Below are 72,089 nucleotides of genomic sequence, written 5' to 3'. Positions count from 1 at the left end.
ACACCCCGATTACTCCTGGGTGGTAGCACATATCTCCCAGTATCTCCATCTACTGTATTATCCTCCTGTTCTTCTTCAATGACTTGAGAAATATGATCAGCAGAATCAGAAGTGGCAATAGTAGGTTCAGAAGCTCTTACTTCAGATATCAGTGGCGGAGAAGATATAGGCTCATGCAGCGGACTAGATTGTTCTGGAGTGGATGAAACATGCTCGGTGGCAAGGCTAACTTTTTCTGTTGGGTCTGCTTCCGGGTCTGGCATTGGTAACCAACTTAACAGGTCGATCTCACTCTCTTTCTCACTCTCCCCCTGACTGTTAAGGTGGGTACTGTAAAAATACTCAGTTTCAAGAAAGTCGCAGTTCATGGTGGTTATGATTTGACGGGTTTTAGGATTGTAACATCTATACCCTTTTTGGTTAACATCATACCTGACAAACACACACTTAATGGCACAAGGAGAGAGTTTAGTCCGTTCATGCTTGGGAATATGAACGAATATGGAACTACCAAAAACTCGAGGTTGAAGAGTAAGAGCGAGAGGTATATCAGAAAGAGTGGATAATTTCTGTAAAGGAGTTTGAAGCTGGAGGGTTCTGGTGGGAAGGCGATTTATAAGGTAAACAGAGGTGGCGACAGCTTCAGGCCAGAAGTGGGTGGGTACCTTAAACTCAAGCATCATAGCACGTGTCATTTCAAGGAGAATTCTATTTTTTCGTTCAGCCACACCGTTTTGTTCGGGAGTATGGGGACAAGTGGTTGGATGAATTATCCCTCTTTGTTGACAGAAGTCTTGCATGGATCGATTGACAAACTCCCCCCCCCCCCATTATCTGTTCTAAGGGTCTGGATATGTTTTTGAAATTGAGTTTGAATCATTTTAAAGAAATGAGTGAACTTTTCAAAAACTTGAGATTTATTTTTGAGAAAATACACCCATGTCATCTTAGTGCAATCATCAATAAAGAGTAGAAAATATCTAAAACCTTGACCCCCCACAACAGGTGAAGGACCCCAAACATCAGAATGAACAAGAGAAAATATGGAGTTCACTTGTGTGTCATTAGGCTTAAAAGATTTTCGGTGGCTTTTAGCTAAAACACAAGTTTCACAAGATAAAGTCTCATCATTTTTTATTAATTTAGGGAATAAAAGCTTAAGATACCCCATTGATGGATGCCCTAACCGACGGTGCCAAAGCCAGGCTTCCCGGTCAGCAGTTCCGTGAGCCAGCATCACCTTGCCTTGTTGAGCTATCTCATCCACATAGTACAATCCATCCCGCTCAGTGCCACGCCCAATAATCTCCCCCGTCCTGATATCCTGAAGAAAACAGAAGTGAGGATGCATTATCATGGTACAATTGAGCTCTTTTGTAACATGGCTAATAGACAACAGTTTATGAGAAAGAGATGGAACATATAGACAATTTGAGAGACGAAGAGTAGGAGAAATTTCTATAGTTCCAGCTCCTTCAACATGAGTTAAATCACCACTAGCAGTTTGAACATGTGTTCGGTGGGATATTGATGACTTAATAATATCAGTTTTATCAAAGGTCATCGTATCAGTAGCTCCACAATCAAAAATCCACCCTTCCTCTCTATCCCTATTATCACAAGAGGTTTGATATGCAGCGGAAAAATTTAGGGAATTTCTACATAATTGAGGAGTGATTTTAGTATTAGGATGAAGATTGGGGTTTGTCCTCTTTCCTTTCAACATATAAATCTCAAACTCCTAATCTCCTAATTAAATAAAAAACATAAATAAATTCTTTATTTGTCCCATGAGACATTAAAATACAACCAAAATCTATACTATATTAAAAAGCTAAAATTTCAATTTGAAATCAATTTTCAATTGATTTTAAAATTGAGTGATAATCTATATATCATATAAAAAGCCAGTTTAACAGAATTAATCTACCGTCATTTTTTAACAGAATATTCTCTATTTTAACGTCTGTTTCTTCACCCATGCAGACTTCACCCACTAACTTTAACCCATACAGATTTCACCCACTAACATTCAAATTTATTCAATTTAATTTATACAAAATGTCTCCACTAACTTCAAACTTCACCCACTAACATTCAGATTGATTCAATTTAATTTATACAAAATGTCTCCACCTAGATTGCATAGGTGCGGGGGGCGGGTGCGGGAGCGATACGATTCCAGTGCGGGGATACGGATTTTTCAAAAATGGTAGGGTGCGATTCGTAAAGGATACGTCTGTGTTATATATATATATATATATATATATTGTTATTATATATGACCAAAGAATTAAAATTTGTTAAAGGCCCAAAGCAATTAATTAATTAGAAGCCCATGTTCATCATTTAATAAAATTAAGCCCATTAACCTAAGTGAAGCCCAAAGCCCATTTTCCTTTTTACCCTAATTTAAAACTCACTCACACCACAACACACACACACAACTCACGCTGCTCACTCTCCTTCTCTCTTCCTCCCTCGGCCCTCTCCCTCTCGGCCTCTGGCCGCCGCGCCACCGGACGGCAGCACCGTCGGCGGAGACCGGCAGCTCCGCCTCCTCTCCCTCTTGCTCCATCGACTTCTCCCTCTTCCCCCTTATCTCTCCTCACCATCCTCTCCGTCCTTTCCTCCCAGTCGCGGCCTCCTCCCTTTTCCGGCGACAATCGCCGCCCCTGCTTCCACAGAGGCGCGCCCAGCCGCCTCCCCTCCTTTCCAGATCTAGCACCGCCCATCCGTCTCCTCCCTTTGCAGCCGAAGCCACCGCACCACCGTCCCAGCCGCCTCCCCTCCTTTCCAGATCTACCACCGCCCAGCCGCCTCCCCTCCTTTCCAGATCTAGCCGGAACAGCACAACAGCGGCCGAAGCCACCGCACCACCGTCCCTCGCAGCCGGATTCGTGAGATTGGCGCACCCGATTCGCGAATCCGAATTTTTTTTTTTTGATTTTTGGGGGGATTCGCCAGGTGGCGAATCCCGTGCGAATCCCACGCGAATCGCGCCCGCACCCGCCCCCCGCGCGAATTGGATACTGCACGGGGGTGATTTCCGGCGAATCCGTGCATCCTTGGTCTCCACTAACCCACAAATATCCCAATTTACAGCCATTAAATTAAAATAATTAGCAAATCAGATTACACGTCTCAGCAGCAGTTTTAGCAAATCAGATTACACGTCTCAGCAGCAGTTACACACATTAATTATAAATTGTATTATTCATTTTACATTCACTTTGCACCACTTTCATTTCTTAACACAGAATCAGCAACATTCTTTCTCCAAGCCTCTTGAAACTTCGAAAATGCCTCCTCTTTTTGGTTCGATCGAGGAATTGGAGCTGGAAAAGAGTAAGATAGCATTACAGCTAAGGCTGATTCGCAGCTATGACGTCCCATATTATAACAACGATGATGAAGTTTACAGCCATGAATGCATTTTCCATGACAAAAAGGTAGTATCTACTCTTAACTATTTTTGTCAAATTTTAAATTTAATATAGATTTGTATTGATATATATATATATTTATCTTTGTTTGTAGGATAATCGAATCCATGCAACAATTCCACAAAGTGCACTATCAACAATGAAGCCCAAATTTCAGCAAGGAAATGTGTATGCATTGATGAACTTTATTGTTGTCCATGACAACAATAAATTCAAAACCACGAAAAACAAATTCAAGATAATACTCTTCGAAAATACGCGCATCACACAATTGGAAGATGATTCATTTCCATGCAAGATGTACAATCTGAAAAGCTTTGAAGATGTGTCTTCCATCAAGGATTTTCCAAATGATGAGTTATTTGGTAAGTAATTTATTTCGAATTTTTTTACACAAGTTTGAATTAATACTATAACTAATATTTTTTTTTATCTCTTTATAGATATTATGGGAATCATTGTATCAAGTTATAGACCACAATTGAAGGAAACAAATGGAAAACCAACAAAATTGATGGAAATCGTCATTGAAGATCAGGAGTAATTATTTTTCAAACATTAATTGCATATTTTTTATGAAAATCGAATATTTATGTTTCTTTTCCATGTATACAGGCAAAAAACTCTTTCATGCTCATTGTGGGGAAAATATGCAGATCAGTTGAATGATTATCTTAGTACAAAACCAAAAGAACCAGTTTGTATCATTATCAAGTTCTGCCGTGCTACTTTGTTCAGAGGTAAAAGGCTTGGTTTAAAATCATTTACATAAATTATTTGTTTCATACTTATAATGGATTTTACATTGCACGAGAAGTAAGAATTTCAAGTATATATCATGCTACAGAAATTGTGCTCAATGAAAACAATGAAGATGTGAAACAAATGTATAACAAGTAAGAAACTCTTTAAAATTTCAATAATTTGTACCCGTTTCATTTAAAATATTTATATTTATTTGATCCATTACTTTAAATTGTAGCTTCATTAGCATGAACAAGGATCGAAAAACTTCTTTCGAATACCTTACTGTTCCTAAGGCACGAACAATTGATGATGAAATCAATGAAGGAGAAGCTACTTTTCAAAAGATTTCAGAATTAAAAAACGGAAAGGTATATTAAAGATTTATAAAATCGATTTTGTTTTTTAAATTTTCTAATTTATGTCATTGTCTAATATTATATAGGATGGTTCATTTTGGATATATGGTACTATTTATGAAGTGAAAACCATACTGGCATGGACATATCTTGCATGCAAGAAATGCTTGAGCAAACTTAGGAAAGATGATGATTCATTTTTCTGCACCAAATGTGAAAGCTTTGATGTTTTTGGCAGAATGAGGTATACTTTACATTTTTGTTTCATACAAAGATTAAAATAATAACTTTTTTAAAAATCAATTGTAGGTATCGTTTAAGGGTTTCAGTTATAGACAATTCTGGAAGTGCATCATTAACATTATGGGATAGAGAGTGCATGGAATTAATTGGTAAATCTGCTGAAGATTTAAGCGTGGTAAGAAGTTTGTCAATGCTATTATATTAGAAATAATAATATAACATTTTAACTGTTTTTATTGTTTATTCATTTTTAAATTTTGAAGGAGTTTGGTGGGAGTGATATGCCTTTCGATGCGGATTTGGTAGTGGGCAAAAGTTCTCTTTTCAAGATCAATATCAAATGTGGAGAGACAAAACTTATGGATGGTGCTTATGGAGTTGCAAAAATTAATTGTGATGAAGAAATCATTGCAAAATACTGCAAGATACAAACTGGAAGTGAACTCAACAAGGATGGAAGCTCAAGTAATGCAACATCATCTAAGAATGATTCACTCCCAACAGAATTGGTGAACTTAAGTGATGATGAGTCGCTTAAGAGATCTACAGATGAAGCTAAACCAGTTGTGATGAACAAGAAAGGCAAGAGAGTTGCAATCAAGAAAGAGAAGATTTAGGAAGTCGAATGAGAATGCAGTACTTTGAATATTTCTTAATTATTATAGTTTAGTTAGTAGGATTTTTAATTGTTATGTTGATAGGATCTCATATTAAAATGTTATTAGGATTTGAATTATTATGTTGATAGGATCTCATATTAAAATGTTATTAGGATTTGAAATTATTCTGTTCTTATGATTACTAATGTTATCGTATTTGATTTAAATATGGAGTACTTTGGCTATATTAATTTTATCGTTACTTTTCATATAATTATTATTTTGAGTAAAAGAATCAAATAAAGAATTAAAAGATCTGTTAGTTTACAAAAAAATTTAGAATATGCATAAATAGATGTAAATAGGTAAAAACTAATGATAAATTAAAGAATTGGAGAATTTATGGATTTTTGGTAAGGGGGTAATTGTCCCTAAATACATTACCTTTTTCATTTTTTGGAATTGCACACCACATTTGAAATCCGCCTCAGAATACATCACCTTTCTTTTTCTTCTGAAATTGCACATGGTCAGCTAACTACCGATCGAAAAGATGATGTGGACGCCGGAAACACCACATATGCACGCCTGAATAAAAATTTAATTGATATGGCAGCTATGTAGGAAATTATAATTTTTTTTTGCTATTAAATTTAAATTTCCAGAATATATAATTAAGCCATTAATTTCTCAAATTATAGATTTTTCCCTAAATTCTCTAATTTTACAATTCCCCCCCCCCCCCATTTTACAAAAGAATGTCTGCTTCATTAGCAATTTCAATTCGCCCAACTAAACATTCAGAAAAAGATGTGCAACAAAGTAGAATTGCATCACTTCTCTGTTTCTTCAATGCAGGCAGATATTGAATTCTAGTTATTTTGTTCATAGCAGTTTGCAAGAAAAATGTCTGAAGATAGTAAATGCCATAACTAAATATATGAATAAAGCGCAATATAAAGTAATTCCCCAACATAAACCTGCTGGAGTCGCTGGAGTCGTGCGTTGGAGTCGCTGGAGTCTCGTGCGTTGGAGTCGCGCGCTAGAGTCGTCGAAGCCTTTGTCGCCGGAGCTAGAGCCTCTCTTGGTGTAATCGCGCGCTGGAGTCCCGTGTGCCGGAGTCGCTGGAATCGCGCTCTAGAGTCGCCGGAGCCTTCGTCGCCGGAGCTGTGTAATCGCGCGCCGAAGTTAGGGCAATTGTGGAGCCTGTATTGGAGCAGACGGCTGGACGCTAGGGTGTGGAGGGCAATTGTAAAATGGGGGAGATATTGTAAAACTAAGGAATTTAGGGGAAGATCTATAATTCGGGAAATTAATGGCTTAATTATATATTTTGAAATTTAAATTTAATAAAAAAATTATAATTTTCTACTTGTCACATTAATTAAATTTTTATTTTCATGCGTGTATATGTGGCGTTTCCGACGTCCACACGGCATCTTTTCGATCGGTGATGGTTGACTGATCATGTGCAATTTCAGAAGAAAATGAAATGTGATATATTTTGAGGTGAATTTCAAAGGTGGCGTGCAATTTCAAAAAATGAGAAAAAGTAATATATTTATGAGCGATTAGCCTTTTTGCTAATAGGAATCGAGCATTTTCGGCATATTGTGAATGAACATAATCGGACATGTGGCATTTGTGTTGCCTAAAGGAGATGAAACGGTGCAGATAGGGATGGAAACGACGGTGCACACATGGACATCGATGTATATAAAAGCTTCACTTTTTATTGTTCATCAAAACGCCCATTTCAGAAACGCTTCTCAAAACCAAATCTTTCCGAAAAATGGCTGCTGATCGTTTCTTTCCAAATGAAATGCCCGCTTACATCCCAGAAACTCAGTCAGCCCCCGCCGCCGACGATTCGCTCACGAAGCTTCTCCATCTTCCACTCAAGACTCTGTCCGACCGCCTCAAGAAAGACGCTTTGGACATCAAAGATACAGTAAGTAATGCCAAATTCAATTCACCCCTAAGGAAAAAAGAATTATGTTTGCTGGTTTGGTTGTTTTAGGTGGTTAAGGAGAGCTGGCTGGCCTCGGGAAAACGCGTGCGCGACTTTAGTTTGTACACGGGGGATTTAGGAACTGCTTTCTTGCTGTTCAAAGCTTATCAAGTTACAGGAGATAGGACTCATCTTCATATTTCTCTAGACATAATTAAAGCCTGCGAGACTGCTATTCAAGGCTCTGGGTATGTTTTCTTTGCTTCCATCTCCAATATGATGCCTAGATACTATTCTTGGAGAATTACACAAGTGATTTAGTGATTGTAGATTTCTACTCTGTATGTGTGTGGATATAAGGGCAAGTTGAGATTCTCTAGGAGTTGCATTGATGAAATCTTGATAGGTGGTAGATTGTGTTGTTGTTTGAACTCTTACTGCTTTTTATTATTTCTTTCTGATATTGTAATTTTAGATTTGTACTCTCTGTGTGTGTGGATAATGGATATAAGGCATGTTGAAATTCTCTAGGAGTAGCATTGATAAAACCTTGATAGGTGGTAGCTTATGGTGTTGTTTTATGTTTTACTGCATTGAGATTTCTTTGTGATATTTGGGTGTTTTGGCTGGTTGCTCATCAATGTCATGTTGGGGATCAGTTGATTTTGGTTACTAGCGCGGTTATTGATTTTGTGGGATTTTGATATAGAAGGTTAAAGTCTGTTGAACGCCATATCTAAGAGCTTGGCATTAGGCCTCATAGAAATACCAAATTAATTTAGAGACTAGAGAGTATGTAAATGTTGTTGTTGTTTGTCATAGTTTACACAGACCATAGTATATTCTACTATTCCAATTATACACAATTGGCTACCAAAGGATTACTCGTGGAGTCTTGTTATTTAACTGCAGGCGTGTCACTTTCCTTTGTGGAGAGGCCGGTGTCTGCGCTGTTGGTGCTGTGGTGGCACACCACAATGGTGATGAGAAACTATGCCAGCACTATGTATCACAGCTCAAAGAGGTTGTTACTTGCGCTTGCAAATCATTCCTGTATCCACATTTGTATTTGTATTTGTATTTGTATTTGTATTTGTATTTGTATTTGTATTTTTTTTCTTTGTTGCTGATATATGGTTTTCTGTCTGCGTGTAATATCAGATTAAGCTATCCACAGATCTTCCAGACGAACTATTGTATGGGAGAGCCGGGTTTTTGTGGGCTTGTTTGTTCTTGAACAAACACATTGGTCCTAACACAGTGTCCTCCAATAGAATGGTACAACATTTTGATAATGTGTTATTGAACTTCTCATCCCAGCTTGATGGGGACCTTATTTGTTCGCTTTTGAATCCGTACAGAGGGCTGTTGTCAATGCAATCATAAGGTCTGGTAGGCAGCTGGGGAAGGGAAGCTGCCCCTTGATGTATGAGTGGCACGGGAAAAGATACTGTGGAGCAGCCCACGGGCTAGCCGGGATTATGAACGTGTTGATGGACGTGGAGCTGAAGCCTGATGAGGCGGAGGATGTCAAAGCCACACTACGTTACATGATCAAAAACCGTTTTGCTAGTGGAAATTACCCCTCGAGTGAAGGAAATGAAGCAGATCAACTCGTCCATTGGTGCCACGGGGCACCCGGTGTTGCTCTTACTCTGGTGAAAGCAGCCCAGGTGAAATTACGTGCTTTCAATTGATTCTGTATGTTGTGTTGACTCCATTAATATGAAGTAGATTTAAATTGTGGAGTTGATGTTATCAGGTTTTCAAAGGAGATGAGTTTGTCGAAGCAGCAATGGAGGCGGGGGACGTGGTCTGGAACAGAGGCCTACTGAAGCGAGTAGGGATTTGTCACGGCATCAGTGGGAATGCCTACGTATTCCTATCGCTCTACCGCTTAACTGGGAAACCGGAATACTTATACAGAGCCAAAGCATTCGCCTGCTTCCTCCATGATCGGGCTCAAACCCTCATTTCAGAGGGTGTTATACATAAAGGTGATCGTCCGTATTCACTATTCGAAGGTATTGGGGGAATGGCTTATCTCTTTCTTGACATCACTGAGCCATCTCAGGCTAGATTTCCAGCCTATGAACTCTAGTTTTCTTGCTGTATGTTGTCGTTATCACTTACTTAGTATGCTGTTGTTGTATCTTGACTACGGTCCCGTCCTTGTATGTAAATCTCCTTCTCTTGGCCTTCCTCGAGTTGTAATTTTAGTGAAGCCATAATTCACATTTGGAGTTTGATTAGATTTAGATTTTGGTTGCTTACATCAAATTTGAGCAGTTATGTGTTATGAGATTAAGAAAGTTGTGCAGAATTCAGATCAAACCTGAAGTAGAAAAAAAAAAAGCATGGATTGAGTGATTTTATTATGATATCCTAAACAAGTGAAATCCTCTATAAGGCTCAACCCAAAATTCCGGCGACGCTGAGCTCAGTCGGTCAATCCGACGAGCTTCTCGCTGACTTCCCAGAGTTTTCTTGCCTTTTCAAGGTCGCTGGCCTCCTGCGACAACTGGTTCTCGAAGGAGGCGGAGTCCTTGTTCCAGCTCCAGTAAACTCCAGATTTGGTCAAGCTGGGATCGCTCACAACCTGCGCGAGTCTCTTTCCAGATTCTTCCTCTGACACGAAGCCTTTGGTGATGAACTTCTGGAATGGAGGGAAGAGCAGCCTGAAGAGGGGGATGTGCTCCCGGAAGAGCCCCGTGGTGGCGATGCAGCCCGGGTATAGGGACGCGAAGGTGATGCCGGTGTCCTCGTGGTAGCGCCGGTGGAACTCCTGCATTATCAGCATGTTGCACACCTTGCTATCCTTGTACGCCTTGGCCCCGTCGAAGTCCCCACCGTCTATCATGGACGACGTGTTGAGCCCGTTTAGCCCGCCTTGGAGGCCTCTCAGATCTCCAAGGTTTGCCTTCGGAGGCACGTTCCCGGCCAGCGTATTCGTATTCCCTGTGATCGACCCCACGATTATGAGCCGCCTCGATGGATAGTCCGACTTCACCAAGTCGTCCAACAGCAGCCTTGCGAGGAGGAAGTGGCCGAGATGGTTGGTGCCCACGCTCAGCTCGAACCCTTCGGCTGTGTACGAAGGCTCTCTTGCGGTCGGCTGGTACACGGCCGCGTTGCACACGAGCACGTCCAGAGGCTGCCCTGAACGCTTGAAGTTGTCGACGAACTGCCTCACGCTGTCGAGTGACGCCAGGTCCAAGTGCATGATGGTGTAGTTCTCCTTGGCCATCCCCGCCGATTTCGCGGCCTTCTCCGCCTTGAGGAAGTCACGGCACGCCATGATCACGTGCCATTTGCCGCCCTCGGCTAAGGCCTTGGCGGTGGCCAACCCCAATCCGGACGAGGCTCCGGTCACCACCACCGTGCCCTTCCGGAGAGTCTTCTTCCCTTGTGGCGTGGCCGGGGCGAACGTCGGGGCCGCCGTCGCTGCTGTCTGCGCTCTAATCCTCCACCCCAACTCTCTCTGCACAAATTCAACTCGATTCTTGATTGAAACGACATTCACATTTTTTTGAGAAAAGCTCTTGATTTTTTCACCTTCGTTTTCAGTGAAGAATCAGCTTTGATTTGGTCGGAAAATGTTACTCCAAAGAGGCATGAGTCCTTGGAAGAGGCGCCGGATTTTCCCTGCACAAAATAATTGTTTTATTGTACAATGTAGTATGAAATACATGATGTTGAAAAATGAAGAAAGAAAAGAAAACCTCTTTGTGAATGGAAAATGCACAAGGAAGAAGAGTAGCAGCCTGCAAAGCCATTGAGAAAATCTTGGAAAAATATCTTAATTAGATTCTTACAGTCAAGGATATTTTTCGAGGTACAACGTGACCAAATTTATATGCTAAGAAATGTGTTTGATTTGGACAAAAATGGGAGTGCTGTTTTGGATATGAAATCTAGCACGGATAAGATAATATTAGTGGCAGCATATGCCAAACCAATCAGAAATTGTGGGTGAGATTTCGTGTTGATATAATTTGTATTTAAATGTTAAATTATAGGAGTCTCCCCACAGTTATGGGGGTGGAGTATTATAGCGTTATGGGCATGAATTGATTGATACTATTTGAGAGTCAGAGATAAGGTTTGGTGCAGTCTCGTACCATAATTTGGCACTCATATTCTGCCTGAGAGGGAACTACTTTTGAGTTCTTTGCCACACATTCACAGCATTCTAGTTATTTACTATTTCGGTATATTGCATATCTGAAGATTAAATGCAGCCTCCAATGAATTGGCTAATTTTTGCAATTCAGATTAAGAATATGTATGATGCAGAATGTATACGGCAGAGATATTTTAATAAAAAAAATATATTTTCATTGAAATAAGTTTTTTAATTATTATTTTACGAGTATTAAGAAATCTTCAAATGTTAGGACTTCATGAGACACAAAGGTGGTTATGCAAGGGAGAACCATAAATCAAATAAGGGGAGCTAGCAGGTAAGGTATTTGGCGCTATGTATGTGAGCTAAGCTAAGCTATTCGAAATTTGATTTGGAAAAAAATTAATCGTCTCTTGGTCAGACACTCAGACTCACCAATAAATTATAATGTCACTTTAACATGCACTAAATATGGTAAAAAAAAAAAATTAATTGTCTCTTGGTCAGACACTTTAATGTCATTTTAACATGCACAAAATAAAATTAATCGTCTCTTGGTCAGACACTCAGACTCACCAATAAATTTTAATGTCACTTTAACATGCGCAAAATATATATATATATATATATATATATATATATATATATAAGAACAAATCTTGTCCATTACTAAGGGGGGTGTATTCGTTCTGGAATTTAATGGATTTCTATGGATTTTAAAAGTCTGAGTGTATTCGTTCCAGACTTTTAAAAGTCTGCAGAAATCTGGGTGTATTCGTTCAAGACTTTTAAAAGTCCATATAAATCTGGGTGTATTCGTTTCAGACTTTTTAAAATTCATACAAATCTAGGTGTATTCGTTATTCCATTGACTTAAAATCCGGAATGACTTTCATGAATTTCATCCAAAAAATACACACGACGAAATCCGGCCAAGAACCACGAGAATTGAAATCCATGAAGTTTTAAGCGAGCGCTGAGTTCCAGCGCTCGCGGCCAAGAAGCCAGCGAGCGCTGGAACTCAGCCACCGTTGAGAGAGTCCAGCATACGCTGGATTTGATCGGGCGCTGGGTTCCCAGCGACCGCTGGGTTGCAGCAGCAGTATTAAACCCTTCTCTTTGCTCTCTTTCCACATTTTCTATTTAGTTTTATGTTTATTTGTGTATGCCTTTAGTAATGCAGAACCTCGTTATACATATCAATCATTTGATCTGGGTTTCTGTGGTATGCGAATGCCTTTTTTGGGTTTTCTGTTATTGATTTTCGGTTCAGAATTTGGTTATTTCGTATAATTTCGTGAAACTCGGACTCCATTTGTGGTGTTTGTTGCTGTTGAGAAATTTTTTTAAAAAATGGATCAGATGTGTGTGAACAAGGAGATACTTATAAATTTATATATGAGTATGTTTCAATTGTCTATTGTTATAATATTTCTGCTCTCATCCTCTGGAAAAGTTTTAGTTTGGTTTTTTCTATGGAATACTTTCTTGTAAAGGTGAAATTTCTGCCAAGTTTCTTTTCTCATCTATTGTTGGATAACTGTTAGTGCACACTTTTGGACAGTAGTTACAATCATGGTACCTAGAATCTCAGTTTGAATGTTGTCCGTTGTGGGTGGGATGTACAATATCTGTAGTTCTTATGGGAATGCTTGTTGACTTTCATGGTTGGACTTATGCAGTGCAGTATTTTCTTTTAGTAGATGTGGAAGCTACACCGGATGGTGGTAATGGATTGATGGAAGCATCAGTAGCAGGGGACTTCGCGACATGTGAAGCCGAGAGAAACGCAGAACCTTATGTTGGTATGGTGTTTGAAACAGAAGCTGCTGCTAGATCATACTACAATGAATATGCTGGCCAGGAAGGTTTTTTGAGCGTGAATATGCTGGGTTTCCAGCGGTGCTGGGACTCAGCGGGCGTTGGTTTTCATGGAATTCAATTCCAGAATTATCCCCTAAAGTCTTCGAAAATCAATGAAAATCGGGGTGAAATCCAACCATGAATTCTTTGAAAGTGGTCTGGAATCTATGTGAATTCCATGGAATTTAAATTTCATGGACTTTTTAAAGTCTGTGGAAATCCACAACGAATACACCCCTCTAAATCATAGTGAATTAATGATCCAGATCAAATTATATGAAGATTCGAAATTCGTAACTGTTTCCCTTGCAATTCATACGTTTTTCTTTTTACAAATTAAAAGTACTTTTGTTACAAATTATATTCTATGCACGAATCTGAAGTTCTTTTGTTACGAATTATGTTCTAATTAGATAAATTTCGAGCCACAACATCAATCAAGATCTAATGGACATGATTTGTGTAAAAGATCTAACAGTAATTGTTATATTTGCTGAGTATGAAGAGTAATTGTATTATGGAATTGTAAACCTGAATGAGATAGGAAGAGAGAAGAAGGAGAAAGCAATAGAGAAGAGAGGCGAGATTAGGATATGAGTTAATAATTTCTTAGGGTTCACTCCATGCACGTACAGACTTTATACCAAGGCCAACAAGGTGGGGACCAAGGCAAATAACAACTTAATCATAATAAAGAAATTAAAAGATAAGAAAAGACACTCTGGTTCATCTCCAGCCTACACGTGTCCTATAGGCCTTAGCTCCCATCCACCGCTCTTAGCCACAATTTGAGTCTTCCTTCACTTCCATGCCGTTTTCTCGAGTCAAGACACCCTCCTCTTCGGCCAAATGCATCTCTGATTCTTCGACCGCACCCGAAGCCCCATTTCCCTGGTCCGTGTTCGTGACATTACCCCCCGGAATTCCAGATCCTTGACCGCAAGGATCAGTAATTGCAAACTTCCGACGGAGAAACTTCAGATCCACCCACTCCGCCGCGTCAGCACCGTCTTCCGTCCACTGAACCAGAGCTTGCTGTACAGATTTCTCAGCGCGAGTAATGGTGCGGTAGTCCAAAATTAAGAAAGGAACGACCTTGAAATGCCCATCAGCGTCGACATCGGGAAACTCATTGGAAGGTACAATATTTTTTCCTACACATTTCTTAAGTAAAGAGACATGAAACACAGGATGAATTTTTTATGATTCAGGAAGCTTCAACCTGTAGGCGACCTCACCAATTTTTTCTTCAATTTGATAGGGGCCGTAGTACTTCGCCGCCAATTTTAGATTTTTCCTCAACACAACAGAGCTCTGCCGATAGGGTTGCAATTTTAGGTAAACAAAATCACCTTGCTCAAAGCTTCTTTCTGTTCGCTGTTTATTGGCATAAAGTCTCATATGTTCCTGAGCCAAGATTAGATTTTTCTTTAATATAGTAACCATAGCCTGCCGTTGAGATAACCATTCCTTCACTTCTCGGTTGGGGGAGTTCAAATAGGCTCCTAATCCAGTATGTGGGGGTGGTAAACCGTAGAAAGCCTGATAGGGAGAACATTTCAAACTGCTATGGTAATTTGTGTTGTACCAATATTCAGCCAAAGATAGCCATTTCAACCACTGCTTAGGAGTAGCCCCAGCCATACACCGCAAATACCCCTCTAAGCACTGATTAACTCTCTCTGTTTGGCCATCTGATTGTGGATGGTAAGCTGTTGTCATCTCGAGTTTGGTGCCCATGGCCTTAAAGAGCTCCCTCCAAAAGTGACTAGTGAAGACTTTATCCCTATCAGTGACAATACTGATCGGGGGGCCATGTAACTTGTAAACATGGTCCAAGAAAAGCCTGGCAACAGTTTGGGCTGTAAAGGGGTGAGATAGTGCCAAGAAGTGAGCATACTTACTTAGTCTATCCACTACCACCATAATCACATCTTTGCCAAAGGATTTTGGTAGGCCTTCTATGAAATCCATGGTAATATGAGTCCAGAATTTATCTGGAATGGGAAGGGGTTGGAGTAATCCAGGATAATGGACATGTTCCACCTTGTTCTTTTGACAAACATCACACCCCTGAACCATGGCTTCCACATCTTTTTTCATATTTGGCCAGTAAAAGAAAGACTTGAGTTTGGAATACGTTCCCCAATTACCTGAGTGCCCTCCAAAAGGTGTGTTGTGCACCTCACTTAAGATGAGCTGTCTAAGGTTGGCAGCTGAACCCACCACAATTCTTCCTTTATACTGAATAATACCAGCAACGACTGTATAGTCAGCATAAGTAGATGGATCAATTGGCTTAGAAATAAGAACTTGAGAATAGTATGCATCCCCCTCATAGCTCTGTTTTACTCTTTGCATCCACATAGGAGTAACTGTAGTTAGAGAGTTACAACTATCTCCCTCCTTTGGATACCTAGACAAAGCATCAGCTGCCTTGTTTTCACTGCCCTTCCTATATTGGATCTCATAATTCAAACCCAGAAGTTTTGTGATCCACTTTTGTTGCATAGGGTTCATTATTTTCTGATCCAAAAGATGTCTCAAAGCCTGTTGATCTGTTCTAATAAAAAACTTGTGGCCCTGTAAATAAGACCTCCACCTTTGCACAGCCATGATAACAGCTAAGAACTCCCTTTCATAGACTGATAATAGCTGATTTTTAGTGCACAAGGCTTTGCTCATATAAGCAATAGGCTTCTGATTCTGCATGAGTACAGCCCCCACTCCCACACCACTAGCATCAGTCTCCAAAGTGAATGGCTGGGTAAAGTCAGGCAAAGCTAACACTGGTGCAGATACCATAGCTTGCTTCAAATCATCAAAAGCTTTAGTTGCTTCAGGAGACCACTTGAAGTTGTCCTTCTTTAAGAGTTCAGTGAGGGGCTTGCTGATTAACCCATAATGCCTGATGAATTTTCTGTAATACCCAGTCAACCCAAGAAAACCCCTTAGCTGTTTAAGAGTCTTAGGAGTAGGCCAGTTAATCATACTATCCACCTTCTGTGGGTCAGTGGCTACCCCCTCATCTGAAATGATATGGCCCAAATACTCAATACTTTGCACCCCAAACTGGCACTTACTTATCTTTGCATATAAGTTTTTGACCTGAGCACTTCCAATACAGCCCTGAGATGCACTAAATGCTCTTCAGCCCCTTTACTATACACCAAGATATCATCAAAGAAGACCAGTACATATTTCCTCAGATATGGCTGAAATACCTGATTCATTAAAGACTGAAATGTGGCAGGGGCATTACAAAGCCCAAAAGGCATCACCAAAAATTCAAAATGTCCATGATGAGTACTCAAGGCTGTTAAATATATGTCTTCCTCTTTCATTAAAATTTGAAAGTACCCAGATCTCAGATCTAACTTAGAGAAGTAGTTAGCCCCATGCAACTCATCTAACAGTTCATCAATGATTGGAATAGGGTAATCATGCTTAACAGTTAGTGAGTTGAGGTATCTATAATCTATACACATCCTCCAAGAACCATCCTTCTTCTTGACTAAGATTGCTGGAGAGGCAAATGGGCTCCTGCTATTTTGAATCATACCAGTGTCCAGTAGTTCTTTCACTATTTTCTCAATCTCATTCTTACTGCTGTGTGTTGTCATGTAAGGGAATTGATGTTTAGGCACACTACCTGGCTTAAGTATAATCTGATGCTCAACTCCTCTCTTTGGTGGCAGTCCTTGTGGCTCCTCAAAGACATCCTTATACTCCTCCAATAGTGCAGAAATAGAGCTAGTAAGAGTGTACTGTGCAGAATTGTCTTGAGGTAAAATCACATACATCTCTTCAACCTCTTCATGATGATAATGTATTAATTGATGTAGACTCTCTGTAGATAGCATCTGGAACTGAGCAGAATCAGTGACAGCTCGCAGCTTAACCTTTTTGCCACCAGTAAAGACTGTAAAGGTCATATTATCATAGTCCAGGCCAATGGGTGTTGAGAACTTCAGCCAATCACTGCCTAAGATCAAATCATATCCCTCATTACCCAAGATTCTGGGTGAAAACATGAATTGGTGGCCCTGGATAGTCCAGGTAAAATCTTGAGCTCTCTGTTTACTTATCAACTTGTGCCCAGTGGCTGACTTAACAATTATAGGATTGTCATTCTCAAGACACAAGCCCAACTCCTTAGCTATACCCTCTCTTAGGAAACTAAGGGTACTCCATGTGTCTACAAGTATTTTTAACTGCTTGCCACCAACTTCACCTACAACTCTCATTGTAGTAGAATTTGGGCTGTTCATTAGTGATTCCATGGTCATGTATACCTCATCAACAGCCTGGTTCTCCACCAATACAACCTCTACTTCCTCATCTTCCTGTTGTAAAGGTGTAGATTCTTGCTCCTCATCCATGGTCATGTAAAATACTTTGTGCTTACATTTATGCCCATAAACATACTTTTCATCACAATTATAACATAATCCCTTATCCCTTCTTGCAGCCATCTCTGCATTAGTTAACAGCTTGATTGAAGATTTTATGCTGTTGGGTGTGTTTGACTTGTGTGCAACAGTAGCATCAGGTCTCTTATAGCTGCTTGCCTGCATCTGAAAAGGCTTTTGGATTGGTTTCACCCTTTTCGATAAGGCTTCCAAGGTAAACAGCTGTTGCTTCCCAAGCTCAATAGCTTCCATAAGGGTTTTAGGTTTAAATAGAAGCATGAATCCCTGCATCTCATCAGACAAACCACTGATAAAATTGGCCACAAAGTATTCCTCAGCATAATTCATGTTGTTGCTTAATAACAAACAGGCTCTGAGTTCCTCAAAGGTATCAACATAACTGTCATAGCTTCCAGTTTGCTTGAGATTTTTAAATTCCATGATTATCTTTGCTTCATTCAAATCATCAAACTTAATAGCTACTACTTCCATAAATTGTTCCCAAGTAATAGCAAACAATTGTTCACACCCAAAATTTTGTAACCATTGGAGGGCTTTACCCTCAAAATTATGGACTGCTAGTTGAACCATATTTTCCTCAGACATAGGTGCAGTTAGCTTAAAGTAAGTGTTGCACTTAATGATCCATGCTCTGGGATTAGTGCCATCAAATTTAGAAAAATCAATTCTATGAAAAGAATTTCCAGAGTTTGAGCCAGACTGATTAGAGTAATCAGATTTAAATCCTGTAGAAAAATTACTGGATTTAGTATAATTACCCTCCTTCCTTGGTGTGTATGGTGTTGGCGTAGGGCCTAGGATAGATGAGCTCCCTGTCTCTTTCCCTTTGCTCAAACCCATTAGATGTTGCTTGATTTCTTCCAAAGATTTTGCCATTTGATCACATTTGTTGTCTATTTTCAGATCAAGCGCTTTGATCTGCTCTTTCAGTTGTTGTTCATTAGCAATCCTTTTCAATGCTTCCGTTTGCAGCTGTTGTTCCAGTTTTTTGTGCGCCTCCTGCAGCTCCTTCACCCGCGTGCCGTCAGCCATGCCCAGCCGTGATCTTTGCTAAATAATCAGCAAAAACCAAGCTCTGATATACCAATGTAAAAGATCTAACAGTAATTGTTATATTTGCTGAGTATGAAGAGTAATTGTATTATGGAATTGTAAACCTGAATGAGATAGGAAGAGAGAAGAAGGAGAAAGCAATAGAGAAGAAAGGCGAGATTAGGATATGAGTTAATAATTTCTTAGGGTTCACTCCATGCACGTACAAACTTTATACCAAGGCCAACAAGGTGGGGACCAAGGCAAATAACAACTTAATCATAACAAAGAAATTAAAGATAAGAAAAGACACTCTGGTTCATCTCCAGCCTACACGTGTCCTATAGGCCTTAGCTCCCATCCACCGCTCTTAGCCACAATTTGAGTCTTCCTTCACTTCCATGCCGTTTTCTCGAGTCAAGACACCCTCCTCTTCGGCCAAATGCATCTCTGATTCTTCGACCGCACCCGAAGCCCCATTTCCCTGGTCCGTGTTCGTGACAATTTTAGCTCACCCATATATATATATATACATATATATATATATATATATATATATATAGGGAGAAGTTCTATTGAGAAGCTTAAGTATTTTGAGAAGTGAGAAGTAATCTAAACCACACATTAAACCCAATCCAACGGTGAGTATTTATTCTAGTAATGGCCGATTATTATAAGCTTAAGGGTAGGATTGACTTTTAATCACATTCATTAAACGGTAAGTCCACTAATTAAGATTTACAATATCTATGTTGTTATAGAAAGATTTGATAAGATATTATCCTGACTACTGTTACAACATTCATGTAAAAATCTTAATGCTAAAGAAGGAAAGTCGGAATTCACGCATATGATGAGATTCATAATGATTACAATATGCAAAAGTTACAAGAATAACCCTATGTAATTCTAATGCATTTTTCGGAAATAACTAATGAATTTAAAAGCCAATTTTCCTTTTTTTCAATCCGTTAGATTGAGTGAAATTGATGGTCAAGATTGCTTCTTAATTCTATAGTTAGATTAATTGTTGAATTAATTAATTGGAAATAAAGTGAAGTAACAAAAACACAAAAGACAAAATATTTAGAATATTATAGAATTCAATCGTAAATTTTCTAGTTTTTGAAAATTGCATTAAACAACAGGAATTATTCCAGCATCAGATCTGCTAAATATACATAGTATGTACGTACATAATACCCTTAAAAGTTAAATCGGACCAGTTCGATTTTTTAAAATTCAGTTAAAGTATTATCATGACTAAATTACGCTTAATTTATATTGGAAGATCCTTAAGATATTTTTTCCTCTTTTTACTTCAATAATTTCGGAAACTAAATATTGATTTGTTTCCTAAATTATATCCATTTTAGTTTGCAAATTTATATGTATCAAATTTATGAATTTTTCTTTCTTTTATTTAAATTGTATAAGTGTGAACTAGTGCGTAACTCGTCGAAATTCGACAGGAAATTATTTTAAATTATTATTTAAATTATATGATATTCTCTCCCTCCTTCAAAATTATGCATACCTTTTCTTTTTGGTACGGCCCCCAAAATTATGCATATCCTATTTTTAGACATTACCCACATATAATTCTTACAATGTTACACTTTTAACTTACACTATTTACTCATAATCTATTTAAGTGGGACTCTTTCTCCACTATCATTACTACAAATTTCCATGCATGATTTTTAGGGACGGGGGGTATTATTTTGTATAAATAATTATTTATATATAAATTATTTTTAAATTTATTTAATTTAAGGTAATATAGTTGAAATTATATTAATCTGAATCATATTCCTCAATTAAATGTTAACATTTTGTTAGAATAATAAATATTCTTTTTATATAAATTTTTATTTAATGGAGTAGTATTTTGGAAAAAGGTCAATATTGAAGATTTTATTTCATCTGAGCATCATCTCGTCTGAACCACCCTGTAGGATCATATCATCATTTAAAGCCCGGAAGACGACATCTAATGTTTGAACACCAGACTTTTAAGCATCATCCCGTCTAGACCTTAAAATACAAAAAATAAACTTTTATGCGTCAAATTTTTAACATCACTATCTTGAGGTTTAAAAATCAAATTTGACTTGTGAGATTGTATGATTTGGAGCTTCTAATATCATAACTAACTTGTAAACATCATTTTGTATGGAACTTGAAAAAATCTTGACAAACTTTTATACATTATTAGCTTCAAATATTATAATTGGGCTTCAAAAATCATCTCGTTTGGAGTTTGAAAGAACAAATTTAACTTGTGAGTATTATCATTTAATTGTGTTCCGAGAATCATTCGCTTGTATAAGTTTTATTTTAGTGAAACCGTATAAAAAAAATCAATGTGAAATAAGGTGATTTATATGAATTCTTCACTCGATTGAGATTATTATAAATTTAATACATAATTAAAGATTTTTGATGTATTTTAACATCATATCATCTATTGTTCTTTATCTAAATTCTTCATTTATGCATTACTAATTTCGTAATTTATCTATTATTATTATTATTATTATTATTATTATTATTATTATTATTATTATTATTATTATTATTATTATTATTATTATTATTATTATTGATGAAACTGAAACAAATAAAGTTTTTAGCTAGATATGAAAAATATATGTTTCTTCCCTATACAAATAAAATGTACGGATATATTTTATAAAACATAAAAATAAAATTTTAATTATTTTGATAGACATAAGATAAGATTTTGTTTTAAAGTAATCAGGTTATAGAATTTGTGCCTTATTATTCAAACATGTAAATCAATGACCGAACCCGTTTATAATTTACATACACATGCATCATATCTCAATTCAAACTCAATTTAAAATTGATTTTATTAAAAATTAAGAAGATAAATATTATATATATATATATATAAATTCATACAGTATAATATATAATATATTGCAACATATACATATAATATATACGCTTTTGAGAAATATAAAATTAATAACAAATATACATCTAATCACTAACATTCAATTAAAATCATTTATTGTATATAAATTATAATGTCACACCCCAATTCTTGAAGGAATAAACTATAATCGAGGTGCGACTAAAATCATAGAAATAAACAAGGAAAGAACCTTGTGGGATTCAAATAATAGGATAAAAAGTCGGGGAACGCCCTTTGAGTGAAGAAAGACAAAAATCAAGTGATATTAATCAATCAACAACATTCTAAGCCTTAGGATCACAAGTTCGGTTTCATGCTTCCGATAACCAACGTTAATAACATAGAGCTAGAAGTTGAGAGTTTAAGCTCGATAAGAAAACATAATTCAGAATTTAACATAAAAGTCTTAAGTTGGAGAAATAAAAGACAAATAAGAGCTAGTGCGACAGCGGAAGACAAAATACGGAGTTGAACCCTAGCCTCAGCTCTGCCCCGTCAGCACCGACCAATCAACCTGAAAACATTTGAAAGAAATTTTGGGCTAAGTACTAATGTACTTAGTGGGCTAGCATTTTTATAAATATTTCATAATCATAAGAGCAGTTTATCCAATTATACTTTACATGACTTAGAAGGTTTTAAAACAAAAATAACTTCTAAGCATGTTAAAACATTTTATTATATTGCGCGCAATTGTCACACTCCCTTTCCGTTACTCGCTGTGATCCCGGACCTTTTAGCCACCGACGGATCCATTACTCCTGCTTTACTTGGACTGAGGGCGTAACCCAGCCAAGCTCCCATTTGGGACCCAATGCTCCGGAACACATCCCGTCGAGCACCCTTATAACGCCTCATACATGATTAGTGCCCGATGGAGATCAACCCACCGAGTCAGCTAATAGGTGTACACAATTCTCAAACAACGTGTTAGGTCATAAGAGAACCTCGATCGATTAACTTATGCGAGCCTTAAACAGAGCAGAGTGCACAAAAATATTTATTGGATAAACAGTTTTCATTTCATTGAAATATTTAAGCTCAATAGCTAAATCATACATTTGGAAAATAAGCCCACCTGAATAGGCAAAGCCTGTCGTTTATTCTTAACTCTGAATTGGTATAGCAGTGCTAGTCCTCACGATCCACAAAGCCTACAAGAAATCTATAATCTTAATAGGTCTCCTGAATCTAATCTTAAGTCATAGTGAAGTGCTTAATATTCTATGATTCATTTAGCCGGGTTTTCAAAATTTAATGAATAAATAATTGAAAATATTTCTCTTGAGTTAAGAACACCAACAATATTCTTACTCATCTTTCTTTAATAATTGAAATTATAATAAAACCAATTAAATCATAAATATTCTTATTGCAAAATATAATGCAAATCATGTCATACTTAACATATAATAAGTAATTACTTAAAATATGCACATAATAATAATATAATATTATTATGAAAATTATCCTTTAAATAAATTAATCAAACTAATAATAGTTCAATTAATTAAAAATAAGAAAGCCCAATTTAATTAATTGAAGGCAATTCAAAATCCTTAAATAAAATAAGGCCCAACAAATTTATTAATTAATAGCCCAACTGAAACAAAAATAAATAAAATCTCGGCCCAAATACTCATAAAAATCGGCCCATGACTCGAGCCCACTCTAATTAAAATCGGCCCACAACTCGAGCCCACTCTAATTAAAATCGGCCCACTACCAAGCCCATCACTCAAACCCAACCCCAAAGCCCAACCCTCACCAAGCCCTAGCCCACACTCCCTCCCCCCTTCTTCTCCCCCCCCCCCAGCCGCATAATACACACACACAAACAACTAATCTCACTCTCTCTCTCTCGGTCACACTCACACACACATGTAACAGCACCCTCTCGGCTCTCCCCTCCTCTCGATCTTTTCCGGCGGCGGTAGCAACGCCGCCTCCGCCGTCCCTTGACTCCCCTCTCTCTCATCTCTCGCCTTCTACCTTCATCTCTCACTCCCCACCGACCTCTCTCTTTCTCTCTTCACATCGGAAGTCCGCCGCCGCGGAGACTCGCCGGAGGAGCAGCAGCGACGAGCTGCCGCCACCAGCTCTCTTTCTCTGACAGTGGCTGAGCGACAGCAGCCAAGGCCGCCGAGCTCTAGCCTCCCTCTGAAAGCTCAACCCCCGCGGTTCCACCTCCGGCGATAGCAGCCCCAGCCACCACCGCTCCTCCCTCTCGAACTCCGATCCTCCCTCTGGAACTCCGGCAATAGCAGCGAGAAGCCACTACCGCCGCCGACTCCGACTCTCTCTGGATCGACGGCCCGACAGCAGCGGGCAAAACCGCCGTGCCGCGGCCTCCCTCTGTTCTCACCAGCGTCCTCTTCCTCTTACACGGCCGGATGACCGACAGCGAGCACGCCGCCATCCCGGCACCGCTCAACTCAACCCAACACACACACACACACACGGTTAAAGCTTGAAAATAAAATCTTTGTCTTTCTTTTCTTTTCAATAAATCATGCTTTCATGTATGTATATGTAATAATGAAAGTCATACTATTGAAATGCTTGAATGTGTTGCTGTGTGTATATCAAATTGTATATAGCTTTGAACAAGCTTGCAGCTTGAAGTTCGATTTATGACAGAGGTAAAAGAAATCAAATGGCTACCTTGTGAGAAATTTCAGTGAGTGTTGATCCTGTTTGTTTGCTGGAAAAGAAGGTTCATAGGTATGAATACCATTTAAATGAAGGCTCTTATTCATAGGGACGAATGTAAAGAAACTGATTTAAAATCTTACTTGTGTGCTGGATTCTGTCGAAATGATCTTGATGAGCAAATGAAAATTTTCAGAATGAGTGAAGTGATAGGGATGTCCGTGTGGTATAGCTGAACTTCTGTGGGTGTAGCTCTGCACTTAGTTCCTTGGTATGTAGGAGAAATAGTGAGTGGAAGGGAATGAGTATTATGGCTAAAGTTTATTTTGGTGGGGGGCAAAGTATCGTGTGAAGTGTGAGTGGGATGTTAGGTGGTTTTGACAGCATAAAACAAAAGAAAGTGGAAACAAAAGAGAGATTTGGCTGATTTGCTAAGTGGAATTTGACAGCATAAAACAAAAGAAAATGGAAACAAAAGAGAGTGGAAAAGAATTTGATAAGATGTGAATTGATTTTAAAAATATCGGGACTGTAATAATACTTCAGGGTTCGCTAAATAAATAGCTCGTGAAAGAATGCTAAAATAAATATGCAATGCATATAAATTCAATAACTAAATTTACAAATATTTTTGTAAATCATTTTTGTTGGAATTAAAAATAAATTCATTTTCTTTTATCCGACGTGAATCAACTTAATATCTAAGTTCAAAATAATTCTAAATTTAATATAAATAGGCGGGGTGTTACATATAATTTTTTTCTTGGCAGACATGTAAATCTAATTTTTATCGAGATAAAATAAATAATAAAATTTATTAATTTAAATTATACGTAAGTTAAGATTATTTTATATATATATATATATATATATATATATTTAAAAATTTGTTACAACCAAAGAAAGGAAAAAACCCACTCACACTCTAGCTCCTAGGGTGACTCGAACCCCCGACCAATTGATTGGAGGAGAAGCGTCTTACCAACAGACTGCGCTATATATATATATATATATATATATATATATAGGGTTGGGTTCCGGTGGATCCCTATGCTTATAATAGATCCGTAGATCCAAATCTAGACCACACATTTATGACATGTGGCGCATCAAGATGGTGACACGTGGCAAGGCATTTCAAGGCAAAATCTGGAGAGGGGTAAAATTGGAATGTAATTTTCGAAATTCAAAAAAAAAAAAAATTATATTTTCTCAAAATAGGTATATTTTAGATGCATAAAGTTTCATACGAGAATGCATGAACTTTCATATAAAAATGCATAAAGTTTCATATCAATATGCATAAGATTTCACCCCACCCCAACCCCACCCCCCACACCCCAGAACCCCACCCCACCCCAGAACCCCACCCCCCCACCCCCCAAAAAAAATTTTTTTTTTTATTTTTTTAAAAACTGATTTTCTGACCGCTGACCCACCCCTACCCCCACCCCCCCCACCCACCCCCCCCACCCCCCCACCAAATTTTTTTTGTATTTTCTCAAAAACTGATTTTCTGACCACTGACACCCCCCCACCCACCCACCCCCCACCCCCCCCCCCCAAATTTTTTTTTTGAAAATCAGTTTTTAAAAAAATAAAAAAAAAATTTTGGGGGGGGGGGTAGGTCGGTGGGGGGTGGGGGGGTGGGGGTGGGGGTGGGGGTGGGCCAGCAATTAGAAAATCAGTTTTTGAAAAAAAAAAAAATTTTGGGGGGGGGGGTGGGGGTGGGGGGGCAGGGGGCAGGGGCAGGGGTGGGGTGGCGAAACTACCAGATTTATTAAAATGAAATGCATTTTTTGTATAATTTAATGCATTTTTATGTGAAAACTTTATGCATTTTTGTTTGATTTTATATGCATGTGAAACATGCATATTTTTGGGGGGTGGTAATGGGGAGGGTTGGGGGGTGGTGTGGGCTGGATTGGGGGGTGGTATGGGGTGGGGTGGTGAAAATACCAAAATTGGAAAAATTAAATGCATTTTTCTGTTGAAAGTTATGCATTTCATGTGAAAACTTTATGCATCTTTGTGTGAAACTATATGCATCTAAAATATATCTATTTTGAGAAAATCTAAAAAAAAAATTTTTTTTTTTAATTATTAAATCCGAAAATTACATTCCAATTTTACCCCTCCAGATTTTGCCTTGGAATCCTTGCCACGTGTCACCATCTTGATGCGCCACATGTCATAAATGTGTGGTCAAGATTTGGATCTAGGGATCTATTATAAGCATTGGGATCTATATGATCCCATTCCTATATATATATATATAATTATTAATTATACTTATTAAGATTAATGAATCTTTATATAGAATGTAATAGTTAATTAATTAATAAATGATGAAGATTATATATGGTAAGTTATTGAAATAAAACAATTCTAAGCATGCCACATAGGTTAAGGCATAATCCTATTATATAAAAAAAATGCTATCTACATTGTTTGGACGTAGGATTAAAAAAAAAATGCACGACTAAGGTAATATATTTTGTTTAAAATTTCTTATTTTAATTTCATTATTTCTTAATTGCTTCTAATTTTTAAAATAATAATCTATAATTTTTTTATATTTATCTAAGAATGTAATCAATGTATATGACATTATTTTCAAAATTATTGTAATTTCTTTAAAGTTTTTTAGTTTGTTGTTATACTTATTTTGACAATATAATATTGTTTGTATTCAACAATATGTTCTGTATGTCACTATTCGGTAAGGTGATAAATGATTAGAATAATATATGATTAAATATAATATAATGTATTATCATATACTAAGATTGATTGATTGATTTTGTCACGCTTTAGTTTCTCAAGAGAATAAGAAATGGGATATGTGACGTGTGTGCTAGACTTTACTTGAATTAAATAGGTGATGTGCCCTTAGAGTCGGGCATGATTCCGTTAATAAAAAGAAAATACGTCGTATTTAAAAGATAACAAGCACGGCGTTATAATATAATTATTCTCCCTAATAAGATCAAAAATTTAAAGGTCTGAGACAAAAGTAACATTTCAAACTAGGCATAAAGTATACGTAGAAAACAACCTTTGTGGAAAGCGATGAAAAATAGAATTCACATAAAATAGTCTATGAAGTATCGACATAATCAAACATCAGATAATATTCACCAAGTGAATTTATTTCAGCAGAAGCAGGTCATAAACATTCTTCAAATAACAATAATAACCCCTTCTTCAGCCTCGCACGTCTCCATCAACTACTCAAATTTTAAAAGGTTTTGAAAACATTTGCAGGGCTGAGTACTAATGTACTCAGTGTGTTGAGCCATTTACAAATATTTTGAAAGCTATCTTTTGAAAAGATAATTCATGCTTTGAGCAGTATAATACAGAATGTTCTTAAGCTAAGTCATTCCATGCATACTAAAAACTCGAGTACTCTACTTTTTATGTCTCATCTATTGGACGTTATCTACAATTGGTTGTCATCGATCTCTGGATGAAACAGGTTCTGGTGTACGTACATAATTCTAATTGGCAGAACCAACAAAGTTCTGGTTAGCGAAGCCAATAATGTTCTGATATATACCATATAACCAATAGAGAGCAAAACATTTTAAGCATGAACATCAACTTTAACTTTTCATAAAATCGATCTTCTTACACATACATTTCGAAAATATAGCCCCACTTGATTTGGAGACAATCTGAACAACCTAAATAAGCTGATTAGAAACCTAAGTATCCTATTTTGTAGGACCTATAAGATAAGTTCTCAATTTAAACTTATTGCCCTAAAACAAACCTTAACATTTTCTTAACTTGACATCAATTTTTAACTACATTCGCAATACCTGAATTTTAAAAAATTCAACTAAAACTTGAAAATCATTTTCTTGGCTAAGGGTTCCAACAATACCCTCACTTGACTTTTACTGGAAAACTCAACTCAACTTATATCATTAACCAATTGAAGCTTAAATATGGCCGAATTAATAGATTAATTAAGGGTGATTCTATTCATAGCCTCCATTTTACTCTTTATAGCCTCTTATTTAATAAAATATTAAAATTATTAATATATGTACTATTTTATCCTCATAGCCCCCAATTTAATTTACAAATAACATCATCTCAATTTAATTTACATATAACTTCATCTGCAACCCTAAAAATTTGAACAAAAAATATGCTGGGATTTAGTTACAAATTATCCAAGTCTCCCATGACGATGAACTCATCAATTGACAACAAAAACATCAAAGCCTTCGTGGATAAACTATCAAGGGAAACAAAAAGTAATGTTGAACCTCAAATTCCCAAGTTATTTGAAGAGGGAAAAAAAAGAGTAAGCAAAGGTTTAGTATTACCCAAAATAAAGTTTTCATCTCTCCCAAGGTCGATCAGTTCAGTTCTTGTTGTGACTATATTTACTTTTGTTTATAACGCTACTGCAACCCATTTCTTTCCTCTATGCGACGAGAACAACGCAAAACCAAAAAAGCTAAACCAACAACAAAATGTTATCTTCTTCAAAACCTGAATTTGAAGAAGTTGAAGAAGCAAAAGGTAATCATTTTGATGATTTGGGATACAAGTCTAGTTGTCCAGTTCATAGCCCCAAGGTGATGATAAATCATAACTTACATAAATTTATAGATTTCCACTTGAAATTGATTCTTTCACACATTGAATAAATAAATCTCAATTTGTTCGAAAAGAAAAAACTCAAATTATTAAATTCCATCATATTTTCTTTTCAATTTTTTGGGACTATGTGATAAATTATATTCCCTCCGTCCCGCTCCAAATGTCTCATTTCTTTTGGGCACGGAGATTAAGAAATATGTATAAAGTAGATAAAGTGGATATAAAATAGATAAAGTGGGTTGGTGGAAATTGTTTGAATATTAAGTATAGAGAGAGAGTGTATTGCCAAAAAAGGAAATGAGACATTTGGAGTGGGACAACCCAAATTAGAAAATGAGACATTTGGAGTGGGACGGAGGGAGTACTAATTTTTACTAACTTTTTAATTAGAGGCTACAAGAGTGAAATAGTATTTTTATTAATATTTTTAGTATTTTATTGAATAAGAGGTTACAGACACTAGGATTCACCCATTAATTATAGGCACTAGTACGTCCATCCGTGTGATGCACGATAAAATCGAAATTAAATGGCATTTTAAATAAATATATAAATATAAATATTAAACATAATCAAAATGTAAATAAATACAAAATATGATTTAAAAATAAAATATCAATAACTCAATAAAATCCCGAATTTAAAAACGTAATTTTCAACTATGTATAAAGTGTAATGATAATTATAGTCACTAAATAATTTTAAATTATTTGATAACAAAATTAATATACACATTATTATTATATTCTAAATAAATAAAATAAATAAAAAAGTTGTAAAATTTTAACAAAGAGAAAGAATATAACATATTTTAAAATTTTAATAACATATTCGTTTTGAATTCATTTTTGATGATTTTTATACCATATGAAAGATCTTGTTACGAACTTAAATTTAAAATGCATATTGAATATTTATTCATAAATTAAATTTGATGATATTTAGAAAATAATTAAAATTATATAAAAAAGATAAAACAAATAGTGAAAAATTGATGGGAGAAGAGAGAGAAAACTCATCTTTTATATATTATATAGATTATATAGATTTCTTTAGTAATGCCGCCCACTTCATATTATAAGGGCCCAACATCTTTAATTTAAGCCCAAATGCAAAGTGAAACACAGAAAAGAAAAATAAACATATCTCATTCTTCTCTCTGCATCGGTCTCTCTCTCTCTCGCCGCCTCTCTTCTCTCTCTCCCTTCTCAACCCCTGTCACGCCGCCACCTCCCTCCGGCGATGTCGCCACCGCCAGCCACCCTCCTCCCTCACAAAAATCCCCAAATTCCCTTACTTATCTCTCGATCCCTTGCAGGGCCTGCCTCCTCCCTCGCCGTACACTTGCAAGAATGATTATTGCTATATGTTTTTCTGCAAAAATTATATTGTGATTAGAGCTGCTGTTGCTCAGAATTCATGATCTTGAGGTATACTGACTCTTTTGCTCTATCATAGAAGTCTCATAGCAGGGTAATGATTTTGTGAAGAAATGGAATGGTTACAGTGAAGATGAGAAAAGGTATACAGAAATAGTACTCCTTATTAGCGATGTCCAAGGAATATTTAATCTATTACTCCGGTCTTTCTTAAAATAAAAATGATAACTGATTAATAAAACTGATAATGGACTTAAAAATATGTATAAAGATTCTGGCCCAACATAATTTTAAAAGTCTAGCAATTACCTACGCTCAGCCCATATTCAAAATAGATCGGCTTGAAGCCCATCATTTAAATCCCATGAAATATTTATTAACATTTGGACTTACCTTACTATTCAATCATTTTTACGCCTTACATTTACATTCTTTTTGTCAATTTTTTTTTTTTTATTGTTAGAAGACTTGAGCGTTGGAGGCCCTTTCATCGTTATCTCCATTGCTCATAAAAGGTTTCTAACATATTTATGGTTTCAGATTGTTAGTGCCCGTCGATCTAAACGTATTTGACGTCCTACTCCGTAATTATTGGATCCATCCCCAATAATTTGACCCCCATTGTGAGGCTCTAGCAATCAAGCATTCTGACAATCTGTTATTAAGTTCTACCATGAGTACCTCCAAACCATGTCCATAATACGAACGAGGCGACAACACAGACGGACCTCCTTACTCAAGGCAAAGTAAATGTAGGGGTCTTTGCCTTAGCCGAGCAGATCACGCAAGAGCCGGAAAGTAGACTCTTACTTTATTTTATTTTATTTATAAGTAGTATTGTATATAATTGAAAACAATAAGTGGACGTTTATAATTGACAATTAGTCTTCGTAGATGAAAATAATAAGGTTAATCCCTTATTTACTTTGATGGATTGGAGGAACTGGCTTGGGTTGCAAAAATATCATTCAACAGGTTTCGCCCAATGCATTGGAGGGGCTGGCTTGGGCTGCAAAATTTGCAAAATTTTCAGTCCCTGATGCAGCCCAATAAGATGTCCAAGTCGGGTGGGTCGGGCTATATCAGCCCTCACATTTAATATAAATTCGATATGCGAATCTATTTATTTGAAATGTAACTAAGTATTCTTTTAATGGTGAAATTTAATAAAAGATCAATTATAGAATGAGGATTTAGTTCAAATTATTTTATATGAACAAATTATATTGAAGAACCATTTTTATTTTGCATACATCTAAGTATTCTTTTATTATTTTGTATGACCATATTAAATTAAAGGTTAATGGTGAAATTTAATAAATAAAAAAATCTATGTGGGAATGATGATTTATTTCAAATTATTTGATATGATCAAATTAAATTGAAGAACCTATTTATTTCAAATACATCCAAGTATCATTTTATATAAGCTTTAAAATAGTGAAATTTAATAATAATTTTATTTAGGTTTCGAATTGTTGAATTTTAATATAAATTCAATATGAGAACTTATTTATTTCAACTACATCATAAAATGAGAATATGGACTCATATAGCCATATTGAGGACCAAAACTCAATATTTCGGCCTCCATCTTAAAAACACAAATTTTGACCATTTTTTTTGCAATTTTGAACTGTATTGCCCTTAATTTGGACGGACTAGATTGGGTTGGGCGCGGTTCGGGTGGTACTTTTGACATTAATGTTATAATTTGTGTCAAAAGTACCAAATTACTCAGAACAAAAAAATACCAAGTAATTTGGTACTTTTGGCACTAATATTGTCATTTGTGCCAAAAAAACAATTTACTTGGTTTTTTTTTTTGGCACTAATATTCTCATTTGTTCTATGTAATTTGGTACTTTTGACACAAATTATAACATTAGTGTCAAAAATACCAAATTACTTAATTTTTTTTTGTTTTGCTTCTGTTGGTAATTTTGGCACAAATTATAATATTAGTGCCAAAAGTACCACCCGAACCCGCGCGCCAACCCGACCCGATTCGCCCAAATTAAGGGCAATATAATATGAAATTGTAAAAAATGGCCAAAATTTATGTTTTTAAAATAGATGGCCAAATATTGAGTTCCATTGCTCAATTTAGCTATCTCAAAAGTTGGCTCTCTTAAAATTATCTTTGTATTTAAGTTTCCATCATGAAGTTCAATAAAAGATCAATGTGGAAATGCTGATTTATTTGAAATTATTTTTATGACAAAATTAAATTGAATAACCTATTTATTTTAAATCTATCAAATTATGAGTATCATTTTATTTATTTTATATTATCAAATTTAACCGAATAATCTATTTATTTAAAATTTATCTAAGTATTTTTTTTATTTTTATTTTTGAACTTAAATATCCTTTTATTTGAATTTTCAAATGGTGAAATTTAATAATCATTTTATTTAAAATTTTGAACTGTGAAGTTTAATATAAATTTAATATGATAATCTATTTATTTGAATACATCTTATAAATATCCTTGTATTTATGCATTCATACATAGCAAACTCCATTAAAATGTGGTTTTACTACTCATCTCTTTTCGGACCCAACATTTTTTTTCGATTCTCATGAGTTTATTAGCATCACAATAACCATACACATATAAATATATACTCTCTTCATCCCATTATAAATGTCTCACTTTCCATAATGAGACGTCCCATTACAAATGTCTCATTTCTTTTTGAGGAAACTAATAAACAAATACCAAAAATTAAAAAAAGATAACTTTTTTAGTTCCTCTTTAAAACTAACTCTTTTGTATACCAAAATCTGTGAAAGGACTAAAATACCCCTTACGGTCCCCACCACTTGAAGCCAAAGTCAAACCCGTGTCCACGATCGCGGACACGATGGCGACGATCGTGGCCACGACCGTCGTGTCCATCGTGATCACGATGGTGGACACGACCATCGTGTGCACGCGAGCCGTCGTGTCCAACGTGGGCACGATGGTGGACACGACCATCGTGCCCATCGTGGGCACGCGAGCCATCGTGCCCACCCCGCCCATCGTGCCCACCCCGGACGACGAGGCCCCCGACGTGCCCACCCCGCCCCCGACGTGCCCACCCCGCGAGCGCGCGGTCGTGCCCGTCGTTTCTTCGCACCATCGTGCCCGTCGACACCCGCGACTGTGCCCACGACGGTCGATTGCCCCCGCCCGTGGGCACGATGGCCACGACAGGCCGAGGGGGCGATGGAAGCTCACGATAAATGGCTCGAACGTGGTCACGACCACCGTGAACTCCGGAATGTCATTAATGAAGTGCAGATTTGGTGAATCTTTTCGGTTGAGACTAGGAATAACTTTTGTGATGAAGAGGTTGTTGGTGATAATAATTGTGGAAGCTTGTAGTTGTTCAAACAAAACTTAAGCTTCACATTTGTTACCAAAGAACGAAACAAAAAGAACCACGAATTAAAACCAAAACCCTAATCAAAGAAATCCACAGATCAACCATAAAGGAAGAAAAAAACAACAAGAGGCGACGTTCCTTCGTTCATCTCGCTTCATATAAAGGTATGTATGTTTTGTTCCTCCGTCTACTACTCACAAGCATGAAATATGAAAAAAAAACGTGAAAAAACATTCTAAAAACGGCTTTTATGATTGTTTCGTTGTTTGAACGTTTTGATCTCATGGAAGTATATATGTTGATCATGAATATTGTTTATTTTGTTTCAAATAGGTCACACATTAGAGTTTATGTTTCGACGTCATGTTATTAGGGTTTAGGGTTTAGCCCACATGTTCGAAGCACACCATCGTTGTCACGATAGCACTCACGATCGTGGACACGATCGTGAGTGCCATCGTGATCATGATGGTGTGCTGCGATCGTGGGGTTGGCAGTCCATGTTTTAAGGTACTTTTAATGGTTTTCTGACTGTTTATATTACATTTTGTTAATTTCAGATGTCGGGGCGACGTATTATGATACATCATGGCGGTCGTTGGGAGCGATCAACATATATAGATGGGGAATTCTTTGTTCCGTATATCGATTCCGGTACAATTAATCGTGCTAACCTCGTGGATCTTATTAGAGAGGGTTTGGGAGATCGAAATGAGACCGAATATACGTTATGGTACGTCACAAACATCAATGGTATTAAAGCAAAAGTTCTATTGAGGGGGGATATGGAGTTGCTTCGATGGTTAGCAGATCCTAGAGAGGATCCAGAAGTTTATGTGATTGAGAAAGACGGTTCTTCCGGCCCCGATAATAATGTGAGCCGCAACACTATGAGAGGCTGTACATCGGCTGTACATCTTGATCAAAGAATGTCGTATCATGATGAAGATGATGAAAAGGTATTTGTAATACCCCGTTTCCCTGAGTTAAATTTAGAATTTATTTTGAACTTAAGATTTAAGATGATTCACGCCGGATTGAGAAAAAGAATTTATTTTTAATTCCAACACAAATGATTTACAAAAACATTTGTAAATTTAGTTATTAAATTTATATGCATTACATATTTATTTAATTGAGCATCGATCATTTACACGAACTATTTTATTTAACGAACACTGAACGATTATTACAGTTTTCATAGTACAACCCGGAAGATTTTTATTTTATTTTATTTTATTACTCCCATCTACACCTACACCCTACAACTCCTATCCGCCACTCTACTGCCATCATCATCATGACTTTTTCAATCCCTACCATCAATACCTATTATTACACCCACCTACTCCCTCCCTTCTCCCACCTACTCTCCACACCTCTCTGCCATATCTCAATTATATCAAATCATGGAGACTTTACTCATACCAAAGAGACTTTACTCATTCTACACAAAAGACATGTTGCATTTTTCTCATCTGCATTCAAGAAGGCAAGAACGCACAAAAGAAGCCACCAAGCACCAAGCACCAACCATCATTAACCCTCAAGGTTTTTCTTCAATTCATAGCAGTAAACACACACATATACAGCTTTATGTTTGTTCATATGTCCATCTATAACTGAGTTTACATAACAATAAAGACAACGAAATGTAAATGTTTCATACAATGAGAATACAGATAATGAGATATAAGAACTGATAGTTTGTTGCCTATGTTTTGTTTATTTGTGTACCAATCACTGCTCCATAAGAACATAAGATATGTGCATGAAATGAAAATACTGATAACTAAAACAAGAATAGAACTCGTGGGGTATCTCTGCTTGGAGAGTGTCTGCGAGGAAGGGATGTGAGAGTCGGGAGTCAGGGCGGCAACGGCGGTGGCTATTAGCTGTTGTCGGACCGAACAAAGGGAAGATGGAGGCAGTAGCTAGGGCACGGCGGTGGTGGCCGTCTGTTTTGCTCGCTGGAGACCGAAGAGGGGTGACGGCCGGCGGCCTTGCTGCCGTCGATCTGAGGAGGGAGAACCGAGTGTCGTCAGCGGCTGTCGCTGCTCCCCGGCGAGCTTCCACGGCGGTGCGGCTGGTTGTTGCTGTCGGCAGCAACCTCGTCGTTTGTCGCTGGGAGTTTGATGGGGGCGGCTGGTCATTGTAGGTGTCGGGTAGGAACAGGAGGCGGCCGTGGCATCGCTGCGGTTGCCGGAGGTGAAGGCAGCGCGGCATATAGCTGTCGTTCGCCGGAGTTCCAGGAGGAGGGAGCGGCGATCTCACCGTTTCCAAGGAGGGAGAATCGGCGGCAGCCTATCTGCTGCAGTCGCCGAGAGAGAGGCCGAGGGAGGCGGCGGCACTCGTCGTCGCCAAGGGGGAAAGAGAGAGCAGGGGGATTCGAGGGAGAAGTGACCGGAGCGGCGCTCGCCGCCGGGAGTGGTGGGCGTGCGGCCGTGAGTCCGAGAGGGAGAGATAGAGCAGTCGAGAGGGAGAGAGAGTCGTGAGATGAGAGATAAGAGAGGGTGTGCGGCTGATAGGGAGAAGATAGAGAAGGGTTGGGGGTGTTGGGCTTTGGAGTGGGCTTGAGCATATGGGCCGAAAATTTTAAAGGTTGGGCTTTGTTATTTCCTTATTTGGGCCGAGTATTTGGGCCGATTTTTATGAGTGATGGGCTTCGATTTTTAAATAGATTTGGGCTGCGATTTTTAAAAGCTTGGGCCGATTTTTAATTTTATTTAGCTGGGCCCGATTTATTTTATTCAGTCTGGGCCATTCATATTTTATTGAGTTGGGCCTCATCTTTTAAATTTATATGGGCTATTATTTATTTAAGCATGAGCTCTATTTCATCTATTTAAATGGCTTCCCTATTTTATTTAATTAGACTATTAATTAGTTTGATTAATTATTTTAAAGACTTTGGATTGCCTTCAATTAATTAAATTGGGCTTTCTTATTTTTAATTAATTGAACTATTATTAGTTTGATTAATTTATTTAAAGGATAATTTTTATAATAATATTAAATTATTATTAAGTGCATATTTTAAGTAATTACTTATCATATGCTAAGCATGACATGACATTTCATTTGCATCATGAAATAAAAAGTATTTATGATTTAATTGGTTTTATTTATAATTCCAATTATTAAAGAAAGATGAGTAAGAATATTGTTGGTGTTCTTAACTCAAGAGAAATGTTTTTAATTATTTATTCATTAAAAACCCGGCTAAGTGAATCATAGAATGTTAAGCACTACACCATGACTTAAGATTAGATTCAAGGAGACCTATTAAGAATAGAATTTCTTGTAGGCTTTGTGGACCAAGGGGATTAGCACTGTTTTCCCAAGACAGGTTATGTGATTATGATCTTCAGGCTTTGCCTATCCAGGTGGGCATTACTTTTACTATACGTATATAGAGATCCCCTGCGTGTCGTAGGCCTCTTATACGAATATATGCATGAGATGATTTTAACTGTTAATTTCAGTTTATTATTATGCCCAAATGATAAATGACTCTTATGAAATGAAAATGAAATGTTCATGAAATGAAATGAAATGAAATGTTTATGAAATGATTGACTGCCAAAAATGTTTATGTTTTTATATGTATCCTATCTGTGTTGGTTCGCCAACTTTGAAGGAAATCCAATTGGGATCCTATGCTAGACAAAGGTCGCTAGCTAGGGTTAACGTGTACACTTATGGAGACCGCGAGTCGCTTGCGACCGGTCTTGGCGTCCGTGGTAAGGAGGCCTCCTTCCCGGCGCGTGACAGAAAGGAACAGATATGGATCATATGAAGGAAAATGATCGGCCGATCGACTTTATGAAAATGAAAGAAATATTTTAGTAAGCGCAGGTCATTTAAGAAAACCCCTGTGTGTTACTGTTATGGCAGTTCAATTTATATATGTATGCATGAATGTATTTTTGGCTATGCCCACTGAGTATTTTTATACTCAGCCCTGCATGTATTTCTAAATGTGCAGGTTGAGCAGTTGATGGAATGGAATGATGTTGAGCGGGTGTTCCTTTGACATTTCAAGAAATGTAACCTTGAGTATACATCTTCATATGTATATCTCACACGTTTTCCGCTGCAAAACACTTGATTAGGATAGCTCTATGATATGAAGTTGTGATACGTGTTATTGGGTAACCACCTTAATCAGTTCTCAATTATGTGTATCCAAATAATCATATATGATCCTAGCATTTTATCTATGAGTGACATTTCCATATACTTTAATGTTAAGTAATTGTCCATTTCCATTTCTTATTGTTCACCCCAAGTCATAACCCCGGTTAACCCGTCATTGGGATAGTGGGCTGTGACAGAGTGGTATCAGAGCGGTTCGTTCGCTCTGGCCCTAGAAACCTTATTCTAAAGAGTCGAGTCTAGTTTGATTCTTTAGACTTACACGGGTTCATATGGCACCGCTCAACACTCCATTGCATCGTGCTCAATCAAGGAAAGAAGGTAACTGCAGTTTCAACGTTTTAAAGATGTTAATGTTCTAAAATGCTTCATGAATATGTTTATGTGAAGAGCAGGTTATGATGAAATGTTGAATGTTTTGCCTTTCATGGCATATTTTCGCAATCTATGATGTTATGATCAGACGAATGATAGAAAAATTGACATATGTTTTCCCGGAGAACATAGATTGCTATAAGTTGCATGATCACAATTTTAAAAGAACATAGACTACTAGATTAGTAGGATATCTCTACAATCTAGATTCTCAAGGTGATGATGTAGAAGAATGAAAGAGAACTTAGAACGTCTCAGCTCCCTTAAGAAAATGATGGTTCTTTTGAACTACAAAGAGGAATGAAAAGATATGTACGAGGTAAAGGAAAAGCACAGAATGAAAATACGAGACGAATTCAAGGTAAACGTTGCATCAAGGGTTGAACCATAGTCTCTACGTTCGAATGTTCAAGTGCGACGGAACATCGAATCGACTTTTGCTACAGGACAGATTTTAAGAATAGTGTGTTTTGCCTGTGTACGTATGTCTGTGTGTATATGTCTTAAGAGAGGTTTGGGGTTTGAGATCAATAGGATAGAGAACTTTAAGATAAGTTTAGTTGTCATAATGAGCTTATGTTTTGTTATGTATAATATGTTCATGGCTCTTCAAGTTCGGAACGATGTTTCCCGTGTGACTGGGAGGTGATGATGTTGGACCTGGCCAGTCCACATGATCCAAATCTCAGTAGACGTCTTTTGGGTTGAAAACCCATGTGTTTCAACTTTCGATTGAAAAGTCAGATGGGCTCTTACTCGAGGTCATTTTGTTCGACCTTGTAGTTAATCATTTCATACCCTCTGGTCAATCTTTTGATTCTCTTGAACAATTTCTACAACACCTTGTCTTGATGTTGTGTTGAGTTTGAGCCTTGCAACTCGTGAGTTGTCATAATAGATCCCCTTGTTTGATAAGACCAAGAAGTGTTAGTCTACCGATGTAGTATACTACCCAAATTATGGCTTCGTATAATTGTGTCTCATTGTAATTAGTTGAGATTATTAGTCTTTGTCCTATAAATGATATCGACCACTCATTATGATAGAAATTCAGAGTTCAAGCTAAGACCGTAATATAGTGTTCGAGTACGAGGACTTAAGTTAATTGGTCTATGATAGTTTTAAGATAGATTCATAGGAAAGTGTTGTACATGTGTAGGTAACAAGAAATGGGTTGATGACCATTTTGGTCTTTGGAAAATAGGATACTCCGTAAATGAGCCCTAGGAATGAGGTAGGAGTAATGAACCGCCGCAAAAGGACGAGGGAACTTATTCTCAAGTAAATCTCATGTATATAAATTGGAATTAGGAATCCAATTGATATGAGGAGAGACCCGAATCTATTCTAGATCGGAAAGTTAAAGTACTAAGGAATAAGTCGATACCTTTAGTAATAGTTCTTTGGAAGCACCATGATCAAGAAGAGGCGACGTGAGAACTCGAGTTTAGCATGAAGGAGAAATACCCAGAATTATTTCCTGTGGTACAAATTTCGTGACGAAATTTCTTTTAAAGTGGATAGTATGTCATACCCCGACTTTTAATCCCTGATTAAGGGCTTAATTATTAATAATTAGGATTCGGCATCCATTTATGATAAAAACTGGTTTGATTTATCTGATGTGATTTGATCGTTATATATGTGTTTTAATGTGCTTAGTTAAAGAAAATTTTTATAAATGTGGTGCATAAGTTATAATTGGTGAGTTAAGTGTATTTATATGAGCCACATGAATTTTAAATTATGCATGAAGTCATGAATTTTATCTAAATTTGATAGTACATGTAACACCCCGTACTTTTCCCTATGTTGTGAGATAGTGTCTTAACACTATTGAGAATACTGAGATGTCAGAGAGATTGACTGTCCTATTAAGAAAATAGGAATAATGAGTTGGAAATAGAGTCGAGAAAGAAAGAGTGAAAAACCTTGATAAAAAAAAAAAAAAAAAAAGCCGCTCGGAGAGACGTCTAGTTTGTCTGTGTTTGTCGACTGCTTTGACGTGATATTATGTGAAATTACGTGACTGATTGATTATGTGAAGTTTTGTTACGTATGTCATTGTGAGCAAGTTATTATGATTTTTATTTGATGATTTTAGCACTTGGAATTTTAATTAAGTTTTCAAAGCAAGTGCAGTTTATTTTTACCGAGAAATCAAAGAATGCCGGTTAATGAAAATATTTCCAAGCATATATTTTGTTTTAAAATTATTTTTCCTATGAGAGGAATATTATAATTGAGTGAGTGCACTAATATTAGTGCTATAATTATTTTATGTGGTCACATGAATAATTATGTATTGGTATTTTATTAATTAGTACATTTCCATAGTTTTTGTGATTTATTTTTGATCACCCTTCTCACCCTATTACTTTAATTTCCCTACCATGTGTCTAAATACCACAATTTGCCAAGTGTAGAGATTATTGAAGAGAGTGTAGAGATTAGAGAGATAGTGTAGAGATTAGAGAGAGAGAGATCAAGGCATTAATTGCCAATATTTCCTTAAGATTACAAAATCCTCTTTAAAGATCACAAGATCATTTACAATCTTGCAAAATCCTCTCTCACTACTCACTCATCATTTTCGACCAACACCTCTCTCCCTCTTTCTCTCACTTTCCTCCATTTTCCTCCATTGAAGAGACCTTCGGAGCTTCCAAAAATTTTACAAAACACCTCAATCCACTCTAAAATCTTCCATAAACACATCCTAGCTACTTATATTCAAGAGAATCATTGAAGAAAGGCTTCCAAGCTAGAGTGAGAAATTTGGGTAAGTGGTCATGTATTCCATAAATCTTGCTTGAATGATGTTGTATGAAGAAAGAAAATCACCTCTCCCTTGTTCTTAAAATTTTCAAAAAAATGGGTCTTTACCCTTCAAAAATTTTCTTTTTCTTTCCTTGATTTGGGGCAAAAAAAAAATGAGATCTATGTGGTGTTTATTGATGATTGATGTGTGTTGTGAAAGTATATGCTTTGAGATGTGAAAGTCGATTGAGTTTAGTTTACAAAAAAAAAAAAATTGGGAAATTGTGAGTCGATGATTTATATGATGATTGATGATTATTGAGTTAATATATATGAATATCTTGATGATTAGCCATGAGATATAGATTTTTCTATTAGGTTAGTTTACCTAAAATTGGGATGTTGAGATCCTATGAATCAATTGATGTATTGATGATGGATTTGAGTTTATGAGATGATCTAGATGATTAATGATGGATGAGATTGAAGCTTGAGGTTGAGAAATGAAAAATGAAAAGTGTTAGTTTGAGGAAGAAGATGACATACATATGTATCTATATGTGATCTTGTTTTATGATGTTGATTTGTGCTAATTGGTAACCTAGGATGTTAGATCTATGATTTGATCAATAGGTTATACATGATTAGTGATATTTTCAAAAGAGTTTAGTTTAATAAAAATTAGGACTTTTTGCCTATGTGTTATTAAAGTAATTTTGGCTTAAGATATATGTATTTGAGCATGATTTTAGTGTATAATTATATTTGAGTAAGTCTTTTGTTGGCTAAGAAATTTTTTGACTTAGTTTAGTTTGTATGAGTTTTTGAGTTTTCATATTTTGAGAAGTCGATGATTGATAAAATGAGGTCTAATTGCTTTATGACCATTATGTGAAAGTTTGTCATGTTTTATTAAGAGTTTTATGATGATACATGAAGTTTCATTAGAGTTTAGTACATGATAAAAGGGAATCTATATGTGTATAATGAGTTATATGATGAATGAGATCATGTTTGAATAATTGAGTAATTTTGTGCATGAAAATGAAAAGAGAATTTTAATGATGCGTTCATTGAAACGTTTTACTAGAGATTTGAGGTTATGATGTAAGAAGAGAGTCATTCATTTCAGTAGTTTCCTGTGTGATCTAGCTTTCCAAAATTTTATGGTATTAACCTTATTGTGTTAGCTAGATATCCACAAAATGTGAGCCCAGTTTGACAACATTTACTATTTTTCAAAAAATCCAAGTTTTCGATTGCTCAAAACTGCCGAATCTGTAGTAAAACAGTCATATCTCCTACAATACTTCGAGTTTTTGACTCTACTTTTTTTTATATGAAAATAGACTCGATGACCTTTCTTTTGGTATGAGTCTCGAGTCCAGGAGGTGTCGGAGTAAGAACAGGTTAGATTTTGAAGTTGAGTCAGTGTAAAAACAGAGCATGTTTTGATAATGTTTGATTGTGTTTTCTTATGTGCCTTATGTGATTGTGTTGTCTATGTGTTGAATGAGATTAGACGAGCCTTATATGAGAGATAAATCGAGACTTAGTACCATGATTTTCTTGAAACCTATCCTTGAACTTAAGGATTTGAGATGAGTGGAGAGTTTATATAAAGTTGAGTAAAGAGATAGAATATGAGATAGAGCATGAGTTAAGGCTTTATGAGTATGGATTTTTAAAAGGATTAAAATGTTTTAAATCAATTCCATTTTAATGGAGTTTAAAATGCTTATTTAAGTCATTTATAAATGAATAATGAGAAATGAGTAAAGGAGTTCGTAAATAAATCGCGGCATGAGATTTTCAATTTCCCTAGTAAACTAGGGAGATATTATGAAGGAACAAGCAATGAACGAGACTCTCACCACCGAGTCACTACAACAATTGGAGAAGGAAAAAGTTCACGCACAAACAAGATATGTACACCACCTCAAGGTGGAGGTAAAGAAAAAAAGGAAATGGAAGGAAAGCACTAGAACTAAACTTAAGGTATAACCCAACCCCAAGGCTAGTAGGCTCAAGTTAAGAGAGTGAATGCTTTGGCTAAAGTGCCAGAAGCTACAGCAAGAATAAAGTTGGAACGCCACCACAATAGAAACTTAGAAACCCCCATTAAATAATCATTTGAAAATGAGAAAATGAGTTTACATGGCAGAAGGAGTGCCATTAATCTTTAAGTGAAAGTTACCAAGATGATGAGAAAAGTTTGATATTAGAATTCCCTAGTCAAATCTGAGAAGGTGACTTAGGACGAAGGAAACAATTAAGGTAGTTCACCACTTTACTAAGATGAAGTGGGTGAAAGAATGTTGTTAGGTCCCGAACTGGTCCAACAGATGATTGAGAAAGTCGACCACATCAAGCAAAGAATCAAAGAAACTCAAGATAGACAAAAGTCTTACGCCGATAAACGCCGATTGGAATTAGAATTCAATGTTGGGGATCGAGTTTTCCTCAAAGTTTCTCCCTCAAAGGGAGTTATACGTTTCGGGAAATAGGGGCAAGTTACGACCCCGTTATATAGGACCTTTTGAGATCCTAGATAAGTTAGGCCTTTGTAGCCTATAAGTTGGCTCTGCCACCAAGCATTGTGGATGTATACAATACGTATAGCACCTCGCAATTAAGAAAGCATGTGATTAAGCAAGATAAAGTAGTCCTAGCCAGGACCTAAGTTGTGATGAGAAATCAGTCCAGATACTTGATCGCAAGATTCAAGTTTTACGAGGCAATAATATTGTTCTCGTCATGTAGTGGAACCATCACAGGATGGAAAAGGCCACAAAAGAGATGAATGGAACGAATGACTAGTATCACAAGATAGAATACCAGATATGCAATTCCGAGGACGGAATTTTTATAAGGAGGGAGGAATGTAATACCCCGTTTCCCTGAGTTAAATTTAGAATTTATTTTGAACTTAAGATTTAAGATGATTCACGCCGGATTGAGAAAAAGAATTTATTTTTAATTCCAACACAAATGATTTACAAAAACATTTGTAAATTTAGTTATTAAATTTATATGCATTACATATTTATTTAATTGAGCATCGATCATTTACACGAACTATTTTATTTAACGAACACTGAACGATTATTACAGTTTTCATAGTACAACCCGGAAGATTTTTATTTTATTTTATTTTATTACTCCCATCTACACCTACACCCTACAACTCCTATCCGCCACTCTACTGCCATCATCATCATGACTTTTTCAATCCCTACCATCAATACCTATTATTACACCCACCTACTCCCTCCCTTCTCCCACCTACTCTCCACACCTCTCTGCCATATCTCAATTATATCAAATCATGGAGACTTTACTCATACCAAAGAGACTTTACTCATTCTACACAAAAGACATGTTGCATTTTTCTCATCTGCATTCAAGAAGGCAAGAACGCACAAAAGAAGCCACCAAGCACCAAGCACCAACCATCATTAACCCTCAAGGTTTTTCTTCAATTCATAGCAGTAAACACACACATATACAGCTTTATGTTTGTTCATATGTCCATCTATAACTGAGTTTACATAACAATAAAGACAACGAAATGTAAATGTTTCATACAATGAGAATACAGATAATGAGATATAAGAACTGATAGTTTGTTGCCTATGTTTTGTTTATTTGTGTACCAATCACTGCTCCATAAGAACATAAGATATGTGCATGAAATGAAAATACTGATAACTAAAACAAGAATAGAACTCGTGGGGTATCTCTGCTTGGAGAGTGTCTGCGAGGAAGGGATGTGAGAGTCGGGAGTCAGGGCGGCAACGGCGGTGGCTATTAGCTGTTGTCGGACCGAACAAAGGGAAGATGGAGGCAGTAGCTAGGGCACGGCGGTGGTGGCCGTCTGTTTTGCTCGCTGGAGACCGAAGAGGGGTGACGGCCGGCGGCCTTGCTGCCGTCGATCTGAGGAGGGAGAACCGAGTGTCGTCAGCGGCTGTCGTTGCTCCCCGGCGAGCTTCCACGGCGGTGCGGCTGGTTGTTGCTGTCGGCAGCAACCTCGTCGTTTGTCGCTGGGAGTTTGATGGGGGCGGCTGGTCATTGTAGGTGTCGGGTAGGAACAGGAGGCGGCCGTGGCATCGCTGCGGTTGCCGGAGGTGAAGGCAGCGCGGCATATAGCTGTCGTTCGCCGGAGTTCCAGGAGGAGGGAGCGGCGATCTCACCGTTTCCAAGGAGGGAGAATCGGCGGCAGCCTATCTGCTGCAGTCGCCGAGAGAGAGGCCGAGGGAGGCGGCGGCACTCGTCGTCGCCAAGGGGGAAAGAGAGAGCAGGGGGATTCGAGGGAGAAGTGACCGGAGCGGCGCTCGCCGCCGGGAGTGGTGGGCGTGCGGCCGTGAGTCCGAGAGGGAGAGATAGAGCAGTCGAGAGGGAGAGAGAGCAGTCGTGAGATGAGAGATAAGAGAGGGTGTGCGGCTGATAGGGAGAAGATAGAGAAGGGTTGGGGGTGTTGGGCTTTGGAGTGGGCTTGAGCATATGGGCCGAAAATTTTAAAGGTTGGGCTTTGTTATTTCCTTATTTGGGCCGAGTATTTGGGCCGATTTTTATGAGTGATGGGCTTCGATTTTTAAATAGATTTGGGCTGCGATTTTTAAAAGCTTGGGCCGATTTTTAATTTTATTTAGCTGGGCCCGATTTATTTTATTCAGTCTGGGCCATTCATATTTTATTGAGTTGGGCCTCATCTTTTAAATTTATATGGGCTATTATTTATTTAAGCATGAGCTCTATTTCATCTATTTAAATGGCTTCCCTATTTTATTTAATTAGACTATTAATTAGTTTGATTAATTATTTTAAAGACTTTGGATTGCCTTCAATTAATTAAATTGGGCTTTCTTATTTTTAATTAATTGAACTATTATTAGTTTGATTAATTTATTTAAAGGATAATTTTTATAATAATATTAAATTATTATTAAGTGCATATTTTAAGTAATTACTTATCATATGCTAAGCATGACATGACATTTCATTTGCATCATGAAATAAAAAGTATTTATGATTTAATTGGTTTTATTTATAATTCCAATTATTAAAGAAAGATGAGTAAGAATATTGTTGGTGTTCTTAACTCAAGAGAAATGTTTTTAATTATTTATTCATTAAAAACCCGGCTAAGTGAATCATAGAATGTTAAGCACTACACCATGACTTAAGATTAGATTCAAGGAGACCTATTAAGAATAGAATTTCTTGTAGGCTTTGTGGACCAAGGGGATTAGCACTGTTTTCCCAAGACAGGTTATGTGATTATGATCTTCAGGCTTTGCCTATCCAGGTGGGCATTACTTTTACTATACGTATATAGAGATCCCCTGCGTGTCGTAGGCCTCTTATACGAATATATGCATGAGATGATTTTAACTGTTAATTTCAGTTTATTATTATGCCCAAATGATAAATGACTCTTATGAAATGAAAATGAAATGTTCATGAAATGAAATGAAATGAAATGTTTATGAAATGATTGACTGCCAAAAATGTTTATGTTTTTATATGTATCCTATCTGTGTTGGTTCGCCAACTTTGAAGGAAATCCAATTGGGATCCTATGCTAGACAAAGGTCGCTAGCTAGGGTTAACGTGTACACTTATGGAGACCGCGAGTCGCTTGCGACCGGTCTTGGCGTCCGTGGTAAGGAGGCCTCCTTCCCGGCGCGTGACAGAAAGGAACAGATATGGATCATATGAAGGAAAATGATCGGCCGATCGACTTTATGAAAATGAAAGAAATATTTTAGTAAGCGCAGGTCATTTAAGAAAACCCCTGTGTGTTACTGTTATGGCAGTTCAATTTATATATGTATGCATGAATGTATTTTCGGCTATGCCCACTGAGTATTTTTATACTCAGCCCTGCATGTATTTCTAAATGTGCAGGTTGAGCAGTTGATGGAATGGAATGATGTTGAGCGGGTGTTCCTTTGACATTTCAAGAAATGTAACCTTGAGTATACATCTTCATATGTATATCTCACACGTTTTCCGCTGCAAAACACTTGATTAGGATAGCTCTATGATATGAAGTTGTGATACGTGTTATTGGGTAACCACCTTAATCAGTTCTCAATTATGTGTATCCAAATAATCATATATGATCCTAGCATTTTATCTATGAGTGACATTTCCATATACTTTAATGTTAAGTAATTGTCCATTTCCATTTCTTATTGTTCACCCCAAGTCATAACCCCGGTTAACCCGTCATTGGGATAGTGGGCTGTGACAGTATTCGATGAGGATTATGAGGAAGATGAAGCAGAGTCTACATCTGAAGACGATGTGGAAGATAGTCGCAATGAGTTGCGACATTTTTCATCGGATTATCAGACTGCAAGCTATGTTAAGCATGAACATGGCTCGCGCGATTGGGATATTCCATTTCCGCACATTGAAAGCATATTACAGTTGGGGTGGGAAGAGTATCATCAAATAGCCTACGGACTGCTCGAGGTAGGGGCCATATTTCGATCCAAAGTAGAGTTGAGGATAGCTGTAGGAATTTATCATTTGGAGCACTATCTAGAGTTTGCAACCGATCGTTCTACAGATTCTCGTGTAGTGTACATATGCAAGAGTGGTAGGAAGAACTGCACTTTTAGATTGTGTGCAGTAGAGGCTGCAACTCTTTGGAGAATTACTAAGTTGACATTGGATCACACATGTCAGGCGGATTTGAATCGTGCTACTACAGCACGGTCTGTGAGTGGCGAGGTTGTTGCATATTATCTTGCCAAAAAATTAATCGATGAGAAGGTTGTTTTGAGGCCAAAGGAGATGATTGCTGAGATGCGTAGTAAGTATGGCGTTCAAATGCTATATTGCTTCGTAGTCAGAACTAGGCAGCAGGCGATAGAGAGAACGTATGGTGACTTCAATATGTCATATGTGAGGCTTCCATCGTATCTTTATCTATTGAAACAACGTAATCCAGGGATTGTTTATGATTTGCAGACGACTCGTTGGGGAGTGTTCTGCCACATGTTTGTTGCCCTCGGGCAAAGTATTCGGGCTTTTGAGCAGTATCTTCGACCGGTGATTGTAATAGACGGAACCCACTTGAAGGGAAAGAACAGAGGAGTGTTATTTGTTGCTGTGACAAAGGATGGGAACGATCAAGTGTTTCCTCTAGCAATTGGCCTCGGACCAATAGAGAATGATGAGTCGTGGACTTATTTTCTCTACAATCTACGGCGGTGTTACAATCCTCCAGAAGATTTATTAATTGTGAGTGACCAACATAAAAGCATTCGGAATGCAGTTCAAGCCGTGTATCCAAATGCATTCCATGGACTGTGTTATCACCATTTGTTGAAGAATCTAACGCCCTATGGGAAGATAGTGGCCACGGTCTTCTATGAAGCAACATATTCTTATCGTCACGAAGTGTTCGAATTTTTTTTTTCATTGTTGTACGACGCTAGTCCGGATGGAGCTCACCGACGAATTTCTCAAATTGGACCGGAGAGGTGGGCTAGGTCAAAGTGTCCGGTGCAACGCTATGGATTTATGACGTCTAATGCAGCAGAATCGTTTAACTCTCGGTTGTGGTGGGCTAGGCGTTTACCAGTGTGCTCTTTACTTGAATCGTTTCGCACACTTTTGGAGGATTGGTTTGACGAGTGACGTACATCGTTTGAATCGAGAGATCATGTGTTAACGGTGTCTACGTTCAACAAGCTATCTAATTCTGTGCAAGCAAGTCTCTCTCTTACTGTTCGAGCCACCACCGGACTTGTGTATAAAGTTGAAGAGGATGATCAACAATATCAAGTCGATCTTCAGAATTGGACTTGTGAGTGTCGAGAGTTTGATGAGGATAAAATTCCATGCAAGCATGCGGTTGCCGCTATAAGGTATGAAAAATTTAATTACTTTTTAATTACTTTTTAATTTGTTTTTAAGCCGAAATTATATTGTTTTATTAGGTGGGCGGGCAATGGTTTGAATGTGTACGATTTCGTACACAAATATTTCAAACAATATGAGTTGACACAAACTTATGCCGAACATGTTAGTCCAATACCACATCCGAGTGAATGGAATGTGCCAGGAGATGTCTTATAAATTTATTGTAGTCCGCCCGATCCGGAGACTCTACGTCAGTCTGGGCGTCCAAAGATGAGTCGTACTCGATCAACAGTTGAAGGACTACCCTCACGACGGCATCAAGTGTGCTCTAGGTGTAATGGAACGAGACACAATAAAAAAAATGCACAATATATATCCCTGTGGGTGGGGTGGATTTGAATGTTCCATTTCAAGAAGCAGAGTTTGAGGAAACTTCTCAGGATCCTTCTCATGCCACAGATGAACCATCTCATGATACGGAGGAAGCACAACCGACCCAGAGACGTCGGAAGAAAAAAAGATGTAGCAATTGTGGAGAAGAGGGTCATGATATTAGAGCATGTCCAATGCCCCTCCATGAATAAATGTAAGTTGTTAAACTTTTTGTCACCTCTTAGAACGAACTTTGTGTCCAATATCTATTTTTAATGTTCATTTAGTTTGAATTTTATCCGTTTTTTGTATCAATTGAGTTTTTGATAGTGGATGTTGGTGTTTTTAACACAATCCATGATCACGATGGCAGCCTCCCATCGTGATCACGATGGAAGCCTCCCATCGTGATCACGATGGCAGCCACCCACCGTGATCACGATGGGAGCCTCCCATCGTGATCACGGTGGGAGGCTGCCATCGTGATCACGGTGGGAACGAATCTGTCATCGTGACATTCATTGGGTCTCCGTGAGTAAGGCATATTAAAACGACATTTATTATCATCCTGACGATAAAAACATCAATCTTCAACAACACAAACATCAATCTACAACTAAAAAGATTTAATCATCCTGACGATAAAAAACTCCACGGAGTAAGAAAAAAAACGGGTCTCCGTGGAATCGGTACGCAGCATACCTTTGATCAACCTACAACAACAAAAAGCAAAAATGTTTTACTTAAAATTATGTAAACTTATTAGAAATAAGGATATGTAATACAATAATAGAGAAATCATACCGAACATAAGTAGGTAAAGTTCTCGTCGCTTATTCGAATGTCGTTATGCAAGGGATCCCATTTCACATTTTCATCCTTAATGAGTTGCTGAAATAAAAGATATCGGGACCTCAGCGTGTGAATCTTAACGGCGTAAAAATGTCTACTATGATTCACATCAAAGTAGGCATTCATTTTTTCAGTAAGGCCACGAGCGCGGTCGATTTCCAAATGCTGTGGACTACCATCCCAAACCTCATTGTCGACCATCCTCATCAGCTTTAGTAGGAAGTAATACTCCATATCCTGGGTCCATTCGCTCCTTGGATCATCGGTGAACCACATTTCACGTTGAACCCAATCTAGAGTGTTTAGATAATTCATTTTGTGCGGAAAAAAAAGTTATGAAAATAACTTAAAAGGTTTAGTGATATGAGGAGTGGGGGTTTGATCCCATTAAATAGAGAACTATTGCACCCGTGATCATTGTAGGCACGATGGTAGCCATCGTGGGCACAATGGACACGATGGACACGATCGTGGGCACGATGGACACGATCGTGGGCCACGATCGTACCATCGTGGACACGATCGTGGGCCACGATCGTACCATCGTGGACACGATGGACACGATCGTGGCCCACGATGGCAATCCATGTGTGCCCATGGTGGTCACGGGTGCAATAGTGTTTAACTTTTTTGAATGACAACTAGTCACGGGTGCATTTTTCGGAAAATGTGTTCAAACTCACGGGAAAGCATAATTAATGAGACGAATCAATTATGTCCCACATGTTTTTTGAATAAAGTTTACGATTTCACGGCGTCAAAGATCGTGGACACGATCGTTGCCATCGTGGAGCACCATCGTGTTCACGGCATGACCCCACGATTGTGCCATCGTGAGCACGATCGTGGTCCACGATGGCAAGGGATGTGCCCATGTCTTACTCACGAGTGCAATAATGTATAAGTTTTTGGAATGACAACTCGAAAGTCACGGGTGCAATAGTATATAACTCACGAGTGCAATAGTATGTAACACATTCTCGTACTCTATTTAAGGGATGAGGGGATGAGGAGGTCTCATATCACAAAGCATTTTGAGTTAATTTCATAACTTCGTTTTGTTACAAAATGAATTATCTCAATACCATAGATTTCCTTCAACGTGAGATGTGGTACCCCGCCGATAGGGGTGATTTCAAGTGGACGGCTCAAATAGAGTACAAATTTCTCACAAGGCTATTGAAGATGGTCGATTGCGGACAGTGGGATGGCAATCCCGAACATCTGCAAGATGGTCAACAACGCAGGCTTTGTCATGGTATGAACTGTGAATTTGATATACATCACCAGCTTAATTTTTACCAGGCTAAGATAAACCAGTTGAGGGACCGATATTACAAATTTGGAAACCTCCTTGAGGATCCCAGTGTGAAATGGGATCCCTTGCATAACACAATGGAAATCAGCGTCGAACATCTGCAGGCGTATAGTGCGGTATGATACAAACATTGTATTACATATACTAATTTCTATAATTTCAAATAATGTTAAGTAAACCTTTTTTGTTGTAGGTTGATGGAGGCTATCTTGCGTACCAGTGGCACGGAGAACCGATGTTTTTCTTGCTCCGTGAAATTTTTTATATTGAAGAGGATGATTAAATTATTTTAGAATTGTTGGTAGGAATTGGAATAAAGAATGTATGGTGTGTTAGCATAATGAATGCCGATCGTGTGATGTTTATTTTTTGAAATTTATGATGTTATATTCGATTATTTAACATTCAACATGATATATATCTTCTAAAAAACATTTTAATACATAGTTTATTGAAAATTTTATCGTAAAACACATAATTCTATTGTTTGTGTAAAATGTGTTATCAAACTATAATACATTCTATGAAATCTTATAAGTATTTTCAAACTAGATATTTGTAGATCTCAATGTATATAACCTCAAATAGTTTAATTTTGATTAGAAACAAAGGTTGAGGGATAAAATATGATTTTAAACATAATATAATACACTAAACAAGTCAATAATCGTATTTAAATTCGAAATTGAATGATTTTAATAACCACACGATGACTACCACAAGCCATCGTGGCCATGGTCGTGAGTAAGACATCGAGGGCACGATCGTGGGCGCATTCGTGGGCAACCATCGTGATCACGACGGTTGGACACGATGGCCATCGTGTCCAACCATCGTGGGCACGAAGGTCGGCCACGAACGTGGCCACGACCTTTTTTTTATCGTGTGATGTTTATTTTTTGATATTTATGATGTTATATTCGATTATTTAACATTCAACATGATATATATCTTCTAAAAAATATTTTAATACATAGTTTATTGAAAATTTTATCGTAAAACACATAATTCTATTGTTTGTGTAAAATGTGTTATCAAACTATAATACATTCTATGAAATCTTATAAGTATTTTCAAACTAGATATTTGTAGATCTCAATGTATATAACTTCAAATAGTTTAATTTTGATTAGAAACAAAGGTTGTGTGATAAAATATGATTTTAAACATAATATAATACACTAAACAAGTCAATAATCGTATTTAAATTCGAAATTGAATGATTTTAATAACCACACGATGACTACCACAAGCCATCGTGGCCATAGTCGTGAGTAAGACATCGTGGGCACGATGGTTGGACACGAACGTGGCCGTCGTGGGCACGGTCGTGTCCACAATCGTGGCCATCGGCAGTTTGGGGAGGGGAAGGGAAGAACACGACGGGAAGGACACGACGGGAGGGTAGGACACGACGGGAGGGCAGGACACGATCGTGGGCGCGTTCGTGTCCAACCATCGTGCCCTCGACGGTTGGACACGATGGCCATCGTGTCCAACCATCGTGGGCACGATGGTTGGACACGAACGTGGCCGTCATGGGCACGGTCGTGTCCACGATGGAGACTCTACGTCAGTTTGGGAAGGGGAAGGGAAGAACACGACGGGAAGGACACGACGGGAGGGTAGGACACGACGGGAGGGCAGGACACGATGGGAGCTTCACATCGTGCTCACGATGGGAAGCCCCCATCGTGATCACGGCAGCCCACCTCACCTTCACGGTAGCCACCATTACCAACAACATACGATGACAATATACAAAAATCAACATCAAATAAAGTGAACAACATACCAAATTAAAAGCAAATAACATGAAATATGTCTCAATAAATCTCAAAATAAGTCTCAATATGTTTCAAAGTTGGGTGAGACAAAATATTCTAGATCCTACAATCCACCTATACTTCTTGATATATTTTTCGTCGATTTGCTCCGAATGTCTCAGCTTTTTGTCAGGAGTGGCAACTAAACGATCAAGATACATGCAAGCGAAAGGGCCGCAACTGTGGTTGTCGACCTGGGCGAACTGGGCACTACTCGGCATCTTACGAAGCTCCATCTCGTCTTCTCTCTTTATCCGAGTTGTGTTCTCCCAATAACCGGAGAGCTCTAATAGACGAGGCATGAGACGAGTAATGGGCTTCATCTCATCATCGCGCACAGAAGTCTTGCCTTCATCAAACAGGTGTGACAATGAGTCATACAACTCGACCTTCCAATCAAGAAGTCGAATTCGCACAGTGACCCAGTGATTTTTGCCCACAAGACAAATTGCAACAATCTGTTCAAAAAAAAAAAAAACTTATAGTTTAATAAAGCAATAAGAATACCAAATGCAAATTACACTAGTATACTATACTTACAAAATCTACATTCCACCACGGAGTTGCATTTGTCGTATCTAGCCCTTTAACCAAGCGTTCGAGTCCTTCAGGTAAAGTCCATTTGGGATATGTTGGCTTTCCCTTCACCTTCTTAAAATTGGGATCCTTTGGATGCAGTCGGGTAAGCTCGGCATGCAATACAACCTACAAAAAGTTGCAAGATACAAGTTCAATAATAATGATAGGAAAACAAGAATCACAAATGAAGGATCATAGTAAAACTTACATAAAAATCAATGCCTACTACTAAAGTAGTAGACATGCTTTTTTCTTTCGCTATCCCAAGACGTGTGCGAATAAAAAGCACGTATTGGTCTATGACCTGTGAAGCATAAACTTTGAGGTTAGTTAAGGATGTACATAACACAATACAAATTATGAATTAAAACTTACATCTTGGGTGAAGTCCATGTCAATATTCTCAACATCATCGAAGAACTCTTGATTTAAACGAGCTTCTGTCTCAGTCACAACTGCAATGGATTTAGCTCCACTACTTCTGAATTTTCTGTACTGAGTCCTCAATACCTCAGCACTAGACGGACTTTGACCCTTAAAAGGAGTCCGAACAGCAGCAGACGGTCTACGCTCTCGAGGCCCCAAACTCTTAGCGCCCGTCTCCTCATCCTTCCCAAACTCCTCGAAATCATCCAAATCAACACTAGGCTCAGGTGTTTGTACCTTATCATGTGGCTTAGACGCTTTCTTGGCCTTGTCAGGAGAATGTAAGCTACAAACCTCATATGGGATATAGGTCTGGTAAGAGGCTCCCTTGATAGGAGAGTGCGACACAGGTACCACAGACTTGAAGAGGTTGGTAAACTGTTGCTGCAAGGAAGTGGCCTCATCAGCGGCGGCATGCTGAGGCTGCAAAGCAGTAGCCTCATCGACGGGGGCATGTTGGGGCTGCAAAGAAGTACCAGCCTCGGTGGGGACGTGCTGAGGCTCCCAAGAAGCACTGGCCTCGGTGGGTATGTCCTGAGGCTGCAAAGCAGTAGCCTCCTCGGTGGGGGCATGCTGAGGCTGCAAAGAAGTACCGACCTCGGTGGGGACGTGTTGAGGCTCCCAAGAAGCACTGGCCTCGGTGGGTATGTCCTGAGGCTGCAAAGCAGTAGCCTCCTCGGTGGGGGCATGCTGAGGCTGCAAAGAAGTACCGACCTCGGTGGGGACGTGCTGAGGCTGCAAAGAAAAGGCCTCATCGGCAGCGACATGCTGAGGCTGTGGCTGGCGGGAGAGACTCTGAGAGTGGCGGGAGATAACATCCTCTTCCCGGAATAGTGGAGGACTCCTAGAACGCCTCCGGACGGAAACTACCCTCAATCTGTCATCGATAACTGCTCTCAATACAGCAAGAAAGCCTGTATCAGAATCATCAGTCAAAACTGCCCTCAATCTATCATCGATAACTGCCCTCAATCTGTCCTCGATATCATGCCCCCTGTCAGTGCCCCCTTCGTTGTCTGGGCAAGGCCGTCCGTGCACACAACACACTCTAGCTCTCTCTCCCCCCTCTGTTGGAGTGAGAAGTGGAGTGCTCTGTCGGGGGTGCTTCGTCCCGCGTCGTGCTTTCTGTACAGGAGCCTTGAATGTTGTCTCATATCTTGAGGCAACGCGTACAGGAGCCTTGAAACAAACATCAAACATATCCCATTGTCGAAGCTCATCATATAGTACTCATCTAACTCACTAGATGTAGCTTCCAACACAGGATATACCTCCCGCTACAAAACAATATAACATGCACAATATTAGAATTCGAATTTTAATATAAAAAATCATATAATAAAAAGATAAAATGTACCCGCTTCTCTAAAAAAGTTGCAAAATCAATCTTTCTCATCTATCGAGTGCTCCATCTCAAACAACGAGGCAATATCTCCTCGCGCTCTCGAAAGCCACATTGGCTTCCCAAATCTGGAACGGCCTCGTACGACCAAATTTGTAAGGCCCAAACCGGACCATAAAAGTGGTAATCTTTTTCAGCTTGGTTCGGGGCAATCCCAACAGTGTCTATGTAGTAAGACAATGCGCCATACGTGTATGAGCCCCATGGAAAGGCATCCCAACGCTCAAAATCCTCAACTAATGTCCATGCCCAATCCTCGATCACTGGATTATCCCGACATAGGAGGAATAGATAGTACACCAAAAGATTGGCAGCCTTCAAATAGTCTTCCACATCCTTGCCAAGGCTCTTCTCATTGAATCTCTTGCGCAACACATTCACCTTCGTGGATACACCATTGAAGAATCGATGGAATATACCATTCCGTGGAGGCTTGTGTTTTGCATATGGATCAAAATCACTGTTGCCAAAGTGAAGTCCCGTGACAAGGGCATACTCCGTCGGCCTAAATCGAATGGTCCGTCCACCAACTTGAAACCAAGACTCGTCACATGGTATATCACTACCTTTCAATTGACGAGCTAGCAAGTGATGTAGAGCATTACTTGCACTATGGTTTCTCTTGATATCAATCAACCGTCCTACTACGCCTTCTTTAAATCTCTCTACAGCCAACGGACCGCCTTTATCAAGTAAAACACTTTTGACCTCCTTCAATATTTCGGCCCTCATATAAAGATTAACTCCACGGGTCACGTAGATCAATGTAGGCCTTTTCCAATCACAATTAATCTACAAAATCAATGTATTAAAAACAAATTAGAAAGATAATCATGTATTTGAAACAAATAATACAACAATTAAAAAAAAAACAAAGCGGGGAAGACGGGCTGTCGAGATCACGATGGCCGCCATCGTGGGCCATGGTCGTGACCTCGACGGCGCCATCGTGCCCACGATGGGAGCCTGTCATCGTGAATCCGACAACGAGACCCGCCGTCGTGCCCACCCCGCCCCAAGCCCCCGTCGTGACCACGATGGACGCCATCGTGGGCCATGGTCGTGACCTCGACGGCGCCATCGTGCCCACGATGGGGAGCCTGCCATCGTGAATCCGACGACGAGACCCCCGTCGTGCCCACCCCGCCCCAAGCCCCTTTCGTGCCCACCCCGCCTCAGGCCCCTGTCGTGCCCACCCTGCCCCAACCCCCGTCGTGTCCACGATCGTTCCCCCAATTTCAGCTGAAAATTTCACAAAAAACACCAAAATTCTCAAGAAATTTTCAACAAATCTCAACAAAACTCTAGCTATTTACCAACTAAACATGATTCTCAAAGCATTATAACACATATACATGCATTTAACAATGAATTTAGGCTCCAATTTTTCAAGGGAGGCGGAATTGGGCGAAAATAAGGGCTCACTCACCGGAGGAGTAGGATGTGCGAGACGCTCCTCCTCTTCGGAGCTTGTCGCCGACACCGAGTCGTCGTCGTTCCGGTCGCGGTCGCCCATCTCGACGTCGTGCCTGGAATTCGATCGTGAGGTGGCGCCGGTCGTGAGCGTGTCGTGAGTTGTGAGAGAGAGAGAATTTGAATTTGGGGGTGGAGGGAGGAGGGAGGAGGGGCCGACGGTGGGCACTTCTCTTTTTTTATTTTTTTTTGCTTTTCTTTAATGATATAATGTAAGGGTCTTTTAGTCTTTTAACTGATTTTGGTATACAAAAGAGTTGTTTTTAAGTTGAGGCTAAAAAACTTATCTTTTTTATTTTTTGGTATTTAAAAACTCCGGCCCCTTTCTTTTTTGACAATATATTCTCTCTCTCTCTCTCTATACTTAATATTTAAAAAATGTCCACCAACCTACTTTATCTACTATTTATACATTTCTTAATCTCCGTGCCAAAAAATAATGAGACATTTGTAATGGGACGGAGGTAGTAATATTTATTAATAATTATTATTTTTATTTTCATTTTCATGAATTTACTAAATTTTAATATTTACTATTTGTATTGCAATTAACATGCACAAATCATTTAATAGCATCATATCACAATTAGAATTATATGTAAATATTGATTTATGCTTTTGTAACGTCTTTATTAGTTGATTCACTCATAAGTATTAATGTTAATTAAAATATGTCATTAGTAATTTTAATAATAATTATATTTAAGAAAATATAAAATGGAGAAGGAGAATAATTGCAAATAAAGGAGAGCTAAGAAATTTTAAAATGATGAGATTATAATATAAATCCTTCGTCCCGTAAGAGTGTATCATATTTTTCATTTTTTTTGGTAAATTAATAGTATTAAATAAAGAAATTTAAAGGTCGCGCCACATGGGACTCGAACCCAAGACCTTTGGCATTGAACATTAACCCCTTACCGCTTGACCAACACATGCACACCATGTTTTCATTTTCTTCTGTCCTATAAGAGTGTATCACTTTCATTTTGGGACATGGCCCCATTTTCTCCTTTTAACCACAGCTACTCATTTCTACATAACTCCACAATCAATTCAACCACAGCCACTCATTTCCACTCAACACTTTATTTACCAATTTTTTTCTTAAAACTCGCACCATCCCTTATTTGATACACTTTTATGGGACGAAGGAAGTATCACATAAGCAAACTGTATTTTTCTATTATATATAAAATGAGAGTAAAAAAATTCTAATATTAAAAATAAAAATACTCAATTATATTTATTAATTATACAACATAATGGTCCCTAAAACAATACAATGAAATCGGATGGTCACAAATTTAGGGGGGTGTATTCGTTCAGGATTTTTGTAGATTTTAAGAGTCCGTGGATTTTAAAAGTCTATAGAATTCTCTCAGATTCTTCATGATTTTAAATAAATTCCTCACCGGATTTTTAATGAATTACCAAGAATTTGACGTGATTTCTACGGACTTGAAATCCACAAATCCAGCGAGCACTGGGATTCAACGGACGGTAGAGAGGAACCCAGCGCCCGCTGGGAGCCCATGATCGCTGGATACCCAGCAAGTGGGTTCCAGCGAGCGCCGGATACCGCCGGTTGAAGAAAGTGGAGAGGTTCTTGGATTGGTGCTTGCCGAGCTGGTCGGCGCCGTAGGAGATTATGTTGGGCTTGAGACAGCCGCTGCCGAGGGCGGCAAGGTAGAGGGCGCCGTAGAAGATGGAGGCCTTGTAGCCGGAGGCCTCCTGGAAGGCGGGGGGGCGGAGCTCAGGGACGTGGGCTTGGACGGAGAGGAGGATGAAGCCGGAGAGCTCGACGACTACTGCCATCATCTCGAAACCTTGAAGCCCTGCACATAAACATATATAAAACTCATTCATTGGATAAATGATGGGGGTTGAAATTGAAATCATGAAATGCATGCCTAAGACGAAGAGAACAGCAGTCATGCCGCCATGGCGAGTAGGTTTGGAAGGTCTCCCTCTCCAATCAACAGATTCGGACTCTTGTTCCATATCCATGCAAATTATTGAAACTTGAAATTATTGGAATCTCAAAATGGGAACTTGTGTAGTTGTCAGTATGTCAGTAGGAGAGAGAGATTAAAAGCAGACTTCATTCATATGACCAACTGCAAAACTAGAAAAAAAAAAAAATGCAATAACAACAAAAGAGAAACATCACTTTCAACAAAGTCAACAATTGTATGCTCAGGTAATAACATATAGTAGTAAAAAGTAGACATCCCAAGCTAAATATCTTCCCGAGTTCAAACACAGCAGAAATGCTAAAAGAAAGAGATATCCAAAGCATTCAACCAGCGCTGGACACCCAGCGAGCGCTGGGTTCCAGCCAGCGCTGGCCTTATGCTATATATATATATGAGCGGGCGCTGGGTCCAGCGGCCGCTAGCTTCTTTGCCGCGGGCGCTGGAACCCAGCGAGTGCGTGATTTTGGCAGATTTGTGAATTCTTGTGGTGTGTGGTCGGATTTGTTTATGACTATTTTTTGAACGAAATCCATGAAAATCATTCCAACTTAAAAGTCCGTAGATTAACGAATACATCCAGATTTTAAAAGACTTTTAAAAGTCTTGAACTAATACACCCAGATTTTAAAAGGCTTTTAAAAGTTTTGAACTAATACACCCGAATTTTAAAAGTCTGCAGAAATCTATAAAAATCCGAAACGAATACACCCCCCTTAATTTGCGCCTGTGCGAGGCTGCAACAAAATGGCCATTTTGTGCTTGAATTTGATGGGTCTGCGCGTCTCCCCTTTTATTAAGCCTTATGTCCATTTATCGACTTTACAAACCTAATAATTATATGAATTGTTTGTCCAACAACATCATTAATTGCGATTCCACCAACCAAAATATTGATAAAATAGTCCATTTAAATCTTCATTTTTCATTTCTGGAGGATATTAATAAATCTGAAACTTACAAAAAATAAAAAGATTTCTAAAATTTGTTAAAATATCTTCTCAAGAATTTCATCGTACTTTAAAGTTTCAAACTCTATTTTCTTTCGCTCCCTTTTGGGTTGAAGTTAAGTTGCGCTCGAGGAGCATAAATGAAGAATCGACCAATAAAGTCTTTTGATGTTCTTCTTTAATGCCATGTAAATGTACGATTGTGAAAGTTGAAATGAACTAAATGACTAAGCAGTAGCAGTATTTTTTATGAAAGTATCAAATTATTATTATTATTATTATTATTATTATTATTATTATTATTATTATTATTATTATTATTATTATTATACAATATTCATTAAATTTAACATTTATATTTATTAATTTGATAATATTGTTATTATACATCATTTAAATTAAATATTAGTAATATTTAAATTATACTCCCTTCGTCCCCTAAACATCTTCCTAAAGGAGAATGACACATATTTTAATAAAAGTTAGTTGTGTATTTAATAAGTGGAGAATGAGTCCCAATAAAAGTGAAATTATAAGAGTAATAGTTATGAAAGTGGAGAATGAATCCCACAAAAAGTGAAATTGTAATAGTAATAATTAGTGAAATTATTTCTAAAAATAGATTAAGAAGATGTTTTGGAGATATAGAAAGAGAGGAAGATGTTTGAGGAACGGATGGAGTAATAATATTTTTTTTTGTTATCAATTAATTTAATTGATAAATATTTATATTTTAATATTTTATATAATTTAAAATTTTAAAAATAAATAAATATATAATGACTGGTGTAATGCTAACAATAAACTTAAAAGGAATACTATGAAGCCTTGTTGACTTATTACAGGCCCGATTCGGTCTGTGTTTGACAAACAGCAATTTCAACGCTTGCCTCCAAAATTAGTCGCATCGTTGACTTTGTTAAATGGTAGTATAAAATAGTGCATGCTTAGTTGTCCAAATTTGATTAGTTTTTTGGTGATATGAGTTGTGATTATGAACCTTTTGCTTTGCAAACTTTATTCGATAAAACTTTATTCCAAATGTTTGTCATTTACTTAATTCTCAAAGCTAGATAATCATGTGCTCACACCGCCGCGTTATTGTGTGAAAACGCTCCACTTTTTCCATTCTCGTTTTGTTGTTTTCAAATAATAAATAAAAACCTTAATTCTTATTTTTTTTTTGTTACACGATTTGTTCGCTAATTTACGTATATAATTATTTCATCCTCCTAGGATGCGTTCTCTTTGGTTGTAAATTTATCATGAGAAAAAAAAAGATAAACAAAATTTCACCCTTTAAATTCTTCATTTATTTTCCCACATTTCCTACTTGGTCCTTACTTATTCCTCATTTACACTACAAAGAAGAGATAATATTATCATACCATTTTTGGAGGGATAATATTATCCCTTCTTTGTAGTGTAAATGTGGAATGAGTAAGTAGGATATGTGGAAAAAGAAAAAAAGGATTTAAAGGGTGAAATTTTATTTTTCATTCATTTTTCCATGATAAATTTACAACCAAAGAAAACGCACCCTTAGGCCTTAGTTGTATAATTAAAGTCATCTGTGAATTTGAAGATTTTTAGTCCTTTTCGGCTATTCTAAATATTTATGAGTTCAAATTATAAGGATAAATTGCTAAAAAATTACAAACTTTATAAATCATGTCACACTATTTATCTAACTATTGTAATAATAACATCACTTTTCAATCTACAGTAAATTGAAAACACTCAATATATTTCGATTGTGTTATCCACACGATGTCGTTCATGAATGCTATGTGATGAGTAAATATACAAGATTTTCTCTCAGTTTGGAAAATGATAATGTCAGTATTATTTTTCCGATAATCAATTTGGACATGTCTATTTTGCTACAAATAAAAAAGTAATATTTTTATGGGGTAATTGCCTGTAAATTCCTAACGTTTATCAGAATTGGTTTTTGCACCAAATTTAAAAATTTCGCTTCTAAATACATAACCTTTTATTTTTGTCTGATTTTTGTCCGATGACCGATTTTTTTTCACGCCGGCGCCGGAACTAATTATGTGGCAGCCGGAATTAACACTGCGGCATCCGGAAATTGACACTTAAGCCAATTTATGACATGTGGAATAAATAAAAAAACAAAAACAAAAAAAAAACAAAATCCCCATCGTGACACCATCTTCTTCCCCCTTCCTCCCCTCCCCCCCCACCCGCTGCCGCCACCACACGCCACCAGACGCCGGCACCGCCACCTCTCCTTCGGAAATCAAACGACGATGGTGGTCTGTTGACTATCGACGCCGGAAAACGAAGTTTGAGGGCGAGGGACGAGGGGCATCTGTCACGACCGCACTTGCTAAGGATAGCAAATTCGGGGAAACCGCGACTAAGGGAGGGAATTTAGGAGCGGGAGTAAGAAAGGGGCATATTCGGTTTCTTGATGACTCGACTTGTATAAGGAAATCAATCGAAATATCTAGATATCAATGAAGGCCACAAGGGGACCGTACATAATATTATCCCAAAACGGGGTACTCAATAGTTTTAGTACATTATTAAATAATACATATTGTTTGACATAATATCTTAACATAATCAGTGTTCGCAGCGGAATAACAATTTGAGTATATGTATGAAGACATATACTCTACTCTGAGGTAATCATCCTAGTTTGACAAAGCTCCGCTTGCACACTACATCCTCGATCACCGCTCAACCTGCACATTTAAAAATACATGCAGGGCTAAGTACAAAAGTACTTAGTGGACACTTGCCGAAATTTACATACATGCATAATATTTTATTGTCAAGCCTTTCAACAGTAGTAAGATACGAGGGTTTTCCTTTAAAGACTCGTATTTACCAAACATAATATCATTTCTTTCATCAATAACCCGCGCAGGTATTTTATATCATTAATCACCATATCAGTAACTCGTGCCGAGAGGGAGGCCTCCCTCTACGGACACTATGATCGGCCAACCCGCTAGATGACTCACGATCACAAGGTGTACACTAATTCCGAAGGGATTTGCGGTCCCATCCAGAATCCGAATTCGATTAACATCAGATAGGCAATTAATAATAAAACATAAAGCATTTAGGCATTGACAATATCATTTAAATTCATAAGCATAAAGTCTTAACAATTCTAATAATTTTAGTTTATACGTAGAAAGCCTACCTGAATAGCAGACTCACGGTTTAGCTCTAACTCTGGTGCTTGACCTTTAATTCGAGAAAATAAAATAAGATTCTAATTCTCGAAAAATCTCAATAAATGAGGATGCGTGAAAAGATTATGCATGACTCATATTCCTTTAATTAAATTATGAGATGCTAATCCTATTTAAGAAATTAAGGCTCGTCTTATGAGGTCGGATTATTAATCTTTAATAATCTACTCATCTTAAAATAATCTAATTCACTTACTAATTAATAATTAGTAAGTCTTAAAATCTTCTCTAATTAAATATAATAGAATAATTATGAAGGCCCAATTAAAATAAAATAATCAAGGCCCAAAAGGAATTTAATTTGAGCCCAAAAGAATAAATTCGAAGCCCAATGCATTAATAATATTAAGCCCAACATCAATTAATTTCTAGAGCCCAACAAATGAGGCCCAAGATAATAAAATCATGAAGCCCAATAAGTGAGCCCATCATCACCCTTTAAAAATTAGTAAATTTTAATATTAATCACTAATTAAAATAATTAGGATTAATAAAGAAGCCTAAAATAATAATTCTTATTGGGTTAAATAAATAAATTTCATTGGACTTAATCAATTAAATCGTAGGAGCCCAAGTAATATAAATTCGAGACCCATTATTAATAAATAATAGGAGTCCAAGTAATAATTAATGTGGACTGGAAAGAATTAATCTTATCTCGTCAAAACCTTTAACTCAAAACATTATCACATAACTATCATTTAGGTTCGAAACTATTTATTCGAACATCAACATGCGCATTAATCATAACTCGTTCTATTTATGCCATCAAGTCAAATATTCCGTCATTTAAAAAAACAAATCCTATAATATTACATAGATAAATTATATCATCATAGATCATGCTTTCTTATTTTTTTTAAAATCGTTTAATCATTTTCAAATAATCCATATTAATAAGTCATTTGAAAAGAATTAATTTAAATGAGAGTTTAACTCGAAATATTTCATTTTATAATTCATTTATAAATACTTGAAATAAAGAACTCCATTTAAATAATTAATTTAAAGGTCAATATATAATTAAATTAATCAAGCTCAAATTAATTAGATAAATTAAGTCTATCATGTTTTTCTTTGAATAAGGCCCAAACAATTTAATTAAAATCGACCCAAGTCTCGGCCCAAACAATTAATAAAATCGGCCCAAGAGGGAGCCCAATATTTTCGGCCCAAACCCGGCTCAAACCCGGCCCAAACCCGGCTGAAACCCGGCCCAAACCCGGCTCCCTTTTCTAACCTAAATATACACACACAAACACCTCCCAACACACACACAAGTTTCTCTCTCTCTCTATCTCTCGGACCTCTCTCTCTATCTCTCGGACCTCTCTCTCTCCCGACCCTCTCTCTGCTCGGCTGAGGGCGGCGCCGCCTCCGGCGCGCCGCCTCGCCGTCGCCTTCGCCTTCGCCGTCGCCTTCTCCTCTATCTCTCTCGCTCAATCTCGGCCGCTGGAAAGGCGCAGCAAGCGCAGCCACGCCGCCGCTCCGTCGCCTCCGCTCCTCCTCCATGGCAGATCCGCCACCGCCGTTCAACGCCACGGATGTTCACGGCCATCGCCTGGCCGTGGAAGAGCACGGCCGCCGCCTGCCGCCCTGATTCTCTCTCTCGGTTTCTAGATCTCTAGATCGGAACACTGTTCATCATCTCTCTCTCTTGCTCGATCCAGCCGTCGCCGCCACGGAATTCGCCGGAGGAGCAGCGGCGATAGGCCGCGCCACCCTCGGCTCTCTCGCCTTTCTCTCTGGATCGACGGGTAGCCTAAGGTAAGCCCTAATTTCTTCCTTTTCTATTTTCCCCCTTTTTTTTCATTTTCTAAATTAAAATCTGAAATACTCATCTCTTTTTTTTTCTCTTTGGCAGATCGGAGACCACCTCGGCTCCGTCGCCGACCGTCGACCGCCGGCAGCCACCGCGGCTGCCGTCCCCTCTGATTTCGACTCACACACACAGTAGGTTCAAGCCACAATTTAGTTCACAAAATAGCATAGGATTTTGAGCAGAAATCAAATACTGTAAATGCTTATTGAAATCTGAAATTCTTTTCTTGAAACTGAACTAGTCTATAAATTTCAGTTCATATGTGCATATGTAAACATGTTGTGAAATATCTGAACAGCCGTATGAATTGGTATGAATTGGTGGTTCCCTGAGGGTGATGATACCTTGAGTAGGTGGATAATAGTCTCTGCAGATATTGTATATCACAAAAATTAGAAATCAATTTGGGAAGAGAATGGAAAGATGCAGAAATTTCTTTGTTGCATTACCTTAAAATTGGCTGTGAAATTGGGCTGCAGTAGTTGATAATGGTGGTGTGAGAATGGTGAAAATGGCTGTGGTTTTAAAGAAAAATGGGGTGGTTTGGATGGATGAGGATTGTGGAATTTTTTTCAACTTACAGGTATGAACTCTTCAGCTGGCATGTAAGACTGAAGAATTTCCTTCAGCATGCGTAGTAAGAATTTCTTCAGCATGCTTAGGATTCAGCATGCTTAGGATTATTCAACTTTTAATCATTAAAAAAAAATCTAAGAGATTAATATATTAATTATATGGTTCCAAACTCATTTAAATACATTAAGACATATAAGCCTAATTCTTATTGAAGCATAAAATCCATTTGAGCTTGCTTCTAACATAAATTAAATTACTCATGGGCTTAAGTAAACAATCGATAAAAGATTCATATTTAACACTTCAGTGTTAAATTCTCCACAATAAATTAATGGACTCAAAATATATTTTGAGTGCATCATCTATTGAAAATAAAAAAATAAATCATCACATATATAAATTATCAAATTCATATAAGTTCGTATTTTATTAATGGATGCTGAACTCTAATTACCATAATACATCCTTAAATCAGTAATTAAAAGTATATAATCCTTAATAAAAAGTCGGGTCATTACATACTATCCCCCTTAAAAGAAATTTCGTCCCGAAATTTGCATACCTATGTGAAAAGTTCTGGGTATTTTTCTTTCATCTGGTCCTCAAGTTCCCACGTTGCTTCTTCCGGTCCATGGTGTCTCCACAGTATTTTGACTGACGCGATCGATTTATTCCTTAACTCTTGCACCTTTCGGTCCAAAATGGCTTTAGGTTTTTCCTCGTACGTCAAGTCTGGGTTAAGAATCATTTCATCTTGGTGAATCACGTGTTTGGGGTCAAACACGTACCGTCTCAGCTGTGACACATGGAACACATTGTGGACGTTTCCAAAGCTAGGTGGCAGTGCCAACCTATACGCTACGGGACCTATTCTTTCAAGGATCTCATAAGGTCCTACAAAACGGGGTCTCAACTTACCCTTAACACCGAATCTAACGATCCCTTTCGAGGGTGATATTTTAAGGAAAACTTTGTCTCCAATCTTAAATTGTAGTTCAGTTCGTCGGGTATCAGCATAAGACTTCTGTCTGTCCTGGGCCTCTTTAATTCTTGCTCTAATCTGGCGGATGGTCTCGATCATCTCGCTTACTGCATCTGGCCCAAGGATTTTTCTTTCACCCACTTCATCCCAGTAAAGTGGTGATCTACACTTCCTTCCATACAGCGCCTCATAAGGTGCCATATCAATGGTTGCCTGGTAACTATTGTTGTAGGCGAATTCGATCAATGGCAGCACTGATTCCCAACTTCCTCCTCGGTCTAGCACCACTGTCCTCAACATATCTTCAAGGGTCTGAATTGTCCTTTCTGATTGTCCATCTGTTTGAGGGTGAAAGGCGGTGCTAAAGTTTAATCTCGTTCCCAACTCTTTCTGCAAACTGATCCAAAATCTAGAAGTAAATTTTGAATCTCTATCTGAAGTAATGGATATTGGTATTCCATGTAGCCGTACAATCTCACGAATGTACAGTTGGGCTAGTTTCTCCGATCCATGGGTAATTGGAATCGGTATAAAATGAGCGCTCTTTGTGAGACGGTCTACTATTACCCAAATAGCTGTGTTGCCCCTATTTGTCTTGGGTAAACCCGTCACGAAATCCATCGCTATGTGCTCCCACTTCCATTCTGGGATTTCCAATGGCTGCAATTTCCCATATGGTCGTTGATGTAAAGCTTTCACTTGCTGGCATGCAAGGCAACGCTCTACAAACGAGGCTATATCTCGTTTCATCCCGTCCCACCAAAATTTCTGTTTTAGATCTTGGTACATTTTGGTACTTCCGGGATGAGCGGTATAGGGCGTGTCATGAGCTTCACTCATGATCTCGTTTCTCAGTTCCTCGTTATGGGGAACACACAATCTTCCTTCAAAAAGAACTGCGTTATCCGTTGCCTCTTGGTAGCCTCCTGGCGTGCCTGTTCGGATCTTGAGACGAACTTTTTCCAAGCTCTCATCCGCTCTCTGGGCACTGACGATCCTTTCTCTGAGGTCTGGGACGGCTACTAGAGTTGCAATAATTGCTCTTGTCGTTGCCGGTGGCTGAACCACTTCTATCTTCAATTTGTCAAAATCCCTTACAAGTGTGTCCTCTTGAGTGAGAAGAAGTCCTAACTCGGATTGAGTTTTACGACTTAAAGCATCAGCTACTACATTAGCTTTTCCCGGGTGGTAGTTGATACCGCAATCGTAATCCTTCACGAGCTCGAGCCATCTTCTCTGTCTCATGTTCAAGTCTTTCTGCTCGAAAAAATACTTAAGGCTTTTGTGATCAGTGAAGATTTCACATCTAACTCCGTATAGATGGTGTCTCCAAATTTTCAAAGCATGCACAATTTCTGCCAGTTCCAGATCATGAGTAGGGTAGTTCAATTCATGTAGCCTTAGTTGTCGCGAGGCGTAGGCAATGACCTTTCCTTCTTGCATCAACACACAACCTAGCCCATTTTTGGACGCGTCCGTGAAGATCACGTATTCTTTATCGGCTGCTGGAACTGCTAGCACTGGTGCAGTTGTCAATTTCTTTTTCAGCTCTTGAAAGCTGGCTTCACACTCTTCGTTCCACTTATACTTGATTCCTTTGCGAAGTAATTGCGTCATTGGTCTCGCTATTTTAGAGAATCCTTCGATGAATCTCCTGTAGTATCCTGCCAAACCTAAGAAACTTCGGATTTCATTAGGTGTGGTTGGTGATTTCCACTCGCGCACTGCTTGCACCTTGGCGGGGTCCACCTTGATTCCATCTGCTGATACGATGTGCCCTAGAAACATTACTTCTTTCAACCAAAATTCGCACTTGCTGAATTTGGCGAACAACTTCTCCGTCTTTAATGTCTCCAGGATGATTCTTAAATGATTTTCATGCTCTTGGTCATTCTTAGAATAGATGAGGATATCATCTATAAACACTAAGACAAATTTGTCTAAGTATGGATGGAAAACTCGATTCATGAGGTCCATGAATACTGCCGGTGCATTGGTTAGACCAAATGGCATGACAACGAATTCATAGTGACCATATCTTGTGCTGAAAGCGGTCTTAGATATATCATCTGGTCTGATCTTCAGTTGATGATAACCAGACCTTAAATCTATTTTTGAGAATACACTGGCTCCTTTGAGCTGATCGAACAAATCATCTATCCTTGGAAGAGGGTATTTGTTTTTAAGCGTCAGTTTGTTCAACTCTCGATAATCAATGCACATTCTCATGGTTCCATCTTTCTTTTTGACAAAGAGTACAGGCGCTCCCCAAGGCGAGACACTGGGTCTGATGAAACCCAAGTCCAAGAGTTCCTGTAGTTGCACCTTTAATTCTTGTAGTTCCTTTGGGGCCATCCTGTACGGTGCCTTTGATACTGGGGCAGATCCAGGTTCTAGATCAATGGTGAAATCTAGTTGCCTGTCTGGAGGTAGTCCTGGCAATATTTCAGGAAAAACTTCTGGAAAGTCTCGTACTATTGCCACATCTTCCACCTTCTTGTCTTCACTAGCTTCCCCGTTTAGGTAGACGAGATAAGCTGTGCTTCCTTCCTTCATCATCTCTTTTCTGGCTTGTAATGCGGATATCACTGGTACTCTTTTCTTCATACCTATGCCGTGAAATTCCGTCGGTTCCTTTCCAGGTGGTCGAATAGAAATTTTTCGTTCACTACAAAGGATGGTGGCGTGATTCTCAGCTAGCCAGTCCATTCCTAAGATTATATCTACATCCCACATAAGCAGAATATTAAGATTGTTCGCTACCATCTTAAGTTCTCCTATTTCAAATTCTACGTTCGAGCAAACATGTGTGGTGGTAGATCTTCCTCCTGAGGGTGTAGTGATTCTTAAGGCACACTTAGCTCGTTCTGATTCGATTTCTAAGGTATCTACGCAAGGGGCAGATATAAAAGAATGCGAGGCACCAGTATCGAACAGAATCATTATGGAAAAACCTTTAAGCTTGCCCATACCTGCCAGGTTTCCCTGGTTCTTCTCGGGCTGGTTTTGGGTGAGAGCAAAGGCTCTCGCCTGCTGCGGCAATGGTGGCTGCCGCCTCTGTTGCTGTTGGTGCTTGTGTTGGTATTGCTGCTGGTATGGCTGTTGTTGGCGGGGCTGGTATTGGTATTGCTGCTGGTATGGCTGTTGTTGGCGGGGCTGGTGTTGCCCTTAAACTGCTTGCAGGGGCTGGGCATAAGTGGCCCTGATTGCCGCGCCCTGCTGTTTGTTGGGGTATTGTGAGGAGTAGTGGCCCTTCTGGCCACACGTGTAGCAACTGTCAGTTCCAGCCTTACAGACACCACGATGTGGTTTGTGGCATTTTGGACAAAGGGGAACTTCATTTTGTCTTTGGCTGCCTCCAGCCGGGGCAGGACCCTGTTGCTTCCCTTGTCCTTGTTGCTGATATTGTCTCAACGGCGCATTTCCTTGCCATGGCCTCTTGTTAGTCTGATTTTCATTTCCTCTATGGTCGTTCCAGTTGCGCTTCCCTTTAAAGTTCTGAGGGCGTGCAGGTGGGTTGGCTGGCGCTGAGGTCTGTGGCGGAGCCAACCTTTCTACTGGCATTGCAGCTTCGATGTCCAGTGCCCTGTTCAAAGACTCAGTGTATGAGAGTCCACCATGACTAGCTAGAGTCATCCGAATCTCGTGCCTCAGACCGGCACAAAATTTCTCCGCCATTTTCTCATCAGTATCCACCTGTTGCGGAGCATAACGCGATAGATCGCAGAACTCTCTGTCATACTCTGTCACCGTCTTCTTCCCTTGTTTCAGGCTATAGAACTCAGCCTCCTTCTTCTTTCTGTAGCTTTTGGGAATATACTTATCATATAATCCCGTCTTAAAGTCTTCCCAAGTGTATGCTGCCCATTGTTCGGGAGTCAGAGTCTTTCGGCGGGCTTCCCACCAAAAGTCAGCCGATCCGGCTAGTTGGAAAGACATACACGAGAGTCGCTCCTCTTCTGTGCAGTGTAGGAAAGTGAAGATACGCTCCAAGGCGCGTATCCAAGCTTCGGCCTCGGCTGGGTCGCCTGTCCCAGTGAATGTGGGCGGATTCTGTCGAAGAAAAAGTTCTTCAGTCCTTCTAGCAGGGGGTGGAGGGGGTGGGGTAGGTTCCCTATCGTTTCGCCGCCCTTCAGGTATTTCATCGCGATTTCCATCATTGTTAACGTTTCTCCTAGGGGGGCGACCTCGTTTAGGCGGCATTCTGCAAATTACAAACACCCTTTTTAATACATTCTATATAGGAATCTCTAAGGCAATTAAGAAAGAACTGTTTGTTAATTTTAACTTATCATAACTCCAAAACTAAGACATTAACAGGAACCGTTGTATATACAAGTCACATTATTCAAAGTTACTACATTCTTAACTGACTCGTGAAGAATAAAACCCGTAGAGAAACATAAAACATACACGAGATCGTCGTAGAAAACCCATGCTAGGGTCATTTATATCTCATGGAAAATTGTCTCATCGAGGGCTTTTACATTGTCAACCCAAAATGTAAGTAAAGTCTATCTAGTACTCCCTATGATGTATCGGCTTACTAGTTAAGCAATCACAAAAGGGTTTTTATTCGCGGAATGTCCTAGAGACCAACATTTCCGTACTAATGCTAGCTAGAAACAACATAATTAAAAACATAGTCATTGGAACGAATTATCATTTCCGGAGTACATCCACAAGCTAAAACTATCAAATCTGTGAACTCTGAGTCGCGGTATGACTGCTCCTCGGTGACGCCAGGGGGTCCTCTTCTGGATCCTCCTCGGGGTCCTCCTCCTCATCCTCCTCGGGGTCCTCCTCCTCATCCTCGCCCGGCTCCCAGCTGGGCAACGGAGTCTCTCCCTGGCCCTCGCCTGTCTCCTGCATGATCTGGGCTGAGCGGAAGATATCGTCCACAATCTCACGGATCGGATCGTCTCTGGTGCTGATCCTGGCCGTGGCACGAGGCTTGATCGGAGCTGGAGTTGGCACGGGCTCGGGATGAGTACTCCTCATCGTACCATACGGTACTGTACCATCATCCTCCTGCATAGGGGCTTTGCCCCTATCTATGAACTCCCTCAGGTTGGACATGACCCTGTCAGCGTTGGCCATGGCAGTCGAAAGCCTTGCTTCTGCCGTAGGTATCATTGGTGGTGGAGGAGTAGCAGCCCGGGCTGATGAGTCAGGGGGCGATGGGAAATCCCTGCGAGCCCGTGGGCGAGAAGGGCCTGCCTCGTCATCGTGCCTACCACGGCGCCCTAGAACTGAGGCTCGTGGTGGAGGATCTCGGGGCAAGGCCATCGAGGGTTCGGGAGCAGTAGTGGGTGCTTCCGCTGGCAAAGGCGTTCCCACCTGTACGTAGTCTC

The 72,089-nt window shown here is 38.5% G+C and overlaps 3 protein-coding genes and 5 long non-coding RNA genes across 8 annotated transcripts; 5 read left to right on the top strand and 3 right to left on the bottom strand.

Moving 5' to 3' along the window:
* Window positions 1-2,071: 2,071 nt before the first annotated feature.
* LOC131013271 (uncharacterized) lies at window positions 2,072-6,881 on the bottom strand. The gene is made up of 4 exons (XR_009097616.1): window positions 6,372-6,881; window positions 5,836-5,979; window positions 3,080-3,338; window positions 2,072-2,136 (listed from the first exon to the last, which is right to left on the bottom strand). It is a non-coding gene; the product is annotated as an uncharacterized LOC131013271 (long non-coding RNA).
* Window positions 6,882-7,041: 160 nt separating this feature from the next.
* Window positions 7,042-9,622, top strand: LOC131013269 (lanC-like protein GCR2). The gene is made up of 6 exons (XM_057941331.1): window positions 7,042-7,342; window positions 7,412-7,590; window positions 8,255-8,366; window positions 8,504-8,620; window positions 8,704-9,015; window positions 9,105-9,622. The coding sequence occupies exons 1-6, from the start codon at window positions 7,184-7,186 to the stop codon at window positions 9,441-9,443; spliced, it is 1,218 nt and encodes a 405-aa protein (XP_057797314.1). The 5' UTR covers window positions 7,042-7,183; the 3' UTR covers window positions 9,444-9,622.
* A 67-nt stretch (window positions 9,623-9,689) lies between these two features.
* On the bottom strand, window positions 9,690-11,244 carry LOC131013270 (protochlorophyllide reductase-like). Its single transcript, XM_057941332.1, has 3 exons — window positions 11,065-11,244; window positions 10,898-10,987; window positions 9,690-10,823 (listed from the first exon to the last, which is right to left on the bottom strand). The coding sequence occupies exons 1-3, from the start codon at window positions 11,116-11,118 to the stop codon at window positions 9,783-9,785; spliced, it is 1,185 nt and encodes a 394-aa protein (XP_057797315.1). The 5' UTR covers window positions 11,119-11,244; the 3' UTR covers window positions 9,690-9,782.
* A 10,630-nt stretch (window positions 11,245-21,874) lies between these two features.
* Window positions 21,875-24,688, bottom strand: LOC131013268 (uncharacterized). Its single transcript, XR_009097615.1, has 3 exons — window positions 24,536-24,688; window positions 24,405-24,444; window positions 21,875-22,894 (listed from the first exon to the last, which is right to left on the bottom strand). It is a non-coding gene; the product is annotated as an uncharacterized LOC131013268 (long non-coding RNA).
* A 10,443-nt stretch (window positions 24,689-35,131) lies between these two features.
* Window positions 35,132-38,042, top strand: LOC131013267 (uncharacterized). Its single transcript, XR_009097614.1, has 3 exons — window positions 35,132-35,322; window positions 37,079-37,157; window positions 37,760-38,042. It is a non-coding gene; the product is annotated as an uncharacterized LOC131013267 (long non-coding RNA).
* A 6,301-nt stretch (window positions 38,043-44,343) lies between these two features.
* Window positions 44,344-47,257, top strand: LOC131013266 (uncharacterized). The gene is made up of 3 exons (XR_009097613.1): window positions 44,344-44,534; window positions 46,294-46,372; window positions 46,975-47,257. It is a non-coding gene; the product is annotated as an uncharacterized LOC131013266 (long non-coding RNA).
* Window positions 47,258-47,329: 72 nt separating this feature from the next.
* Window positions 47,330-48,720, top strand: LOC131008269 (uncharacterized). Its single transcript, XM_057935156.1, has 2 exons — window positions 47,330-47,516; window positions 47,645-48,720. The coding sequence occupies exons 1-2, from the start codon at window positions 47,330-47,332 to the stop codon at window positions 48,718-48,720; spliced, it is 1,263 nt and encodes a 420-aa protein (XP_057791139.1).
* Window positions 48,721-64,474: 15,754 nt separating this feature from the next.
* Window positions 64,475-65,446, top strand: LOC131013265 (uncharacterized). Its single transcript, XR_009097612.1, has 2 exons — window positions 64,475-65,122; window positions 65,220-65,446. It is a non-coding gene; the product is annotated as an uncharacterized LOC131013265 (long non-coding RNA).
* The last annotated feature ends 6,643 nt before the right edge of the window (window positions 65,447-72,089 follow it).

The sequence above is a fragment of the Salvia miltiorrhiza genome, chromosome 2, assembly GCF_028751815.1.
Source record: "Salvia miltiorrhiza cultivar Shanhuang (shh) chromosome 2, IMPLAD_Smil_shh, whole genome shotgun sequence".
Classification (NCBI taxonomy): domain Eukaryota; kingdom Viridiplantae; phylum Streptophyta; class Magnoliopsida; order Lamiales; family Lamiaceae; genus Salvia; species Salvia miltiorrhiza.
The sequence above is the reverse complement of the archived record's forward strand: the minus strand, read 5'-3'. Positions and strand labels throughout refer to the sequence as shown.

Excerpts from the sequence above, each read along its gene's own strand:
- LOC131013269 (XM_057941331.1), top strand. The coding sequence starts at position 7,184 with ATGGCTGCTGATCGTTTCTTTCCAAATGAAATGCCCGCTTACATCCCA. Across the intron at positions 7,343-7,411 it reads CTTTGGACATCAAAGATACA|GTGGTTAAGGAGAGCTGGCT; the intron begins GTAAGTAATGCC and ends TGGTTGTTTTAG. Across the intron at positions 8,621-8,703 it reads CAGTGTCCTCCAATAGAATG|AGGGCTGTTGTCAATGCAAT; the intron begins GTACAACATTTT and ends GAATCCGTACAG.
- LOC131008269 (XM_057935156.1), top strand. The coding sequence starts at position 47,330 with ATGAGGATTATGAGGAAGATGAAGCAGAGTCTACATCTGAAGACGATG. Across the intron at positions 47,517-47,644 it reads TTACAGTTGGGGTGGGAAGA|ATTCTCGTGTAGTGTACATA; the intron begins GTATCATCAAAT and ends ATCGTTCTACAG.
- LOC131013270 (XM_057941332.1), bottom strand. The coding sequence starts at position 11,118 with ATGGCTTTGCAGGCTGCTACTCTTCTTCCTTGTGCATTTTCCATTCAC. Across the intron at positions 10,988-11,064 it reads CATTTTCCATTCACAAAGAG|GGAAAATCCGGCGCCTCTTC; the intron begins GTTTTCTTTTCT and ends TATTTTGTGCAG. Across the intron at positions 10,824-10,897 it reads ATTCTTCACTGAAAACGAAG|AGAGAGTTGGGGTGGAGGAT; the intron begins GTGAAAAAATCA and ends GAATTTGTGCAG.